Here is a 69865-nt window from a genome sequence, read left to right as displayed (position 1 = left end):
CTGGCAGTGCAGAGCCTGCTTGGGATTCTCTCTCTCTCCCTCTCTCCCTGCCCCTCCCGAGTCTCTCTTCTTCTCTCTCAAAATCAATAAATAAACTTAAAAAAAAAAGTACAACCATTTAATACTTAGATCTTTAACTGGATAATTAAAGAAATTCTAAGATTAAATCTGCCAGATTAGTGTGAGTATTCACCTATAAAAATGTTTTTTTCAAAAATGATTCTTATTTTTTAAAAAAGGCTTCTTTTGCCACAGTAGGACTCCATCAAGACTAGAAGAAGATAGTGATAAAAGAACTGTAAACCCAAGACTAAGAGTTGATTTTCACATGTAGCTTTTGGGTAAAAGACATCATGTTTTAGTTTATTCCCATAGCCAAGACTAGTTCTAATTTTCCCATGATGGTGGGCTGAAAATAGGAGTTTCAGAAATCTGAAGACAGGGCCATCTGTTTTAACACCATAGATAAGCATTCCTAAATAGTAAAAAACTCCACACAGGTGGGTCACTGGGTTTGAAGGACTGAAACTCTCAATCAAGTGAAAGAACTGTGAGCAGGGGGAGATTTATGCAAAACCTGCCTGTGGTATTGCAGACAGGGAGAGTTTACGATGGTGTTGTTCCTCTTGGTTGTCACAGGAACATGTATTCTGGGGGAAGGGGCCTTCTAGATGAAATGCTTGACATAGTGTTTGTCCCAGAGCAGTCTGACTCTCCGAAACACCTGAGAGAGGTGTCTACTTTGGCAGGAGTACTAGGGGTTATTGAATAGAAGAAAGTATTTCAGGAAAAAGAGAAGTCCTGGGAGCATCAGATAATTATCTTTTCGACCCATCAATACCTAACATTAATAAACAGTTGCAGAACAGAGTCAGTCTTTCCAGGGTGTAGTCTCCAGTCATCAGGAGCAGAACCCTCCGCTGGCCTATTGGGCCCATGTTGTCCAGAAGGCCGCCATTACCCACAGGTGGAAGCTAGTGCTAGGGGTTGTTCTGGGAAGTTGCCACCGAAGAGGATTTGCACAATGAAGTCACTATTAAGCCACTGCTTAAGACCAGTCCTCAGCCTTCTTTTTCTGCTCTGTAGTCTAGAAATATCTATTTAAATGGCAGAAAGTCTGTAAATGTGAGCAGCATGTCGAATAGGTCATCAGCCATCTCATCTTTATGGTGCTTTAATGTTGCTGTGAAAGCAGCCATGTTGAATCCCAGAATCCCTGTCAGCTGCAGTTCTTCAATATACTTTTCTACCAAAGAGAGGTATTCATTAAAGATGGGTGTGTAGGTGAGTTTATTCTCTTCCATGTCTCCAAACTCCTGGTAGTATCTGTCCATGAAATTTCTTTGCAGTACTTGGAACTCTGCATCCATGACAATGTCCTTGATAGATCCAACCACAGCAGCAAATTCAGCTTCAGAGGCGGAAGAGGTGGACAGTGCAAAGCTCTCTTCTTCCAAGACTTCTGCAGCCTCCATTCCACCCTGGCTAGTGGCTGGTCAGCCTCCCTGGAGTCTGAGGCTGGTGAGTCTGTGCCTGCGCTCGGGCCCAGAGGCCTCCATGCCCTGCCCAGCTGCCCTGCACCGGGGCCCCATGACTGACTTCCAGGAGCCACGCCCTGCCTCCTGTCACAGTGGCCGAGGTTATCATTCCTAATGAGTGCACAATTTCCATTATGTGGATATAGCACATTTTGTTGCCTATGTTACGTCCACTTTTTCCACAATAATAAACATCGCTGCAATGAACACCTGTGTCTCTGAACACTTGTCCTATTCATTCTTTAAGATAACTTCCTAGATGTGGAGTTGCTAGGCCACTTTAAAATTATGATTTATATTGTCAAACTACTGTTCAGAAAGAGTATGCCAACTGGTACTTTTACAGGTAATGCGTAAGACTTTCTGTTTCTCCAGCTGCATGAACACTGCAGTATTCTTTTTAGTGTTCGACAATTTTCTTGGTTTGATTTTTATTTCTTCGATTGCTAATGAGATTGAACATTATGAATACATTTATTAGCTATTTAATTTTCATTTTCTGTGAATTGTCTATTTGTGCAGTCCATTTTCTCTTTGGATAGTCATTTTGGTTTTCTTTTTAATCTACTTGTCAGAGGCAAGGATTCCAACAGCACTCGAGCCACTCAGGAGGCCAAAATCTGGGCAACAGTCATAATTGGGCCAGAATGAGTGTCCTGTGGGGGAAGTGGGGTGAGGAAGACAGAACTGGCCCAGGCAGAGGGAGGCCAGAGGGGGCTAACAGGATTGTGGGAACGTGAGGCCAAGTTCCAAATGGGGAGGAGTCACTTCCAAAATCAAGTCTGCTGTGGCAGATGGGATTATGGAGTGGGGTGGGGAGGCTAAGAGAGAAACAAGCAGGGTCAGTCATGTAGGGATGAGGGGTCTGTTGTGAATGGCCCTCTACTCCCAGTCCTGCTTTAATAACTCCTTTACAGAATTGATTGCAATCTCCATCTCAGAGTCTGTCTGGTGGGGAATCTGACCTGAGGCAAAGGCTGAGGGAGCAGCCAGATGGCTGCTTGACTGGGGTTTGAAGGATGCCTCTCTTTAGGTAATAGCTAGTTCTCCTGGGGAGAGTGGAGAATACGCTGAGATCCTTGAAGACCCTGGAGGTGAAGGGCCCTCCAGTGGGCAGCCCGCCTTATACCAGAGAAGTCATTACAAAGTTCTTCAGGGATTCAGAGGGGAGTGGGCTTCCCTGGCTTCCCTGGCTTGCTGCCATCTGATTAGTTGTAAACCTTGCCTGGAATATTCAGAAAAGCTGGGCTGTGGCTGGGGCAGGGATTGATGTGTCTCCCCAGCCCACCTTCTGCCTTGTCTGACCATTCTGGATTTTTTTTTATCCCCCTGGTTGAGTTTCTGAGGACTCCACTCTGGCCAAGGTCAGAAGTCAAGACCCTTATTAGCTGATCCCTGGCTGATAGAGATAAACTCCTAAGCATTTTCCCTGTCTCCAAGCTGCTGGGGATCGATCACCTCCCCCAGTCTACCCTTTATTGGCATCTGGGGAGAGCAATTGACAAAAGTGTGCATTAGAGCTCCTTCTCATGCTACTGCTTAGACTAGTCTTTTGGTTGTTTCAAGCCAGGTTCTGCCTTATTAAAGATGCGGTTACTTGCAGTCGAAGCCTACACAGTCCTCATTTGAATGCCCATAAATTTATTTCATGCACCTTTTGCCCTGAGAAACTGGTAATTAAGATGCAGGGTCTTAGCTGTCCGACAATAATCTTTTGTGATGGAAGTACAAAGAAAGTCTGGGACCTGAGGCATTTCTAACAGTTATTTTAAGCTTTGCATAATTATTGCTGTTCAGTTAGAATTAAATACAAATTTTAGTATAGAGTTGAATGGGTCTACCCAATCTCTGCATCTGCACATGGCTGATGTATCTGAGTCTTTTGACTGTAACTCCTGCCTCACCCATCACATACCTACATATACACACAGACATACACATACCCACACCCACATGCCTGCCTTTTTGAAACAGAGAAACACTTGTTAAAAAACAAAATTCAATTGAGTAAATGTGAAGATCTAATTGGCTTTTTAGAAAAATGTTTATCTTGAGAGAGAGAGAGAGAGACAGCATGCGCGTGTGAGCCGGGGAGTGGGGGAGAGGGAGAGACAGAGTCTCAAGTAAGCTCCATGTTCAGCATGGAGCTAACGTGAGGCTCAGTCTCACAGCTGTGAGATCACAACCTGAGCCAATATCAAGAGTTGGAAGCTCAACCAACTGAGCCACCCAGGTGCCCCTCTAATTGGCTCTATTAAATGATTCAAGAATTGGGCCACATCCTGACTAACAAGTATAGAGAGGCTCCACTGAACTGAACAAAAGGATTTTAAAGGCAGAGAGGGGGCATAAAAAAAGGAGAAAGGAATTTATTAGCAAGGAATCATTGTTCAGACAAGGTAACCCTTTTAAGAGGAGTGGAAGATGTTTATCAGCGAATTTCCTAGTATTGATGAGAAAATTCTGCATTGGCTAGTTAACGGTTACGTTTCTGGGGGAGGGGGGTCAAAAAGTGCAGTTAGTTTAGGTAGTAACTCTTGGTTTGCTGACTTGTCCTAAATGATTCTGTTTTGGGACTGTGGCTTTCTTTCTTTAAAAAAAATTTTTTTTTGTTTTTATTTTTGACAGAGAGAGGGAGAGAGAGAGAGGGAAAGCGCAAGGGAACATGAGTGAGGGAGGGGCAAAGAGGGAGAGACAGAATCTGAAGCAGGCTCCAGGCTCTGAGCTGTTAGCACAGACCCTGACGCAGGGCTCGAACTCACAGACTGCGAGATCATGACCTGGGCCGAAGTCGGACCCTCAACTGACTGAGCCACCCAAGCGCCCCAAGGGACTATGGCTTTCTTTTTAACACACTAAACGGCAACAGGGAACCCCCCACCCCCCGCCCCCGCCGCCAAACACACACATGCACACACACACACACACACACACACACACCCCTGATAAGGACCCTGGTAATAGGCAGTTATGTTGTTTGGTTGATATGCAAGAGATGATCTTCCATCATTATACATAGGATGACACTATTAGCTAAGAGTTAATGTGTACTGAGTGCTGTTATACACCTGGGCCTGTTCTAAAATAATTCTTATAACCACACTATGAAGTAGATCATATTGTTATCTTTAGCTTATTGAGGGAAGCCAAGGCACAGCGTGTTAATTAAGCAACTTATGAAAAATCATGTAATTAGGAGCTGGAGAGTCAGAATTTGAACTCAGGCAGTTTTACTACAACATGACTTGACTGACCCAAATACCAGTGGGATACAAGAGAAGCAAATGTTTTCTAGTAGTGGATTCTTTTTGTCCCAAGGCTCATTACGTCCAACTCTGGTGTTCCAAGGTCTTCTTGGCCTGGCTGGTCTTTTTGTGAATTAGAAACAGGTGTCCACTCTGTGCAGATACAGCTCTACAGGCCTGGTAGAGGACAACACTTTGTGTAAAGTAAAAGATGCCTGTGCTCCAGATGGACACAGCCCATGCCACCACATGCAGGTTGGTTACCAGAGCATAAGTTAAATTTTGGCTCTTTATCACACTCTTGTGAAGGACACAACCCACATAAATGTACATGGCCACCCAGGTGGTTTTGTGTTTGAACTCTGAGATCTGGGAGGAGGGGAAATATCTCTAATTCCTTGTTGATTCATTGGTCTCTAGTCTCTGTAGTTGGCCTGCTTCTACACCTTTTCATCCAGGGTTGGCACTGTCTTTCTAGAACGAGACAGTAATAACACCACCACTTCTTTTAACTTGCTCATCAGTGGCCCAGGGTCCCACAGAATCATAGGGCTTTAGATTGACTTCAGCCTGCAAAGAATGGGTATGTGCTTTCTTCGGCAAGGAATGCTCTGTCCAAATTCCTGATAAATTGGATCTATCCATGGTTTATCCACCACATCCGAAAGAAAATTGCCAAGTTACATGAAAATGAAGACTGGAACCTATTTATGTGTATTATAGCCCTTTAAGGAATGATGAGATTCAAAAAAATATGTGCAAGTTAGTGAAGTGATACTGAAAACAATGGTTTTCATGAAAACATGCTACTACCATGTTTCAACTGTAGCAGAGAGATCTATGAGGTAATGAGGGCCTAAGGGTTTATACTACATTTGGCTTTTAGGAAGCCAGCAAAGAATGTACTCTCAGGACTGTGGTGCCCATAATATGGTGATTATATGCAGAAGAAGATTTCATAGGTTTAGGAGTTGACCAGTGATAGGGAAATGGATAATGTGAATTTTGATTACCTGTTTGAGACCTTTAGTTGAGAAGGGGAAGAGACAGACAGGATAATAGCAAGAAGGTGTCATGGGGTCAAGATAGGGACTTTAAAGATGGAAAAGACTTGGGCATAGAAGAGAGATTGAGGACATGGTGGGAAAGAGGGTAACTGAGTAAAAAACTAGAGGAGGTGGGTAGGGAGGCTGTCTTGTAACCCTGTACAAGAGGAAGAAAAATAAGGTGGGTGTGGAGGCAGCTAAGAGTGAAGGCATGGAAGAGATGCCAAAAGGAGATCACTTATGATAACCTGAATTTTCCCAGGGAAGTAGGAAGCCAGGTCATCTTCTTTGAACAGAAAGCGGGGACTGAAAAGCGGCTGGAAGAGAGTGGTGGAAGTTTGGGACAAAGGTCAAGGGCATTAATGAGAAGATGACAGGACAAGAGAGGGATTGAACCCCCAGCTGAAGTGGAGATCAGGACTCTGTTGTGCCCCAGATTACATGCTTGTGTGATTCTCCCAGCAGTGCTCAGCTCTTGGGATAGGAGGGGAAAGGAATGTTGTAGCCTCCTCCTAGACATGGGACTTCGTTAGGTGACTGGTGGAAGATAGCAGAATAAGGCAATGGAGGATGCTGGTGAGAAGGTTGTTCAGATGGTCAGTAGACTGTTCCATGAGGGATGATACAGTATTAATTTTGCTCACCACTCCTTACCACCTGGTAAGTGCATGGCACATAATAGATACTAAAAAGGTATTTGTTGAATGAATGAGTAATGCTTAGGTTGGGAAGAACAGGAAAAGAGGCCGTGAGAGGGCTAATAGGCTAGGAGAAAATGAAGGGATGAAGACAATGGTAGTATTTATAACACTGAAGAGCAGGTGTGGTGGGAGGTAGGTGGGAGTAAACTGAAGGATGAAAGATTATGGCCAGAGAGTAGGATTTGGGATTTAAGCTTCTAAGAGGGAACATTTCTTTATGATGACCCAGGGCATGGCCCTGAGTGGGTGGCTGAGGTGGAGGAGGAAGAAGATGAGTGTAATTGAGAAGATCAAGGAATTCCTGGGTCAGGATGCAGGGTGGGTCACACTCTCAGAGGCAAAAGTCTCCAAGGGTGATGGCGAGGGAAAGTGGGGGAGCATCATAGCATCCCAGAACCCAGGGGGCGGAAGAAACTTCAGAAGTGGTTTGGTCCAACTTCCCACCAAATGATAGCAAGAAGATTGACTTGGATGGAGTGGCAAGGCCTTAATATTAAAGGGAGGCACTGGGGAAGGAGGAAAGAATAAGGGGCAGAGGAGGAAGGGCATTAGAGGTCAAGGGAGAAGCTCATTCTTCTAGAACAGGAGACCTAGTCATTTTCTGGGTGGAAGAGTGACAGGTTGAAAGTGGTATTTGTATAAGATCATGTTGGCAGCGATGTCGGGGTGGATGGGAGCAAGGAGAGACTAGAGGTTCTGGGTGGGTCTTTGGGGGAGAAGTGAACCATGTCCAATTCCATGACCCACCATAGTTTTCCAGGTTGCCATGACCGGCATAATTTCTTCCCACGCAATGGGTCATGCTGGTACACGCCCCCGCATCTGTGTATATAACATACTACCCTCTGTTGCCTTAAGTAGCTTCTGATGATCCTGCTTCAAATAAAGCTGTAATGTTTGCTGCACAGGCTGGTTCCTGCAAGTCTTTTCATCCCAACATGGGATGCTGTGTGTCTTCTTTATCAAGTTGGCTCATGATGTCTCCTCTGGGAAACCTTCCATGGCTAACTTCCCTCCACAGATTCTATTTCCATCCCCTCCTATAACTGCAATAGACACATGGCTATTACTGGCTCCATCTGTGCTTGTCTCGTGTTCTGGGTGACAGTGTCAGACTGTTTGCTTCCTACATATATAGAACACATCTCCTTTTTCCTCTGAATTCCTTGCTCTATGACCTAAAAGATGCTCAGTAAATGCTTGAATAGACCTGTTTTTGCCTAAACTTTAGCTCTTGTGCTTTCTTGTGTGCCTTGCAATGAGTACGTTTCCCACAAATCTTTGAGAGCTGACTTGCCATCATCTGGTGAGCTATTCCCATGGTGCTGTCTATAGAGGCAAGGCATGGTGTTAGGTCCATGCAGATGCTGAGGTGTGGGGAAATGTGTATTCCAAGCCCAGTGTAAGCTCTTACTGGAAGCAGAAAGAACTCTGTAAACTCTAGTGCCCCTGACCTTGCCTGACTTTTTCCCTTCCTTCTTTCCACCTCGTGTGACTAGAAGGTACTCAGGTCTCTCACACAGGGTCAGATGGCAATGGATCCATGTCTGACACCCAATCATGACTTCCTTTCCTTCCAGGGGAGATACCACAGCAGCCATAAGGTGCTCCAGCTCTCCTAACCTCTCTGTTGGGAAGGCCTTCTGGCATCCCTCCCACTGTAGTGGGTCCTTTTCCTTGGCTCAGGTTCACCAGAAACCACCAGATTCTGATCTCTCCTTGTAGCTAGGGTGGCTTTTGCTATTACCCCAAGTGTGGAGTTCTTAATGAAATCACTTTTTTTTTTTATTTTGAGGACAATGCAGCCTCTCTCCCAGGCTCCCAAGGTGGTCAGGTTGCCACAACAAGCATCCAAGGTGAGATTAAGGGGGCTTATGAAGATAAGAGAATGTGAGAGTTCAAGGGAGGTTCAAGGCCTTCTGATGAGTCGGGTCCCTTCTCCCACCCATGGGCTATCTGGTTGCATTTCCTGTGCACTTAAAATGGGTTTGATACACAGCTGGGATATTTAGCAGAGAGAGAAACCATCCACACAAATGGCAGCTAATTTACCAGTTTTTGTCTTAAAACCGTATTCTGAACTCACGTGTGCCAGGCTCAGTCCTGAGCTTGGGGTAAGAGACAATCTGGGTGGGAGGAATGTCCTAAGGGAAAAGGCTTTCTTGTCCAGTGTGACAATGGAGGTGGGACACACACAGGGACCCATATAGAAGGGCAGTAGCAGAAGCAGGAAAAGCTGGGCAGCCATTCATTGTACAAAACTTGGGCCCAGGTGCAGTGCTGGGTGATGGGGGCACTGTTGCACCAGACAGATAAGACCCCCCCGCCCTTGCCCATTGTGTCTATTGTTGAGGGGGCAGGGCTGCAGCCTTCATGCAGGAAAGAGGGAGGAAGGAATGGAATGCAGGTAGCAGAACCCACAGGAGCCTGAAAGGGGGAGGCTTTCTGGAAAGGAAACCGAGGAGGCACCTTTGAAAGGGGAAGAAACCTGGCATGGGAGTGAAAAAGGGGATGTGGAGGCTCCCAGGGCAGTGAGTTGAACAGGAGCAATAAAACCATGCAGGGAGCCACAGGGAGACAGAGGAGACAATAGAGATCTCTTGGTCACCCCAATAGTGAACACTGTTAATGCTCAGATGAATGTCTTTGGTATTGAGTCCACAGCCTCTGGGTCAGTCTGGAACATTCTCACCCCTGTGACTGGGGTAGCAGAGGTGCTGCTTGTAGAGCCAGGGATGCACCAGCAGAGGCTCTCTGGAGAATTCCATGGGGACACACTGTGAGATTTGTAGGTGCTACAGTTAGGAGGGAGCCCACTTTCCACTCTGTCTTCCCAAACTCTTCCCAGACTCCTGTGTAGAGTTCGTTCTGGGAGGCAGACAGCACAGTGACACCAGTGGACGCCCAGAGTTTTGGGGGAATGAAAAAGCCACAGAGTCACCCAGTTGAATCTGCTGCCTCCTGAGAAGCTGGTGCCTGGGGCCCTGGGACTGAGCCATGCCTGGCAGGAGCCAAGCTCATTCATCAAGGGAGGGCCCTGGTTCAGTAGTGCGCAAAATCTGTAAAAGGCTAATTACAGGAAAGACTTGAAATAGAGACTCTGGGATTACAGCGAATGAAATTGGTGTGGGAATTAGTTGTAGCCAGAGAATGAAACCTTGGAAATCATCCAATTAATGAACCAGTTCACTGGGACCTATAAAAGGGGTCACCTATCTCCCTGTGTCAGAAGGTGCCCTTTCTTCAGAGACATCTGAACCAGGACATCTTCCTGTGCCCAGAGAAAGTAATGAGCCAGCAGTCCAGCAGGCTGTCCCAGGTCACCAAGGGCTCAAGGGGTCACTCTGCTGTTGTGGCATCCAGCCAGGGCTGTATCAGCCCCACCAGGTTCCACTCAGCCTCGCGCTCTGGGGAGGCAGTGCCTCCACAGCCTGTGCCCTGATAGGGGGTGCCTTTGGCAGCCAGAGCATGTAACAGCCTTGGGAGGAGAAGGAAGGTCTCTCTCAGTGTTGTCAGATGTGCTGTCCAGGCTGGGGGCTCTGATGGGGTTACTCAGGTGTCTTTAGAGGAAGCCTGTGTGGGGCTGGAGGAAGGGGCAATGGAGACAGATGTGGTTTTGGAGGTATTCCTGGTGGATCAGGGGGCCTTGGGGATTCAGGGGGCTTTCCCTTCAGCATCCAGGAGGTGATCATCAACCAGAGCCTCCTTCAGCCCCTGAACATGGGAATCAACCCTCTAGATCAGGAGGGTGAAGACCAAGAGAAGGAGCAAATCAAGATGTTCAATGACAAGTTTGCTTCATTAGCCAACAAGGTGAGGGCTCATGGTGGGGAAGAGGTCTGAGAACACGAAGTCTGGGTTGGGGCAGTGGGTCTGCTCATGAGCTGGAGGCTGGGCAGGCCATGTGGTCTCCTCCCTTGTTGACCACAGGTGTGGTTCCTGGAGCAGTAGAACAGGGTACTGGAGACTAAGTGGTGCCTCCTGCAGGAGCAGTCGGCCACCTCCAAGGCCAGCACCAATGACCTGAAGCCCTTCTTTGAGTCCTACACCAGCTGCCTGCGAGCCCACCTGGACAGGCTGCTGAGTGAACGGCATCAGCTGGATGGAGCACAATGCAAAGCACAATGCAGACTCTTGTGGAGGAATATGAGAGGAAGTGAGTGAAGTCTAGGTGATTGTGGTGCAGGTCAGGAGGTGTGGAGGCTTTCCAGCCAGGAAATTGTTGGTGCATGTCCTCAAGGACCTGAGTCTGTAGGCCAAAGGATGGGGTATCAGGTTGGGGGTCTGATGACAGGAGGATCTGCTCTCTTTTGATATTTGTGTTGGTGGCAAGGAGAATGAGGTGTATGTCATAGCATGGGCATCTAGGGAGCTCCTTTAGACACAGGAAGATGTCAGGCACTCTAGCATTAACAACAGTGGATCTCATCGTTTGTTGTTTACCAGAATCATTTTGGGAGCTTTATAACTTCGGAATGTCCAGGTTGCACTCATGACTCATTGGTTTTCTGGGCATTGGAGCCAGGCATTGGTAGCTTTTATAGAGCCCCAGGTGATTTCAACGTACTTACAAGAGTGAGGACCAGTTAGAGAATGTGTTTGTCCTGGGTGATGAGGGAGATTCAAGGGGAGGTAGGACACAGATGGAGAACGGAACAGCTGGGAGCTTCAGGGGCAGATGGAAGGTGGCCTTGGGAGTGACCATGGGTCTTTGTTCATGAGGATGAGACTGACTTCCTGCAGTGGAGAATCCAGAGACCTCTATGAATGTGGTGTCCAAGGACACCAGGGGTTATGTACCAGTTCCACCACACGTTTTATCTCCTTTTTGTGTGTGTGTTAAATATAATTTATTGTCAAATTGGTTTCCATACAGCACCCAGTGCTCATCCTAAAAGGTGCCCTCCTCAATGCCCATTACCCACTTTCCCCTCTCTCCCACCTCCCTTATTTCCAATACCCTGTAGGGTCAGAAATGGGGTGCCAATGTGCTCTTAAAGGCCCTACTATCATAATAAAGCATGCCACTCAACTGGCTTTAGCCTGGTTTTATCCAGAGATAGCCACCTGCAGCCCTGCCCCAGGTTATACACTAGCTCCTGGAAAAAACACCTTTCCCTGGGCACATGTGCACATACCCTTGGCTCAGCCACCCTTAAGCATGACCTCCTTCCTTTCTCATAGGTACGTGGATGAGTTTAACAAGTGCTCAGAGGCTGAGAATGAGTTCACGGTTCTGAATAAGATGAGCAGGCCAGTGGGGAAAAACAAGACAGCACAGGGAGGAGATGGCATGAAGGAAGGGGGAATGGTGGTGCCTTCCCAGGGATGTGAGACTGGAGAATACTTTGTCCAGAGCAGGATTCCAAGTGTTGATGACCAGAACCCAGGACAGTGCCAGCCTTGAGTCTGAACCTACGCCCTGAGGGTTTTCTTTCTGTAGCTAAGATATCTCTCAAGTGTGTTTGGTTTATCAGTTGCAAAATGGCTTTAAGCCAGTCCTTACATATTACAGTTCATTGCCAACTATTAAAAATTACAAAAATCGATAATAAAGATCTTTTCTAACACTGAGCTTAATTGTCAAAACTCTCTACTGCAAGTGTAATGTCTGGTTTAAGTGATTTTTGCTCCCACAACTACATAAGCATGGTATCTTTTTAAAAAATGTTTATTTATTTTTGAGAGAGAGCGAGAGAGAGAGCAAGTGAGCACAAGTGGGGGAGGGGCAGAGAAAGAGGGAGACACAGAATCCAAAGAAGGCTCCAGGCTCTGAGCTGTCAACACAAAGCCTGAAGCAGGGCTGGAACCCACGAACCGTGAGATCATGACCTGAGTCGAAGTCAGATGCTTAACCGACTGAGTCACCCAGGTGCCCCAGTATCAATATTCTTAAATGCAATGGTAATGAATGAGAGCAATACTAAAGCTAAGAAGGCTGGTTCTCTGTTTTTTTACTTTCGGGATGTGGATACTTCCTGCACGACCAAAGTGGACTTGGAAATAAAAATGGAGAGTCTGATCAGTGACGTCAACTTCCTGAAAGCCCTCTTTGAAGCGGTAAGCACCTCTATACTATCCTGTAGGGTGGAAGCCACAACATGTGGTGTCAGATCTTGCTTGATTCTGGGCATTCAGCTTCCTTTGTGAAATCTATTTGGCAGCCAACATTTGCAAAGTCTTTCCCATCTTTATCCCTATTTCTTTTTCATTTTTTCAATTTTATACCTCCTTGGTAATATTGCTTATGTTCTCCTTCCCCTGGCTCCAAGCTTTCAGAATCTGCAGCCCATATCTTTAGAATCTCCATGTACATAGCCTCCCAATGGAAATCCTCGGGAGAGTTAAGGGAAATCCCTCACTGCCTGCTGGGAAGTTTCTTGCTGCCTGGTTTCTGGGTCTCTGTCTTGTCCCCTTCCTTTCCCCCCAGTAAGATTTAGTTTTCTAGATCTCACAACGTTCCGAAGCCAGTGCATGGAAGGTTTAGGGCATCCCAGAGAGAAGGCAACACTGTGCAATGGTGTGCTCCTGTGGGCATATAGGAGTACAACCAGGTGCTGTCAGAATCCAGTGATATGTCTGTTATCCTGTCCATGGACAACGACTGGCATCTGGACCTGGACAGCATCATCAGCGAGATCAAGGCCCAGTATGAGGAGATCACCCAGGGGAGCAAGGCTGAGGCTAAGAGGCTGTACTGGGTCAAGGTAAATAAGGGTGACTGCATCAGTCTAGACTCACCCAGGGCTCCTGCTCCTTCGCCTCCAGCCCCTCCTGGCCCCATCCCAGATAATGCACATTTTGTTCAATGGGAAACCTACTGAAATAACTTTTGCAAATATCCATAATTTGCAGTACATTTCATTCTACTACCTGATATCTTTAGGGACAACTGTGATTTTTAGTTAAGCAATACTTTTCATTCTAAATGCCTGCTGGACCTCCATGTAATGTTAGGACTTTCTGGATTAACTGCACTTCTATTCTCATTTTATTTTATTTTTTCATTTTAAGTGGGGGCAGAGGGGCAGAGGGAGAGAGAGAGAGGGAGAGAGAGAGAGAGAATCTTAAGCAGACTCCATTCTTAGCATGGAGCCCAATGGAGAACTCAATCCCATGACCCAGGAATCATGACCTGAATTGAAATTAAGTCAGACACTCAACTGACAGAGCCACCTAGGCTCCCCCTATTCTCCTTTTAACACACATGTATTTGAGGGTTAGAGATAATCTCTCCCTATCTGCTCCACACCTTCTAGCTTGGGAGGCTGCAGACTATAGCCAGCTGGTATGGCGTTGACTTGAGGAGCACCAAGAATGAGATTGCAGAGCTCAAAAGGATGGTCCAGAGGCTGTGGGCAAAGATTGAGGGCACCAAGAAGCAGGCAGGTGTGGCTCCCCAAAGCCTAGGATTGTAACTCTGATGCTGGTGGGGTATCTGAACCTAGCAGGCTGGAAAGCCTTTCAGGTCCTCATTGGAACCTACAGGGGGCTTCCCAGGATACACCATACAGAGCTATGGCTTCATGTATGTTACCTTTACTCCCAGCCATCATCTTCAAGATAGAATGGTCTTCCCTCATTTCATTGGGTGTGGCCCCAGACTCCATGAAATATGTGGCATTGAGTTTCTGGGGTCTCATACCATGGAGTATGAGATTTAAGAGATTGGGAAGCAGGTGACCAATATCTCTGAGTAAGGATTCAAATAACCACTGGAATTTCCTAGCATAGTGTAGCTACATGGATATGAATGATATGGGCAGAAGAAGTTAGCATGGTTAACAACACAGCACACAGCTTAGAAGTTTTCATTAAGACAGTTGGAGGGAGACCTGTGGTCACCTGCTATGTGCCAAGGAGGGTTTAAAGATTCAGCTCTTCTCTTTTTTCTCCTCCCATTTCAGAATACCAGCCTTATCTCCTGTGTGACTACTAGGAGCTGATGAATGTCAAACTGGCATTGGATGTGGAGATTGCCACCTACCAGAAGATGCTGGGTGGTGAGGAGTGCAGGTGCATGGGGACTCTGGCCAAGGCAAGGAGGGCAACTTGAGAATCAAGTTTCAAAGGATTGTATGGTCCTTGGCTGGACACAGTGGTAGGGAACAAAGGAGGGTCTTAACAAATGCTCGCTTAACTGAATTATACTGCCTAGCACTCCCCCTTTGGGCTCGGGGACAACACCAACTTTATATATTTGTTACAGCTGAATACTTAGTGCTTTCCAACAGGCATATGGTTCTCCCCAAAGGTCAATGTCAGTCAATCCTGGGATGGTGGGCAATACAAGATGGGTACTAGGTGGTCCTGGTAGCCTGCTCCTCCAGTTCTACAAACTGGTTTCCACTCCTCCCTGCATCAGTCTCTCTTCTTTGACTCTGTATCTCTGGCACAGATAAAAGCTGTGTCACTTTTGGTATAGGCCAAGCACTGTACTAGACATTCTTCATGGCTTAATTTACTCTCTTCAACAAACTGATGAAGAAGTATATTATCCCAGGTTTGTCAGTGAGGGAATCAAGGTCAAGGTGATGACAGAGCCAAGTATCCAGAGACACATTATATCTCTGTTCTCTGCATCCCCATCCTAGAATCCCAGGGAAGCCCTTCTCATGTCTAATTTCAATCCCTGATGCTGCAACTCAGATTATTGTACTTCGGCATCCCAGGGGATAATTCTGAACAGAGATGCTGAGAGGAACCACCATGAGGTTCCCATTATATTTATTTTGTTTTCCTAAACAAGATGCCTGGGGAGTGTCAGAGCCCAGTGTGCATCTGTGAGTATCTTACACACTCCATTTCCATTGTTTGAGATGATTTCTTGTGGCTTTGCTTCAGCTTGCCTACCTGCAAATTGTCTTTTCCACGGTTTGATTCCCAGAGTAAAAGAAAGGGAGGGGCAAAGGGAGAGTCGTATTTGGGTAAGACTTATCTAATGTCCTATCCAGTGTATGTCCTGGATTCCCCCTCAGACAAAGAACTCCCTACCATGGGAGGGTGGTCACCTTTTTTTGAATTTTCTCTGACACTCATTCCAAAGATAGGAATGCATACAGTGGGCATTTAGACAGACAGATGACACTGAGCAGCCCCCCCCCCTTTTTTTTTTTGCAGTTGTGGTCAGCCAAACATCCAGCAGCAAGAACATTAGTGCTGGGAGCACTAGCAGCAGCAGCAGCAATGGCATTTGGGCAACAGAGGTGGCCAGGGCATCCAAAGGGACAGTGAGTCCACCAATGTGGGAAGGGCATCCAGTCCAGAAGCAAGAGCATCTCCATGGATCAGAGTCCCAGACTGAGCAGTTCATCCTCTTCCTCGGCTAGGATCGTGCAGACTGCCACCAGCAGTGACCAGAGCTCCTGCATCAAATACTGAGACTGGACCTTGATGTGCAACTGTAGGATTTCCCCTGCCTTTAGCCACACCTCGCTATAATCGCTCCTCTCTCCTAAAATACTCTCATCCGCTTGGAGGCTCAAAGCCAAGAGGGGACCCAGGTAGACACTGTCAGGTGAGGAGTTTGTCCCTGAGCGTATCACCTGCCCATTGTTCTCTTATATAGAAACTCTTCTTGCCTCCTCTCAGGTCTCTGTTTCCTTTTCTTCATTAAATTATAATATGTGATGGTGTATTTGACTCTATGAGTTTTTCAGAATAATAGGGACCCGTGATGTTTGCCGAGTCAGAGAGCAACATACTCAAAATGTGGCCTGCAGGACGTTACATTAGCAGCTATGTATGGAGTGAGAGAAGAAGAGAGGAGGAGGGTGCTGAGGGTGTCTTTGGAGTTAAGCCAACTGGGTCAGACTTTGCTCAGTTGCCATGCTGTGCTTCACTCTTTTTGGATCTATCCCAGGGCAGGACACGCCTTGGGGCTGGCACACTTCTCATACTGGCATCAGTAATCCTTGCCAAGAATTCCAAATGCCTCAGTGACAGCCAACTGAATAACTGCAGTGCCCAGCCTGGGTCACCTCCAGGGGCAGCCTTTCTTTATCTCCTCCCTTGGGGGCTTTAGGCTACAGTGGTAGGAGAATGTGGTCAAACGTTGCCCTTGTGTCCTCATTCCTTATGATTCAATGACAGTTGCCCCTCTTCCCAGTAAGACTCTGTAGCTCTCTGTCTCCCTTTTCCTCCCACATCTTGAGATCTCAAGGCTCTGGAAAATCAATAAATGAAAAAAGGTTTTATTAAGTAATTTTCACCTCCTCAGACATTGTTCGGAGAATTTCACACATAAATAATTTAATCTTCACAATGATCTTATGAGGTAAGTATGATTATCCTCACTTTACAGATGAGAAAAAGGAGCACAGAGACATAAAGATCACACTATGCCAAAGGATGCAGTTAGCAGGTGGTACAGCCAGGGTTTGAACATGAGTAGTTGGACCCTAGAGTCCATGCTTGTAACTTGCATGGTGTACTAATGTCACATGTGTGGTTTTGTTTGTTTCATGATAGATTTGTGGGGTGGAATGTCTTTGGTCTTTGAAGGCAGAAGCTGACTATTCACAGCCCTGCTCTGTCCTTGGTTCTGAGATCTGGTCCAGATACCTGGGGGATTCAATCCCTCCAAACCTGACTTCTCAGTCCCACCTTTAGTTCTGACTATTTACATGTGCTCACAGATTTTCCACTTAAGATCAAGTAATGTTAATATTAATATTTGTTTCAAAGTTCAACTTTAAAATAGACCCAGGCTTTGTCTGTTTTGTTTTGTTTCTTTTAAAACCAAGAACAACAAACAAGTGTCAGAGTCCTTATAGATAATAAAACTTACCTAATTTAGCATGTTTGCTTTTTTGTCTCAGCTGCTGGGCAGTATTTGTCATTGGATGATTAGCATACTTGCTTCCTTTTTAAAAACATGGATTATTACTTTTATTACTGTTATTATTTTTTGGATTATTATGTTTAATTTAACTCCCTTATTGGGATGAGAGGGAAATGAAAATAAAGAAAATTGAGAAGATAGTCTTCTTCTCTTGATCAGAGCTAGGCTCATGATGAGCAAATTGGAAACTGGACACTCACAGAGGAAGAGAGTAATTTAAAATATTAGCTGTTAGTATTCGCTAATGTGATAATAAAAATAATATCTACCTCTCAGGGATGTTTCAAAAAATACATGAAATAATATACATGAAAGTATTTTATAAAGTGAAAATATTCATACAGATATTATACTACTTGTATACAAATTTTGATTAACAACTAGATTTTAGACTCTTTACTTTTTTTTTAAAGTTTTTAAAAATGTTTTATTTATTTTTGAGACAGAGAGAGACAGAGCATGAGCAGGGGAGGGGCAGAGAGAGAGGGAGACACAGATTCTGAGGCAGGCTTCAGGCTCTGAGCTGTCAGCACAGAGCCCAACGTGGGGCTTGAACCCACAAACTGTGAGATCATGACCTGAGCCGAAGTTGGACGCTTAACCACCTGAGCCACCCAGGCACCCCTAAATTATAAGCTCTTTAAAGAGAGGGACTATACCATATATTGTTTGTATCTTATATAATATCAGACAGAAAATTTGTACTTGTTGACTGATGTATTGATTAAATTGTACAATGCATGACAGAGGTCAGCTCCTAGAACAAGATAGGTACTCAATATATGGGAGATATTACCACTATTATTTTGAGGGTTACCACTGTTAATTAATTTCTGAGGAGTCAGACTTTCAAGGCTAGAAATGACTTCAGAGGCCCTGAAAAGGAATCCCCATTTGGACACTGAAGTCTTCTCTAAAACACCATTCTATAGTCAGCAGCTTCCTGTGGAAAGTAACTCCTCTCTTTTATAAAGGACACTAAACTGAGTTTTACCTTGTAAATTCTACTCACTGGTCCAAGTTTTTTCCCCTCTGTGGCTATAGGGAAAATCCTAAGTCCTCTTGTGCACAACAGTCTACAAATGTTCGAGGATGTTTTTCCCCTTTATTGGATTCCTTCTCCTTGTGGAATCATTCCATTTCCAACTCTGCTTTGGGTGCCCTTACCATTCTGGGTGCTCTGTCATAGACATAACATCCTCTGGATGTCTGGAACCCAACCCAAACTTCCAAGAGTGGCCTGACTAGCCCAAGGAAAAGAGTGGGCATGGAGCTTCTCACTATGTATCCTCCAACTTTGCAGTTGGCAGTTTGGCAGTTCCTGCCACTGACTCATCCTGAGCTGGAATAGAGGAGAAAGGTGTTATATTTAATTTTAAGGGAAGTAGCTTTTTAAAAACTTTTTTTATTATAGAAAATTTCAAATAAATATAAAAATAGACAGAAGAGTAAATGAATGCTTCTTTCTGTACCCATCAACGATCAACTCAACAATCAACTCATTATTCTGTTTCATTTCTATTCTCCCCACTCCTTTTACCCCTCTAGATTATGTTGAAACAAATCCCAGACATCATACTATTTTATTCATACATAGTCCTTAAGTTTCTCTAAAAGATAAGGACTTTTAAAATAATATAACCATATTAAAATTATCACTCTTAACAGGATAAACATTAATTCTTTGATAAAAAAATTCAGTCTAGTTTATCAACTATATTCAAATAAAAAAAATCCAGTCTGAGTTCACATTTCCTATAATGTCTTGTGAATGTTTGCATTAAAAGCACTTGTTTAATCAGGATCTAAAAAATGTTCATGCATTGCAGGTGGGTCATATCTCTCTTTTTTATTCCTTGTAATTTATTTCTTGAAGAAACCTGGTCATTTGTCTTGTAGATTTAGTGTCCTGCTAATTTAGTGTTCCCCCACCTCCACCCCTCTGCCGTGATATTGTTCAACATGTTCCTTTTTCCTTTGTCTGTATTTTTAATTATCATATGTTAAAATGGACTTTTTTGGGGTGAACTATTCTATAAATTTTAACAGTTATGCAGTATAGATTCGTGAAGCCACTGCCACAGTTAGGGTCCAGAATAGTTTCATCACCCCCCAAAACTCCTGAATGTTATTTTTTATAGTGACACACTCCCTCCACCTTTAACCATGGGCAACCACTGACTTGTTCTGTCACTATAGTTTAGTCTCTCAGAGAATCTCATATAAACAAGTCACACAGTAGGTAACCTTTTGAGACTGACTTATTTCCCTCAGCATAATGCCTTTGAGATGCCTCCAATTTATTGTGTGTATCAATAGTTTGCTTCTTTTTATTGCCAAGAGTATTCCATAGAATTGAAGTACTATGGGTTGTTTATATCCTTACTTCTTTTTTTTCTTTTAAGTTTTTTTTTTTAAATTATTTTTGAGAGCAAAAGAGAGAACATGTGAGCTGGGGAGGGGCAGAGAGAGAGGGAGGAAGAGTGGCTCCTACAACATGTCAGGAGATCACACATGGAGGCCACGGTCAAGGAAGCATTTCCCAGGGGATGCCCATGACATTTCTATCACAGGGATGTCAGATAAGGAACTGGGGTCATTCCTGGATCGTACTGTACTCTCATTACAGTACATCATTGGCAAAGGAAGAGGGTTGGGTTCAGATATCGGCCAGGGTGGGCTAGGGGCAGACGGTGGTCTTGGGGACTGGGAGCAACAGGTAGGAAGACGTATTGTAGACTGACCAGGGAAGGTCTGGCGCAGGGTTCCTCCACAGGAGTATGTGGGAGCGGGAGGTACTGAACTCCCTGCAGAATTGAAAGGAGGTTGGGCATTTGGTTGGTTATTAAAGGGAAGCAAGACCTAGGAGGTTGGAGGACTTTGAGGGTGTCTGCATTGCATTTGAAGCACAAATCTTACCATGTTATTTCCCCATTAAGTCCTACAGTGCTCCCTATTGCCTGAGGACGCAATCTGACATCTTCGTATGACCTATCAGGCCTTCTTGAAGGGGCTCAGCCTGTTTCTCCAACGCGGTCCCAGAACACCACACCATTTTCTGTATTACCTTTACCAGTGAGCAAAAATGCTTCCATTTTCTTAAACACTCTGAACTATTCCAAGCCTTGGGTCCTTTGCAAATGCTTCCCTTTTGGCGGGCATACTCTCTGAGACCCCATCTTCCTTCAGCTCTGACATCTGCTCTTGAGGAGAGATTTCCATGTCTGCCCCTCAGCTACCAGCAGAGTTACTCACCCCCTCATTGTGTCACCAGCAGGCCCTGAACACACCTGTCTTTCTCAGTACCTTTGTATTGACGTGTCTGCCTTCCTTGCTGGCCCGTGAACTGGCAGACTGAGCAGGCAGAGCAGGCAACAGCCATTGTTTGCAGCACCTGGCAGTTCTGGGCCCAGAGCAGATACTGGATGAGTGCATAGTGAATGAGGGTGGGGGATCGAGCATCCTGTCAAGGGGCACTGTCCAGGTCAGAGAATGGGAGTCAGCTGGCTATGGATGTGCTACCGGTGCTATACTTCCTCCAGGTCTTTCTCCATCTGCCTCATGAGCAACCCAGTTGGCGTCTTTCTGAGACCCTGTTTCCCTACACCTGTAGTATCCTCTGGCTTACTGGGCAAGTGGCCCCTGTTGAAAATGAGATAAAGCTAGTCTGTCATAATGTGTCTTTAGTAAAGCCCTGTTGGCCCTTCAGGTCTCATGGAGGGCATGTGTGTGTGTGTGCGTGTGTGTGTGTGTGTGTGTGTGGTGTGTGTGTGTGTGAATTGCTCCAAATTTATCCTGAGATCAGGTCCTGAGGCTCATGGCCCTGCTGTGGCTTTAGGGTCTCTGTGTCTTTCCATGTGCTGTGTGCACCTCCATTCCCTTTGTCAGCTGGGGAGTTCTCAGTGGAGGAGCCTTCTGTGTCTTCTTCCCCCACCATCCCCCGCTATCCAATCCTGGTGATTGGAGAGGATCTGAGATGGACTCCCTTATTGGATCACGATACAACATAATCTTGTCCTTAGGAAACGCAATGCCATTACTGAGTAGTAGTCTGCACTGCAAAGTCAATGCCAAATCCTGGTAGCCGGTGCAGACTTAGAAGGCAGCAGATAATTGGTTATGCTAAATTCCCTACAACAAAAAAATTGTGCCACTTCTCAAGCATTCTTACCGCATTTCCACCAGAGCTGTAGCACATCTTTATGAGGCTTTACCACAAAGGACTTCTAGCTGAGGCCCAAGCAGCGGAGTGGAGTGGGGGACAGAGATTCAGCCCACTGTCTATGACAAAATTCTGCACTCCTAGGACTACATCATTTTTGGAGGGGGCACCTTTATCTAACCTGCTGTAATAGCCTTTGTCATGATACAGGATGCCTTTGGCAGCCAGAGCCTATACAGCCTTGGGAGAAGCAAGAAAGTCTTGCTTAGTGTGCCACCCAGGCTGGGGGCTCAGCGTGGGGATGCTGGGGATGTTTGGGCGTCTTTGGAGGGAGACTGTGTAAGGCTGGAGGAAGGGGCAATGGAGATATGGTGGTTTTGGAGGCATTCCTGGTGGATCTGGGGGCCGTGAGGGTTCAGGGGGCTTTCCCCTCAGCATCCAGGAGGTGACCATCAACCAGAGCCTCCTTCAGTCCCTGAACATGGGAATCGACCCTCTAGATCAGGAGGGTGAAGACCAAGAGAAGCAGCAAATCAAGATGTTCAATGACAAGTTTGCTTCCTTCATCGACAAGATGAGGGCCTGTGGTGGGGAGGGGGCTTGGGAACATAAGGCCTGGGTTGGGGCAGTGGGTCTGCTCATGAGCTGGAGGCCAGGCAGGCCATGACCTCTCCTCCTTGATTGACCGCAGGTACAGTTCCTGGAGACCAAGTGGTGCCTCCTGCAGGAGCAGCTGGCCACCTCCAGGGCCAGTGCCCATGACCTGCAGCCCTTCTTTGAGTCCTACACCAGCTGCCTGCAGGCCCACCTGGACAGGTTGCAAAGTGAGGAATAGGGAAGAAGCTTAATGCGTCTCACTGGTAGACCAGCAGTGTAGACTGTGTTTATGAGCACAGACTCTAGATCCACACTGCCCAGGTTTAACCTTGACTATGTGACTTTCTAGCTGCTCAGTCATAGGTCATTTACCTAACTATCCTGAGCCTCAGTTTCCTAATTTGTAAAATAGGGATGATAATTGTATCTACTCAGAGGTTTGTCCTGAGAGTGAATTCATTGAACATATACTGAACATTTCAAAAGTGTCTGGCAAATAGTGATACAATGTTATTATCTTTTTAAAGTTTATTTATTTTGAGAGAGACCGAGAGAGTGGGAGTGGGGGAGGGGCAGATAGAGAGAAGGAGAGAGAGAGAGAGAGAGAGAGAGAGAGAATCCCAAGCTGGCTTCACGAAGTCAGCGCAGAGCCCGATGCGGGGATGGAATTCATGAAACCGTGAGATGACAACCTAAGCCGAAATCAAGAGTCCGATGTTTAAAATGACTGAGCCAGGTGCCCCACATTGTTGTTATTATTAATTCATATTAATTAAGTGTCCAGAAACCAGATTCTTAATAATTATTATTTTATTATTATTACAATTATAGTAACTAAAATGTAAATAATAATAAAGCAAATAGAGTGCCTAGTCTGTGCCTGGCCCTCTGCTAGGCATTGGGGCTCCTGTGACCAAGGAGTTGATTCATGGTCCTTATTCCCAGAGCCCTCTGTCTGGGGACCAGAGCAGCAGAGCTGGGCCTCAGCATGACTGGGCACAGGGATTAGATTAAGAGAGGGGCTGCAGAGACAGAAGCCCGGGGTTGCTCTCTGGGAGTTCCTAGCCCTGTGGTAGACTGCAGGGATATTAACTGCAGTGCTGACTGAGGAACAGAGAGATACTCCCGAGCCATGGGGGGTCCCCAAGCCTCAGAGCGGGAGCGGAGTGGGGGAGCGGAGGAATATGGGAGAAAAGAGGATTGGACCTGAGTAGCAGAGCTGCAGAATGGGAAAGGAGGCCGTGTGCCATCTAGGTCTGTTTGGGCTTGGAGAAGTACTGCCCTTACCCCATTCTATGGTCCATTACCAACATCCTGAACATTTATGCCAGAGCCGGGATGAGCTGAGAGGATACAGGACTCTGTGGGTCCCTATGACCAGGCTGGCTTTCTGTTTGGCTCACCCATGGAATCCCAGGGCTGGAACCTGGAAGCTGGAACATGGGGTGAGCTGGGCCAGCCAGGGAACCTTCCTAGCATGCCTCTGACACAGCTGTGCCCAGCCCAGGCTTCTCTCCTTTTGCAGGTATGGTGGCCAGATGGACAAGTGCACAGCAGCAGAGTGGCTTTGTGCTTCTCAGGAAGGCACATGAAGGTGGGGCTGGGCAAGAAAGAGGAAAGCAGGGAGCTGGGGCCGAAGCCACGTGGGATGGCACTCCTCAGGGGGCAAGCCCAGTTCCCGTTGTGCCCGTTGGACCTCCCAGGACTTTCTCGGAGCTGGAATGGCACACTCTACTTCCCTCGTCATTCGATCTGTGTCAGAGAGGCGAGGTGAGGGGGTGAGGGCGATGGGAGAGAGCGACCCTCCCCCGCCGTGGAAAGGGCCATGCATGAACCCTTTGTGTCCACCATCACTACTACCTGAACTCTTTGAAAGGCATAAATCCTGCCCTCTTTTGTATCCCCGCCGGAGACTGAGCTATTCCCAGATTATAAGGACTTGATGGTAGACAAACCACATCAGCCCTTTGGAGCATAATGCCACCTTTTCGCTACAGTGAGGGATTGGCATCATGCACAAGAACTGTCTTTAATTCTGGGTCCCATTTTCAAGTCACTCTTATCCTAAGTGGTTTAGTGACCAGAGTAGACATGGTTTCTATTTCCCTTCATAAAAACTGTAATTATTGACAAGTGTGTATTTTGTTTTATTTGTTTATTTTTTTACAATTTGAATATGGTTTATTTATTTATTTTTAATATGAAATGTATTGTCAAATTTGTTTCCATACCACACCCAGTGCTCATCCCAACAAGTGCCTTCCTTAGTGCCCATCACCCACTTTCCCCTCCCTCCCACTCCCCATCAACCCTCAGTTTATTCTCAGTTTTTAAGAGTCTCTTATGGTTTGGCTCCCTCCCTCTCTAACTTTTTTTTCCCCTTCCCCTCCCCCATGGTCTTCTGTTAAGTTTCTCAGGATCCACATAAGAGTGAAGACATATGGTATCTGTCTTTCTCTGTACGACTTCTTTCACTTAGCATAACACTCTCCAGTTCCATCCACGTTGCTACAAAAGGCCATATTTCATTCTTTCTCATTGCCGCATAATATTCCATTGTGTATATAAACCATAATTTCTTTATCTATTCATCAGTTGATGGACATTTAGGCTCTTTCCATAATTTGGCTCTTTTAAAAAAATTTTTAAAATGGTTTTATTTTTGAGGAAGCACCCAAGCAGGGGAGGGACAGGGGGAAAGGGACAGAGGATCCAGAATGGGCTCTGTGCTGAGAGCAGAGTGTTTGATGTGGGGCTTGAACTCACGAACTGTGAGATCATGACCTGAGCTGAAGTCAGACGCTCAATTGAGCCACCCAGATGCCGAGAGAAAGAGAGAGAGAGAAAGAGAGAGAGAGAGAGAGAGAGAGAGAGAGAGAGAGAGACTCTTAAGCAGCCTCCATGCTCAGCACAGAACCCAACACTGGGCTTGATCTCAAGACCCTGGGATCATGACCAGGGCTGAAATCAAGTCAGATGCTCAACTGACTGAGCCACCCAAGGCGCCCTTCTTGTCCCCTTTTTAAAATCAATTTCACTGAGGTATAATTTGCATACAATAACAATGCAGTCATTTTCAGAGTACATTTCAGTGAGTTTTGACTCACAGAGAGGTGTATCCATGTGTAAATACAACCACAATCAAAATATAGGACATCTTCCAAAATTTTCTCCCACACCACTTTGCTGTCAATCATCCTCCAGCCCTCAGGCCCAGGCTGGGGCTTGCTTTCTGTCACTACAGGTTACTTTGCCTTTTCTAGAATTTCATGTAAATGAAATCATACAGAATATATTCTTTCTGTGTCTAGCTTCTTTCTCTCATCATGATGTTTTGGAGACCCATCAGATACATGTTTGCCCTAGGCTGTGGTTCACCTTTTCTTGCCCTTTCTCAGTGATGTGTTTCGAAGCTCCCTGCTGGCTCTCCAGCGCTCTGGTGGTGCTTCTCAGTCATCAGCATTTGCACCTGCCTCTAAAGACTGGCTGCTTGGCCCAGCCTCTTGGTCTAGATAAAAGTCTATACCTGGTCTGAAGACAGGACGGGTGACTCTCTCTTATGGCTCCCCCAGCCCTTCACAAAGATGTGGAAGTTTTCCTCCTATAATAAGGTTGCTTATGTTTTAGGGATTAGTACATCAGAGTTAAAGCAAACTGGAACTTAAAAAAAATACAGGTGCCTGGGCCACATTACCTAAGATTCTGATTCAGGAGATCAAGAGTGAGGCCTGAGGATCTGGATTCTTAAAAGCTGCCCAGTGGTCCTGATGTGCAGTCAGCCCCAAGGCCACTGCCCACAGAGTGAAGCCTTGATTCTGTAGCATAGCACAAAGACACCATCATAATCAGTTTCAACCTTCCATATCACCTGTCCCCCCCTTCCATGTCCTCTATTCTGCAAGAATGTGGGGTCTCTCACTAACCCTCCCCACTCACCTGTATCTGAAACGTTTTCCTCTCTATTGGGGATGCTTTTCTCTTTTTGTCCATCCACCAGGCCCATTCCTACTCATCCCTCAATACCCCACTCAAAATTGCCTCCTCTATGATGCCTTCCATAGCCTTTCTTCCTCTTATGCCTATAGTACCGCTGTCCAAAACACTGATCCCGATGTGATATAAGGAGTTGTTTACATGACTGGCTCCTCCTTCAATACAACTGTGAGTTTCTCCAGACCTTGGACCTTGTCTTGTGCAGAATCGTGTTCCTATTGGGTAGCCTGGTGCCTGGTGTAAGTAGGTGCTTGACGAACGACCGCTGAGAGAATGAATGGATGTTTGGAAAGATAATGGTATGGATGGTGGTCCTTGTACCCCTTGCTGGGAATGGAGTCCTGGGGAAAACAAGGATTGGCTACCCCTGCCTGGGCTCTCTGAGCATTGTGCCTGACCCTCACTCCCAGCTCTGGTTTCCATGCCTCTTGGGAGAAAGCAGAGTCAGAGGGTAGGTAGAAGCAGAGTCAGACAGCATTTACCTTCTGACTGTTATCAGTCTTCAAACCTTGTTCGTGCTTAATGCTTTGGTCGTTTTCATTTGGGGTTGCAGGTCGTTTGAGAGCATTTTGTCTGTGAGTCACGGGAGGGTGTGTGTCTCTGTGTGGCATGCTTGCCCATTTGTCTGTCAGTCCTGATAAGTGAAAGGATTTTAAAAAGTTGAAGACACTCCACAAATGTCAGATGCTATTAAGTGTTGGCATGTATGTTTACGAGGCTGTGGCTTGGCACTTTTTGGAAACAAGAATGGCTCAAGTTGTACAAGGCTGGCTGGCTGGGTGCTGAGGGTATAGAGACCGCCCCAAGTATGGTCCTGCCCTCCACGGGCTTTCCCACTGGTTGAGGGGAGGAAAGACATTCTCGTCTGACTTACTTAGGGGCAATGGTGTCCCAGGAGCTGTAAGACAGGACACCACTGGGGCTGGGGTGCTTGCTGGTTTCTAAATTATGGGTCAGTTTGGGTGTAAAGAAAAGGGGAGGAGGGCTTGAAGCCAGAGGATTTTTCATGATCCCTGGTACAGAGGAGGAGCCAGTCAGAAGAGGTCAAGGTAGTACCCAGCACAGAAAGGTGTTCAGGAAGGGGTGGCTGGGGAGCAGATGAGGGGGAGGGTAGAGGAGCCTCACACTAGGGTCTCATTTAGAGGCGGGGCTACTAACTGTGAACCGCTTAGTGTCAGGGTGGTTCATGGCCCTGGCCTGCGGCCCATTGGCTTGCAAAACTGGGACTCTGATACTCACTGGAAAAAGGTAAGATGATATAGCACCCATCAACTACCCCCACTGCTGGGGAACTACTGCCAAGTGCCCTTGCTGGGGGCTTAGACAAGAGTAGGGTCCTGCTTGTACCTTGGCTCCTGGTTCTGCACTCTGTTTTCATCTGCCATTTCCCAAACTTGATCAAATCCGAGTCAGTTGCTCAGAGTCAGGGCCTGTTCCATGAGCTGAGCTCTGGGTAGGAACAGACACAGAGCACTGTGTGGGGTCCCCACAGGAGGCCTTTGCTGGAGGCCCAAGTCTTGCCTGGCTGCTCCACAAACACGGGCTCCAGATTGGGACAGAACGGGATCGGAGGCTATTGGCACTTATTGTCCGTGGGCCCTCAGACAGGCAATTTAACTTCTGAGCCCCAGTTTTCCTCATCTGTGAAATGGAACTACTACGTGCCCTTCCCTACAGGGTTGCTGGGAGGGAGGGTAGAAGGGAAGAGGTCTGTGAATGTCAATCACTGAGCCCGCCCCCTGGCCAGCACGCCATGGCTTGCCTACCTGCCGCTATTACAGTCCCTCACAGACACAGACACAGAAACAGACACAGTGTGTCTGCTGTTTTGTTTATACAACACTGTATAGCACTTACCTCATGTCCCAACTCCCAGCCGCTTCATAGGCGGAGCAGGAGTTTATCAGCTCTATTCTGATTGGCTAAATGGTAGCCCAGAGGGATCCGGAGCCTGGAAGCAGGGCTTCCTGTTTCTGTCCAGGGTGCTTTCCATGGCACTGCTCTGATGGCCTCCTGGGGTGGCAGCGTCTGGGCACTTTGAGGAGGCTGCCCATCTGTCAAGGACCCTGTCCTTTAGGACAGCAGCTGCTGGCCTAAGACCTTTCCTGGGTTCTAGATGCAGCGAGGCTGGTCCCTCCCCAGTATGACTTGGCTCAGAGCTCACCTGGTGTTGAACAGTTCCCTATAGAGCAGGGTTCTCTCCAGTTGCTGACAACAGGATGACAGTTTGTCCTGGACACCAAAACACAGTCCCTCACCTCCCCCACACCCGATCCAAGGCCTCCTGACTCAGTGCCCCCATCCTGATGCAGCCCCACACTCTTCTTTCTCCTCAACTCCTTCCTAGCTCCACTCAACCACCGCTGTCCCCAACCCACATTATCTGCCATCTGCTGTGCTATGTGTTGCCAAGCTGGTCCTTAACCCTGAGCGCCTGAATCTGAGCGCCCTGTTTCCCAGAGAAGCCAGGGCTCCCTGCAGCAGGAGCGATTTCTCCTCTGCCTTCCTAACTCCCCCCAGTGACAGCCCGGCTTCCTCAGAGCAGAGGGGGCCTTGGTCATGGTACCCTTGTGAGAGGCCTAGCCATGGCCATGGAGAGGAGGGGCTACAGGGCCCCGAGTCTCTCAAGGAGCCCCTATGCCCTCCCCTCTGGGAAGGCCCAGCTGTGCTGGTAATAACACGCTCTGCTCCCCTTTCTAAGAGGCATCCGAGGAGAACAGCTGGGTTTATAGTCTGTAGGTGCGGGGGATTAGCAGTGGGCTTTGCCAGGAAGAAGGGATTTGGGATGGGCCCTCATTAGAGCCTCAAACTTCCACCCCAATTTCTTTGGAATTTGTTCTTTATGTTTAAAATGCAACCTGATTTCTCAGCATATTCAAACCGGGCCAGGTTGCTGGCAACCATCAAGGGGTGGAAGCCACTGAATTGTTCCAAAGTGTTTTTCCCTTGATAGCAAGGATTGGAGAAAATGGTAGGCAGGAGGTGGGAAGACAGTGTGGCACATTTCCTCATTTGCTCCCAGGTCTCTTTCAAGGAAGGCAGGGGCCACACTGGAAATGCACCGTTCGGATTTGGGAGTCAAGACCAGCCTCACATGTCTGCGAAAACAGGGTGACTTTATATAAATATTGTTATAATGTCTCCTCCCCACAACTCCCAGCCACAAACCCACCCTCCTTCCACTTTCCCCAGACTGACTCTGTCCTCAGCATCACAGACGTCAGCAGGCCGAGGTGGTGGATGCAATGTGGGGCTAGGACACTAGTGCCCTTTCTCTCATTTCCATACCTCCTTTGAACCCCTGACTTCAGTAGGTCCAACGTGAGCCCCTCTCCCCTCCCCCTGCCCACTCAAGTCTGAAGCCCTGTATGTGCAGAAAAGGAAGCTGAGTACAAGGAGACTCAGGAGATGGCTGTGTCCAGACAGCACCTGGGCTGTGAACTCTCAGTCTGTGCCCCGATTCAGACTCAATTGCTGTGTCTTGCTTTTTCAGATTAGCGAGAAGCTTTGGGCAAGAATCAGGGCCTTGAGGGCATGGGGCAGGTATGTAGGGGGTGAGGGGGCAAGGAGGGCAGTCCCCGTCTGCGACATAAAGGGCTTCACGGGGAAGAGAGCCCGGGGCAGGGCACTGTGATGAGAGAGCAGGTGTGTGCGTGTGTGTGGTTTTGCGAGTCTATCTGCATGTATATGTTAGTGGGAATGCACGCTCTATGCAGGCTCTTTCCCCCCAGAGGACCTACGGTTTCGCTGCCAGCAGCAGAGGCACCAAGACTGGTCTCTGCTGCTGAAGGGAAGTAGGAGACAAGTGTTACAAAAACGACCTACATTCACACCGCACCCAAGTGACAGAGAACTTTTCTCATACATGATCCTCTCAACAACCTGAGGAAGAGGCATCCTTCGTCTTTCTTTTTCTTTCTTTCTTTCTTTCTTTCTTCTTTCTTTCTTTCTTTCTTTCTTCTTTCTTTCTTAACTTTAATGGAAATAACAAAAGGGAAATTGGTAGGTTCAATGGGGCTTCTGTAAAATTTGTGGGTTTTAGGCAGTGCGTCCTGGAAAAGGAATTCAAGATGAGAGACAAGGATGTCACTGGCTGGTGGGAAATACAGATGACAGTGTCCCAACAACTTGGAACACTGAGTCTGAAGGTATCTGAAACTTTGTTTCTAATATGGAAACAAGAACAATGTAAAGAATTTGAGGACAAAAATCTACTCCTCCAGGATGATGTGTTGGATGTAACTAACCCTGTAGCATATACATCATGATGATAAATAAAAAGATACTTCGGGGGCGCCTGGGTGGCTCAGTCCGTTAGGTGTCCGACTTCAGCTCAGGTCATGATTTCGTGGGTCTGGGAGTCAAGCCCCATGTGGGGCTCTGTGCTGACAGCTCAGAGCCTGGAACCTGCTTCGGATTCTGCGTCTCCCTCTCTCTCTGCCCCTCCCCTGCTCTCTCTCTTTTTCTCTCTCTCTCAAAAATAAATATTAAATTTTTTTTTAAAAAGATACTTCAGAAAACTCACGGTGGAAAAGAGCCTTCACTGGCATATGATCTGGCTCAAGTTAAGTAGCCACTGCCCAGCTGCAGAACGGTGGTGATTTTTATAGTTCTCATTCTTCTTAAATTTTCCTGGGGAGGAAACCCAACCTTCCCAGATGGGGAAGGTGGTGTCTCTCATGTGAGCCAGGGGGAGGAGGCCTTGGGAATCCTAATGTGAGCCTGGAAGAGGAAAGTCTGGTGGTCTCTTGGGTCTGGACGAGGTGGTCTACACCCGCTTCCTGGCCGGATTGGCCCTCCTCCAGCTTTCCCTTCCCAACGGGCCCCTCTCCGTGCCTGCTCCCCTCCCTCTCATGAGCCTTGAGGGTCTTGAGCCTCTCATGGTCTTGAGGGTCTTGACTGTCCAGCATAAGCCCTGGCAACAAGCTTGGTGCTCTGCAAATGTTTGTTGAATGGCCAATTGATATTTATTCTACATGTGTGTACAGTTGGCCTAGAACTTTTAACCAGTGGTTCAATTTAAATGCAGCTGAGCCCTACATTTAACCAGGTTTGTCAGACGAGGCTGACTCTAGGTGTGTCTGGACCCTGTTCCTGGGACACGGGCTGCCTGAAAGCCAGTTCCCTATGGCTTTTGCCACTTCCCACATTAGTGCAGTGTACCTGGCCGGTCCTGCAAACCTCTTCCTGGGGACTCTATCTACTCTTGGATGTTGGGATCTCCTGCTATTTGTTGACTACTAAATGACTGAGGAACGAATGACTGAGGAATGAATGAATGATATAGCGGGAAGATCATCAAGCCTAAGTATCAGGAAACATCACTTGTGTTTTGTTACTGACTTGCTGTGTGCCCTTGGTCATCTCTGGGCTTCGGCTTCCTTACCTGTGCAATAGGGCTCTGACTCCCCTGCATTACCCCAATGCTGCTGTCCACACGGGTTTAGGACTAAACTGTTGCAGAGTTACAGAATGCAGCCCTGCAGGAGAGAGGAGGAGACCCCTGGGACTTTGGGGAAGCCATGGGCCGCCATGATTGGAGCTGGCCCTAGACAGCTCCCTGGGGCTCTTCCCATTGGGCTGCAGGTGTGGTTCCTGGAGCAGCAGAACAAGGTCCTCGAGACCAAGTGGACCCTCCTTCAGGAGCAGGGCTCCAGTTCTAATAGCAATGACAACAACCTTGAGCCTTTTTTTGAGAACTACATCAGTAGCCTCAAGGCCTTCCTGGATGGGCTGCACACGGAGAAGGACAAGCTGGAGGGTGAGCTGAGGAGCAGGGAGGAGACGGTGGAAGACTTCAAGAAGAGGTGTGCACTGCCCCGTCCCTGGGTGAGGCGGGTGAGCTGGCAGGTGGCAGGGGTGGGTGGCAGGAGGCCTGGGCTCTGGCTTCGCTCTGTTCCAGCTGGCTGCCAGCTTGTAGAATTTACCCCATCCTCTCTGACTCTCAGTAGCCCAGTCTTTAAAGGAGTGGCTTATGGCTTGCTTGAGGCAGAAGTCCTTCTGAGAATTTAGTGAAAGGGTATACACACAGAATTCTGGGGAGTTCCAAGACACCCCGAAGCTAACAGACTCAGCTAATGTCCTCTGTCCTCCCTGGGCTAGACCGTCTTCAGGTTCTCCTCCGAATCAGAATTTTATTTCCCCTGTCAATAAGCTTCTCAGCAAATAGCAACTTGCTATGCCTTGGCCAAGCCTCATTCTGCCACTTAGGAGCTCTGTGATCAGTCTCCTCACTGTAAAATGGAAAGAGTGGGAGCATTTACCCTATTGGTTGTAACGAGGATTCAATGAGTTAATACAAGCAGAATTCACTGGCACATTCTTAGCGACCCATTCTTGGGTTTTACTGATTTGTTAAGTGTCTACTGGGAGCCCATGGGCCTACTATACTCACTATACACTAGTTGGTACCACCTACCTCCCTCCCAAAAGCACCTGGCAGCTCAGCCATCTCCCTTTGGTCTTAGAAATGGTTTTCAAAAATCCAAAATTTTCCAGGAAGCCTTAGGAGATGAATCAAAATAGGACCCCAAAATAGGAACAGACTTCTACTCCAGTGTCCAGTAATGACCACCGCCATTATTAAGTGGTACCTGGCACAAAGCAGAGAGTCTGTTGAACGAATTCTTCCTTGACTTCAGAAGGGCTGTGCATTGCAATGACACCTGTCTTGAGTGAAACTGGCAGAAGTCCTGAGTCCATGTTACTTATGAGAAGGGCTCTGGGGCCATGGGGACGTCCCAGAGAAGGCAGATCAGACAGGGGCTCTTTTCTCACAGGTATGAAGAGGAGATCAACAAGCGCACGGCTGCAGAGAATGACTTCGTGGTCTTGAAGAAGGTGAAGGGTCCCTCCTTACTCCCACCTCCCACTAAGCAGAGTGGCTGGAAGATTGAGGGGAAGCATGAGTTTAGTACTGCTAAGCTGAGGGTCTCCTTTAGGCTATGTGGGTGAGGGCCGGGGCCCGGGAGGGAGGCTGCTGAGCAGGGTGGGCAGGCAGGGGCAGGTTATAAAGGGCCTGCCAGACTTTGGCGATACCTCTCCCTGATGGGCATGTGGGGCTTATGAATCTCATTAGGTCTTGAGTTTTGATGAGAAAATGGACAAAGGGAGGCAACAGGGTTTTGTGTTTTCAGGAGTACATCCCCGTAATCCATCTAAAGAGAAACTTTGAGGGTTGCACAGTCACAAACCCTCCTCTGCCCTGGGCCCATTGTGGTGGCCCCAGCCCTGCTCTCCTTCCCGACCCCCCCCCCAGCCCCTTAGCTCCTTTGCTCCTCTCTGTCGGGTATGCACCAGCCCAGCCTGTCAGACAGTGGTTTAGTCCTGTGAGGACACGCCTGCCTCATTTCCCCTGAGAGGGAGCTCCTGGGTGGGGGGGCGGGGGGGCGGGGGGGGAGAGTCTCCGGTGGCCCCTTCCTCATGGCCCAGGACTGGGCCAGCCCACAGGTTGGAGGGAACAGTGTTTGAACTGTCCCCCAGGATGTCGATGTTACCTACATGACCAAAGTGGAACTGGAGGCCAAGGTGGAGACTGTGACAGATGAGATCAACTTCCTGAAGGCCCTCTATGATGCTGTGAGTGTGCTTTTCACGTGCAAGCCTCTGCCCCACCTACCTCCCCTTCCTGGAGAGGAAGGCACTCAGAGCTCACCATTAGGCTCTTGAGTCCCGTCTGTGCTTCTGACAAAAGTGATATCTTCCCACCTGGCCCTCAGTCACTCCCGACCCCTCCAGAGCTGGTGGCTCCCCATCTTCTGAGGGGCCCTGGTGTGGATCTGCTCAGGAATGGGCATGTCTGCCTGGCTCCGCAGGAGCTGTCCCAGATGCAGGCAGACACCAGTGACACGTCTGTGGTCCTGTCCATGGACAACAACCGCTGCCTGGACCTGGACAACATCACTGCTGAGGTCCGTGCACAGTATGAGGCGATCGCTCAGAGGAGTAAGGCAGAGGCCGAGGTGCTCTACCAGACCAAGGTGGGTGACACCAGCATGTAACTCTGGAGGATCTTGCTCTCCCATCAAGCTACATGAGCAGGCCATTCAGGAGGGCAGACCTTGCCTCTGAGTCATTCTTTTCTCTATCGCCAGCATAGCAGTCCCCTCACTGCCTCACTGGTCTGATCTCACCCACATACATCTCCCTTCCTAACCGGAAAGCTCTGACTTTGCTCAAACTTGGTGCTTCTCAACAGGAGGGGAAGGCACGATTTTCTCCCAGGAGATGTTTGACAGTGTCTGTAGAGACTTTTGGTTGTCACACCTGGGGTGGCGGTGGGGGTGCTACTGGAGTCTAGCGGGTAGAGGTCAGGGATCCTGCTACACATCCTATAATGCATGACCCTGCCTCCCAACAAGAAATTATGCTGCCCAAAATGTCAGTATGCCCAGGTCAGAAAATCCTTAATTCCTCTGGCTGCATTCCCTTTATTGCTGGAGACACTTCCATCACTCCTCCACCAATCAGGACCTTGTCATTGTGTGCTCTGATTCAATCACACTGAGGGGTTGAAGCCAGCATCTGGAAAGAAGTGGGGAGACACAGAGGGGGGTGGAGCAAAGGGGCTACAGGCACAAGGAGTTCTGTCACCCTCCTTCTGTTCCCAAATCTGAATGGGGCATCAGCTGGCCCATGTACGGCTGACTCTTCTGTCTTTTCTGCCCAAGGAGGGACAGTCTGCTGGTTAAGATGATGGTTCTAGCATCTGCAATGTTGGCATTTAAATTCTGGCACTGTCACTTGATAGCTGGATGAGTTTAATCATGGGACTTAAGCAGTCTGTGCTCAGTTTTCCCATTCATAACATGGAGGTAACCATGCCTTTCTCATCTGGTTGTTGTGAAGTATGACATCAAGCACAGGGCCTGGTGCAAACTGTCTGCTCCACAAACAGCAGCCGTTGTGCTAGAAGACAGGTCCCTTGATGCAGGGGTGAGAGCACTCAGTTCCACCAACTGGGTGACTCTGCACTAGTCACATGTCTGTGTTTTGGTTTTCTTGTGTGTGATGTGAAGGGTTGGGTTAGGGGATCTGTAAGGCACCTGCTGGCTTTCTGAAAGGGTAACTCTCTCCTGGACACAGTTGGGGGAGCTGCAGACCATGACCGGCAGGCATGGAGATGACCTGAAGAACACCAAGAGCGAGATCTCTGAGCTCAACAGAATGATCCAGAAGCTGCGGGCTGAGATCAAGAGCACCAAGAAGCAGGTGGGAAGAGGAGGAAGAGCATGTGTCTGAGACTATGGGCTTACGCTTGCCCCATAAATCTCAGGGCTCAGCACTTACCGCAGTGAAACCATGTCCTGGACTCATGCATGCCAAGATTGACCAGGTGCAGTTCTGGGCTGGGTGCTGAGCAAAGCTTGTCATGTGGATCCAGGTCCTGTACCCCTGGAGTCTGGTTGCTGATGTGCGTCAGAAATACTGAATACAGGCAACGTTAGGGAGGTCGGGGAAAGAAGCTGATTGGGTGAAGAATGAATTGGGAGAGTAGCTCAGGAAAGTTTCTCTGATAATCCAGGAAGACTTCTTGGAGGCGGGAGGTCTTTGGAAGATGTTCAGTCTCTTACCATGAAAGGCGAGAAAGGCAGAGTCTGACTCCTTGTGAGCCGGGCTAGGTCCTTGAGGCCAGGTGTCACTAACTCCACTCTTTGATGTGCTAGGACCTAGACGAAGGCCCAGGTTTTAACCTCTGTGGGTGGTAGTTTCCTCATTTGCCCAGTGTGAGGTGACCCACATGCAGACACCAAGCATACAGTGCAGGCTCTCAGTGTATGTCACTTGAATCTAAATCGAACTCCTGCCCCCACCCTCCAAGAATGCCAACCTGCAGACAGCCATCGCTGATGCAGAGCAGGGCGGGGAGCTGGCCCTCAGGGACGCCAATGCCAAGCTCCAAGACCTCAAGGCTGCCCTGCAACAGGCCAAGGAGGACCTGGCCAGGCTGCTCTGGGAGTACCAGGAGCTGATGAATGTCAAGCTGGCCATGGACATTGAGATTGCCACCTACCGGACCCTCCTGGAGGGCGAGGAGTGCAGGTTAGTGGGAATCCCTCTGGTTCCCAAAGAGGCAATGACACCTGGTGGCTTTCCTGCCTGAGCCAGCTGCCAGGTATCGGGTACCATCAGTGTGTGCATGTGCGCACTGCTGGAGGTGGTGATGCGCCCTTGGCGGACCCAGCCTGCTCCTCTTCAGGGCTGCAAGATGCTGCCAGACCTCCAGAGAGCTGTGTTTTCTGTACAATAGTGACACCACCAGAACCTTACCTTGGGTAGACTTCCCACCCTTCTTGTCTCATGTCTTAGCTGTAAAACACATGTCTGCAAAGAGGAGTCATAGGCATAAATATTATTTCTAGGCCATTTCTTTATCATTGGCTTAATTGTAGGTCTGAAGAGTCAGTTCCTGTAGCCTGACCCTTGGGTACAGGACCTTGGCCCATATGGATTCAAATAATATTTACTGAATAAAGAGAGGATGGGTAGGCCAGGGGATGTTCCTCTACTGTTACTCTGGGATGTTAGTAGGAAGGGCAATAATTAAAGTCCAACCTTACCCATCCGGAGTCCATCCTATTTCTTATTGCCAACGTCAGTTGCTGTGGACCTAAGCAGGTGCATCTAGCAGAGGGAGTTGCCACACAGGTTGCTAACACTGACCTCTGCTTTTCCCACAGGATGTCTGGCGAGTGCCAGAGTTCTGTTAGCATTGGTGAGTTACCCAGTGCTTTCTCTGGGAAGGGGCTGGACAGCTGAGATTAAGGTTTCTCAAATCGTGGGCCAGCGTTGGTGTGAGATCATCTCACCTGCAGGCTGAGAAGAGCTCTTGGGTGGTGGCCAGGGTAACCCAGGGGCTCTGAGTCCCTACTTCCCCTGCCAGCCACCTGCCCTCACCACCTTGCGTGGAGTTTCAGTGGGTGGGACACCGGGGAAGGGTGGAGGGCAGAGGGGGTGGCCCCAGGGCTGTAGGATGCCCCATAGGCTCCCTGACCTCAAATGCTCTTTGCAGAGATGGTACACAGCAGCGGAGGCGACAGCGGCTGTGCCCAGGGAGGGGCCGCCCTAGAAGGCGGAGCTGGGGCCCACAGGGGCTTGGCTCTGGAGGGGGCTCGGTGGTACGTGGGGGCTTCTCTAGTTCGGGGGGCTCATGTGCCATCAGTGGGGGTGGCAGCAACAGCTCCTGCCAGGTCTTGCAAAGCTCCTCCCAGAGTTGGCGGTCCCACTACAAATTCTGAAGGGGGCGTCCCAGGTGTCTCAAGACCCCAGCCCCCTTCGTCTGCCCGCACACCCCAGTTCTGCGTGCTGTTCCACACCCCCGTGGGACCCTTTACCAATTCACCTTCTGACCTCCGACCTGGAGTCCCACCCTCCCAGACGACTGCATCTTAGCCCAAAATTTGCTGCCAAGGATGATTGGGTTGAAAAACCATCTATCGCCCCAAAGCCAGGCTGAGGGGCATGGCCCAGGAGCCAGGTTTTTCATCATCTCTGCCTCTCAGGTGCCCCCCTTCCAGCCCCACATCCCACTGGCTTGCGGGAAAGCCCCAGGCAGCTGATGCACACACCTATCTGTGCCTTGATTTCCCATGAGTGGTACTTGTCCGTTTTTGGCTCCAAGAAAAGACCTCTCTGTCCTGTAGCTTCAATAAACTGAATTGTGGTTTGCACCTGGTGGTGGAATTTTCATTCTGGCTTCCATGGTCCCTGGTTTTGTTTTTTTTTTTTTTTAATGTTTATTTTTGAGAGAGAGACACACACAGAGTACAAGCAGAAGAGGGGCAGGGAGAGAGGGAGACACTGAGTCCTTAGCAGGCTCCAGGCTCTGAGCTGTCAGCACAGAGGTGGACTCGGGCTAGAACCCATGAACCATGAGATCATGACCTGAGTCGAAGTGGGGGGTCTAACCAACCGAGCCACCCACGCGCCCCCCATGGTCCCTGATTCTAGTCTGCACACTCACCCATGGGTCATGGCAGACCCTTTCACACGGAGACTTCCTCCTGAGCCTGGAGGGAGACAGGAAGCTCTAGTTTCCAGGCAGCAGAGGCCTTTTCAGCCATCAGACACTATGGATGACATGGATCCACGTCCTTAACTGATAAGATTTTCAACCCATAAAAATTTCATTACATTTGAAAAAAGTTATAGGTTAGATTTGCTTGCTTTTCAGTAATTCCAAGTATGTCTGAAATTGTCCACAAATTACAGCTAGTTGTAATTGAATGAGTTGTCGGTAGACAAATATTTTCAAAAGGCAATTATAAAAATTCAAATGTTTCATAGCAAAAGCGAATGTGTTTGATATGATGTGGGGTGAAGCCTTCGGATCTGAAGAGTTATGAGAACCGACAAGAACTTAGAATGGCCTCATGACAGGTCACTGCCCTTCCCCACCTCAGACATCGCACTCGATCAAGGCAGATCCAGGGGTACTTGGGTGGAACACAGGTTCAGTGCAGGGCCAGGGAGGACCCTCACAAACCGGGGACATAGAGGTGGGAGAAGCAAAAACAAAAGATGGACAAAGGTATGAGTCCATGCATGAATACCTTCTTTGTAAATCATGGTCCTCATTAGCATAAAGGACTGCCAAAGGATGTCAGATAAACAGAAAGAGAAGACACACCTTAGAGTGATCACAGAAACTCTTAGCTAAGTAAACACCCACCTGCCAGAGAGCCAAATGCTCACCGGGCTAGAAAAACACAACACACAACTGCAGCTTTGACAAAGAATGTTCTCACTCTAGAGTGAAAAGTTTACCCGGAATAGCCAGAATAGTCTGGAGAGAGGGAAGTCTAGGGACTGTCCCGTTGCAGCCGGTCCCCACAGGGGCTGCAGCCTCACTTCTCAAAAGCAAACCCACTGTTGGCCATACCTGGTGCCCCTCCATCTACCCCCCTCCGCTCCATCCCATCCCTGGTGGTGAATGCCTCGTGGTGGAGAGAGGTGCCTTTAGCTTAATGGCTTGTTTCAAACTTACCAGGAAGTTGCCATATTCTTTAAAGTAGGATGATTAAAGAAAAAACTTTCTGAGTCTTTCATATGGTTTACAAAATATCACAGGGCCATGTTTTCTGGCTCACAATGACATTCTGATTTGTTAAGGGAAGCGGGACGGAAAAAACAGTTTGGTTAATAGAAATCTGCACACATTGTGCAGCAATACGATCTTTGTTAAAACCTATGCTGTCTTGTGATTCGCCTGGCACTCTGCTAGCAGCTTTTTTTTTTTTTTTAATGTGTATTTATTTTTGAGAGAGAGAAAGACAGCAAGCAAGGGAGGGGCAGAAAGAGAGGGAGACACAGAATCCGCAGCAGCCCCAGGCTCTGAGGTGTCAGCACAGAGCCCGATGCGGGGCTCGAACTCACAGACTGCGAGATCTGAGCTGAAGTCGGACGCTTAACCGACTGAGCCACCCAGGCGCCCCTCTGCTAGCGGCTTTTTATGAACGAGCTCATTTAATCTTCACAGAGGTGGGCAGTGTTATCGCCTCTACTTTACAGATGAGGCAACTGAGGGGCAGAGAGATTAAGCGGTGGAGCCAGGATTCAAACTCCAGCAGCTGTTCCGAACCTGCCTCATAAAGCAGAACGTGATCCAGCACAGGCTTTGGCAGCAGGCTTCCCTGGTGTGGTGGGGGCCACTTGCAAGCTGCCAAACCATGGGCAAGCTGCTTGGGGCCCCCCCACCTATCCCCCGCCCCCCACCCCCCCGCCTGCTCCGTGCTTAATCTCATCAACAAAATGAGGTTGCTCACGTTGAACGATATCGTCTGTTTAACCCCTGGCACATTGTGAGAGCCCAGTAAATGATCATTACTGTCAATGGACGACCTTTCAGGAACCCACCTATTCTTTAAAAGAAGGAATGGTAAGACATTGTTAATTCTTTACGTTTGTGTCTCTCCCACTATGGGCAAGGGGAGACATGATCTGGGAGGTTCCCACAGGTCTCCCATTCCCTGCCCCCACCCCCCGTGGATTTGTGATTCTGGTCCCCAGCGCACCACTTACTAGCCCTGTAACCTTGAGTCGATCCCATTTTCCTCTTTGGCCCGGCGTAGGGAAGTACCCTCTCCAGACAACCCCAGTCCCCTGCCAGGGCCTCGAGGTCTCTCTTGGAATTCAATCCCCGTCTAACCCATAGCTTTATTTTCCTTCGGGCCCACACCTGTCCCGCTGCTCCCTTTGCCTTAGAGACCAGAGAGAGGTGCCAGCTTTATAAATGGCTGTATAAATAGTCATGGCTTCCAGCATGTTGGATGGAAGGGTTTGATATGTCTGGAACAATATTATCTCTGGACCTTGGCCATGAGAATGTGCAGGGCTGCTCTGAGACCTTGTGAGGGCTTGTGGCCCCAGAGCACCTGTTGGGTTTTACGAGAAAGAGAGACACTGCCTGATCCTTAGTTTCCAGGTAGGCCCTAGGATTCTAGTCAAAAGGATATCGGAGGTGGGGGTCCTGGTTGGTTTGGGGCCTGAGGAGAAGCTTGAAGGCTTCACTCTTGCTGCAAACACCCACCACAACCCAGAAATTAGGAGAGAGATTTCCCAGGGGTGTGCCTCTGTGTGGGGCACCACTTTCTCACCTCTGCAAGCAGGGCCTGTTAGAGATTGGAGGTGGGGCTCCCCCATATCCATTTCCCCTGGGCTGCAGGAACAGAGAGGCTGTGGGAATTCTTCATAGGCTCTGGTTCTTTCTTGGTTGGGAGGGAGGGTACCCAAGCTCTTGCATCACCAATTTTCCCAGTGACCTTGACCAAGGCCTTCCTTTCTTTGTAGCTATTTCTTTCTTGTAAAATATGAAGGCTCTGGGCTGGTGGAGAATAGTGGCCTGAGGGAATGGGAAGCCCAGGCCAGGAGCTTCGATTCAGTCCCAGGACCCTGCTCTCCCTGACCTCTGTCACATCATTGCCTTCCCCTGCTGCCCAGGGGTCCAGAAACTCCTGTCTGAAGGAGATTAAAGGCCTCCATACCTACATCAGGGCCATAGCTGTCCCCTCCTTCCTGAGCAGAGGTGACTGAAATTCTCCCTCCCTCCCTTTCTCTGTCCCCACACCCCTGCCACACTTCTGCGCTGCCCGGCGATATCCACCTCCAGACCTGGGAGGTGCAGGCTGAGATGGGGAGCAGATTTGTGGGGGCTACCCCTGCCTGTCACTCTGGCAACTCCTCTCGAACCCTGCCTCCCACTGCTGCCCGAGACTGTGATCTGGTGGCTGATAAGTGCCCTGGGCCTCACCCTCTTGGCAGCCCTGGGTTTCAGCACCTGGGAGACAAGCAGGGCAAGCTGGAGCCCTCAACGGACTTGCTCCTTCCCTTTAAGGAGAGTGCTGCTGGCAGGTGGGCAGAGCGGGGAGGGGAGGAAGAGGGCACGTCTATCTCCAGAGACCCCACATCTTCTGCGGTACATGTGGGCTCTGGAGTGGGAGTGCTTGGGTTCAGATCTCCACACCACCGTTGTCATCTGTGTATTCTTGAGCAAGTTACTGAGCTCTCTACGTCTCCTTTTCCCCACCTGTAAAATGAGAGTAATTATAAGAATGGCTTCCTTATACGGGTGCCTGGGAGGCTCAGTTGGTTAGGTATCTGGTTCTTGACCTCAGCTCACGTCATGATCTCATGGGTCATGGGATCGAGCCCTGCATCGGGCTCTGTGCTGACAGCAAGGAGCCTTCTTGGGGCTCTTTCTCTCCCTCGCTCCCTGCCCCTCCCCCACTCGCTCTCTTTCCACCTCTCAAAATAAATTTAAAAAGATAGTTTAAAAGAATGGCTTCCTTATAACGGTGCTTCTAGATTGAGACTCTCCATGTTTTAGACCTAGCACCACGCACAGCCCACAGAAAGCACTTGGTAAGAGGTTACCATGATTATGTATTCTTTTGTCCTTGAGCTGAATAGAATCTCAAGATTCAAGATTTCATTGGTTCTGCTGCTTCCTCCATGCCAGTGGTTTCAGAGCTTTTCTGCCCATTAAAGCCTTCTGGGACCTTTAAAAAGTTCCAGAGCCCAGATCACAACACACCAGATCAGTGAAATCGCAGTCTGGGGGTGGGGGAGTGCGGGGAGGCCCAGGCACCAGTGGTTGTTGAAGCTTTCCAGAGGATCCCAACATACAGCAAACTTAGAAACCACTGCTTTTGTTGACCAACCAACTGGTCGAGGGGTTTCCTATAGGGGTAGCAGTTTGTTACAGAAACCTCACCCAGCATCTAATACTGACCCGAGGACAAGTATCTCTTTGAGGTCAAGTAAAACTCTCTCATGCTTCACTTTATGCCGAGTTTCTCTTATCTTGAGAGGGAGCAGAGAATAGCTGTCACCCTATACCAAAGGCTCAGGTCTTTCCCCAAGGCCTTCATGGGAGTGACAGCAGCCCACCAGGGGCCATCCAGCTGACCAGAGACAGACTGGGGTGTTGGCATTGGATGCTGGTAGCTGGTCACAGCCAGAGACAAAAAAGCTTTCTAAATTCTGTCTGGGACTTCCTCTTTTATTTTACCATAACTTAATCATTCTCCCTATCCAGCCTGAGGGTAGATATAAACCTGGGTGAGCTTCCTGTTTATTTAGCTGGTACACACGTGGAAGAGTTAACTACATGGCATTCTTCATGACGGGGCTCGAAAATGAGTGTCGCCAGAGAGCACTGTAGCAGGTGAGAGAGGTGAGCTCACATGCTCTGGGGTCTTCAGGGGAGGCTGTGTGAGGGATCCCCCCGCCCCCCGCCTTGTATGACTCTTTGGAATTTCCAGTATGCTTTTCCATGTTTGATCTCAGCTACTCATTATAATCACCTTGTGAATCTGGTATTATTATCTTTGTTTTATGGGCCAGGAAAGAGAGGCTCAAGTGCTTGTCCAAGCCCCGGGGCCAGGAAGGGCGGAGCCAGGATTCAAAGCTGAACCCAAGGATCTTTTCCCACACCACGGCTGCTTCCTGTCTGGGATCTACCTCTGTTTTCATATGCTCTCTGTTTTCTCTGCCTCTTCTCTCTGCCTCTACCTGACGCAGAATCCTTGCCTTCAGGTACCTCTCCCACACTGACCCATCCCAACCCCTAGCTCCACTTCCTGTCCTTCCGCTGGCTCTGCTGGTTTTCTCCCCACATCTCCCGTGCCTGGGGCTGAGCCTTGGATTCCCTTCCCTACCAACAGCTCCTCGAGGTGGGGGGGTTAGGGCCAGGACTAAGGCTGTGCAGACCTAGTTCTGAGATGCCAGAACTAGGGTGGCAACTGTCCTGACTTACCTGGGACTATCCTGGTTTATGCACTGAAAGCCCAGGCAAAGCGGGGCAGTTGGTCATCTTACCAGGATCTGACAGTAACTATATGCTTCTTTAGTGCATGCTTTTTTCTTTAAGAAAAATATTTTTTAATCTATTTATTTTGAGAGAGAGACAGAGTGTGAACAGGGGAGGAGCAGAGAGAGAGGGAGACACAGACTCAGAAGCAGGCTCCAGGCCCTGAGCTGTCAGCACAAAGCCCGACACAGGGCTCGAACTCACGCACTGCTAGATCATGACCTGAGCCAAAGTCAGACGCTCAACCGACTGAGCTACCCAGGCATCCCGATGCTTTTTTCAATGCCTTAGAGCATTGGAGAAGTTTCCTTGAGAAATAGCTACTGATTCCTTTAAGCATCTGAGGCTCTGGAGTAAGGGACTTGCCTAAGATCACAGGTTAGTAGAAGTAGGGCTGGGAGCTGAAACCAGTTTTTGTGACTGTAAATTTCAGGTTCACTCTCTCGTCTATCCCACAGTATCTCCTGGAGACGGTCCACTAAACAGTTATTAAGTAGAGAAGGTGTGGAGGCCTGAAGCTGCTCATAGCCCCTCCCAGCCTAGGATGCTTTCTCACCGCTGCTCCCAGACACCTCTCTTGTTCTTTCCCACCACCCACCTTTCCCACCTCTGTAGCTGTTGGCAGCTGTCATCTCAGCTCCTGCTTAAAAATTAAAAAAAAATTATTTATTTTTGAGAAAGAGAGACAGAGTGCAAGTGGGGGAGAGGCAGAGAGAGAGGGAGACACAGAATCCGAAGTAGGCTCCAGGCTCCGAGCTGTCAACACAGAGCCCGACGCGAGGCTTGAACTCATGAACCTCAAGATCATGACCTGAGCCGAAGTCGCACGCTTAACAGACTGAGCCACCCAGGCGCCCCTCAGCCCCATCTTTTGCAAAAATGTTTACTTTTTGCTTAAATACGGAAGAAAAGGACATTTGAAATAGGAGGGAAAAAAATCCTCCCACAATCCTTAATAAATTGATTCCCTTTTTTTTTTTGCTTTTTAAGTCCACCTTCTGTGCATTTTTAATTTCTGTAAGTTCATAGCAGACAGGCTTGTATATTAGCTTTCTTCACTTAACATCATATCATAAGCTTTCCCAACAATCTGCAACACCATGTCCATGATGATAAGTTACCAGTTAGCCGTTTTTCTGGGTCTGGACACTGAAGGTTATTTCCCCCACATTTATTATTATTATTATTATTATTATTATTACTAAAGCCACCATCTGTGTCCAGAGGGCAAGTACACATTTTTGGCGGCTGATGCTAATGCTTGTTGTATGAGCTGTACTCCGTGTCGGCTGGTAGTGCTTTACAGAATGTGGGGCCATACACCAGTGCTGGGCCACAGGCACTTTGTTACTGCTTTGAGAAGAGATAAATACAGAATTTGAGAATAACCACTTAGGAACGTACATTCCCCCCCCCCCCACTTTTAACAATAGCACAATTTTATGTCTATTGATTCCAAAAATAAAAATTGGGGCTTGTGGCGTGCCTGGGTGGTTTAGTCAGTTGAGCATCCGACTCTTGATTTCAGCTCAGGTCATCATGGTCTTGTCGTTGTGGGACCAAGCCCCTTGATGGGCTCTGGGCGGGGTGAGGAGCCTGCTTGGGATTCTCTCTCTCCCTCTCCTTCTGCCCCTTCCCCCTGCTTGCACACACACACACACACACACACACACACACACACTCTCTCTCTCCCTTTCTCTCTCTCAAAAAAGAAAAATTGGGCTTGTATTTTGTATATCTTTAAAAAAATCTCCTTTTAAAAAAATGTTTGTGTATTTTGAGTGGGGGAGGGGAGGGAAAGAGAGAAGGAGAGACAGAATCCCAAGCAGGTTCCTCACTGTCAGCACAGAGCCTGACATGGGGCTCCATCTCACGAACCGTGAAATGACCTGAGCTGAAATCAAGAGTCAGATGCTTAACCGACTGAGCCATCCAGGCGCTCCAAAAAAAATCTCTTTTGAGGGGAAATTTATTTTTATTTTATTTTACCAAAGCATTGGTCTGCAATACGTTGGAAATAAAAAAAAGAGAGATTTCGGGATGGTTTGCCTTTTGGTCTAGAAGAGCAGGTTAGGTTCTGGTAGGTGCTGACAGCATCTGCAACCACATATACCTTGAGCACTATAGGAGGAGTGCTCTGTTTTGTGGCGGAGGAGACTGAGACCCATAGAGCAGCACACGACACACCCAGCAAGATGTGAACAGCCTTGGGCAGAGTGCCCCGGCTTTCACTTACACTCAATGACCACAGTACCATGTTTTCATGTGATTAAAATTTGGGGTGTGCACGGTGGTGATAACAGTGGGGAGCAGAAGCAGGGTGAAGGGAGGTCAGAACAACTCTTTCATCCCAACCAGGGTAATGCTATGGGAGCAGGTGTCTCCACCCTTGTCCCCGCTGTGGTTGCAAGGCAGCTAGACAACCCCTTGCTTTGTCCCAGATCTCCTGGTCACACCCTAAGACAAACAGCTCAATGGTGGGAGTTTCTTAGGAAGATATCCACTACTGATTTGGGGGGAAAGTGTATAGGAGTTTCCAGCAACTCGATCCTGAGAGATTATTTTGCACTCTGATCTCAAAATGGCAAGAGATGAGTGATAAATGATCAATTCAGGGAAGTTTATCTACAGTGCAATTTCTGCAACTCATAGGTGTGAGGTTTTAAACAGATGTTGTTGGCAGGCAAACTAAACACAAATATTCCCCTCCCAGGACTCGCAAGGTGCCCAGCCCAGCCAATGCACGTATATATAGGGACTGAGCCAGATGGCTTGTCAAAGGAGGTCATAGCTCCTTCCCTCCCGGGTCTCTGCCTCCTTCCAGCTGGGCCTTCTCTTCTGGCTGCTTCTCTTGATGCTCTAGTAACCATGAGCCGCCAATTTAGCTCTCGGTCAGCATTTAGCTCCAGGAGCAGGCGGTTTTACAACATTAGCTCTTCTGCGGGCTCTGGTGGTGGAAGACGGGCTGTGGGGTCTGTGTGTCAGGCCCGAGGCAGGTGTGGTGGTGGCGGGTATGGGGGCCATGCCAGGGGGTTTGGTTCTAGGAGCCTCTACAATCTGGGAGGCAGCAAAAGCATCTCCATTAGCCTCGTGGGGAGAAGTGCCAGTGGTTTCTGCCAGGGTGGGGGAGTGGGAGGGGGACTTGGAGGGGGCAGAAGCTTTGGGGGCGGTGGCTTCGGAGGTGGTGGCTTTGGGGGTGGTGGCTTTGGAGGTGGTGGCTATGGAGGAGGTGCTTTTGGGGGTAGCAATTTTGGGCTTGGGGGCTTTGGTCCTTCCTGTCCCCCAGGGGGCATCCAAGAGGTGACTATTAACCAGAGCCTCCTGCAGCCACTTCACTTGGAGGTGGACCCTGAAATTCAGAAAGTCAAGACCCGGGAGCGGGAACAGATTATGGCCCTCAACAACAAGTTTGCCTCCTTCATCGACAAGGTGAGTACCTCAGGGGCAGGCGGGTCTCTGGTCCCTGATCAAGTAACTGAGAGGGCCTTGTGCCCTGTTGCCTCTTACCACCTTGTGCTGTCTCAGTTCGGTGGTGACAATCACTTCCAGAAGTATATGTGCTGAGACCTTAAGAAAGGAAAGCATTTACCTCACTAGGCCTCAGCTTGACTTATTGAAGCAATTTATTTTTATTTTTTCCTTTTGATGGGAAAGCAGGTAAGAAGTGTGAAAATACCCACAGATAAAATACATGGTGTAGTAACTTCAATATTGTTCATCATTATTCACTTTCCATCCACCTGCTCATCCGTCCATGCATCCATCCATCCATCCACCCACTCACCGATTCATCCATTCATCCCACAAACATTTACTAAACCTCTACTATATGTCAGATACAGTGCCAGGTGCTACAGGGTGACTAGAACATGGGTCCTGTCCTCAAGGAGCCATTCACAGCCTAGGTGAATGCCCTGGGGAGGGGGTATCACTGGGGATTAAAGTGATAGCATACTAAGTAGGATTCTGTCAGAGTTCCTTGTTTTAGCTCATCTAAGGCCAAGAATGAGCCAGATGGAGCCATTGAAGTTCCTCTCCCTAGTTCCCTAATTAAACCTCAGAGTAGAGCTAGTCCAGACCCAAAGCAGCAAGCAGAAGCTGGTAGAAGGTCTATGGTGAAGATCTCCCTCCAGCATTTCCTTGTGTCCACAGGTGGAGGCACAGCAGCCACTGGAGGCTCCCTCAGAACGTTCTTTGCTCCTGGGGATGTAGTGGGAAGAACCCTAGGGCACAAAGGCCCCTGGATGCTCAGTGACTTTCCCTTAGTCCCAGAGGAATTCAGTGTTGAGGCCAGAGACTGACCTGTGGTCTGAATGTAGAGTAATCATGGCCAAAGTCTACCATTGTGCTGTGTGCCCAGCCTCTGATATCTGGGCAAATGCTGGGGACAGGATGGAGTGTGTGAGCTGGGGGAACTAGGGTAAGAGAGGTGAGGCCCAAAGATGGCCACACAGGAGTTCAACAGAGCAAAGTGCTTCTGGCTACTTCTGATCACCTTGGATGGGAAATTTGACTGCATATCACCACACCTCAGGCATGGGCAGGGACTGGGAGGGCTTGGCTGGAGCAAGGAAGCAACAGGTGAAGGAGACACCACTGGAGATCAAGACCAGGACAAAGGAGGAGCAGGGAGAGAGAGGGCTGGAGGTCAATGAAATGGCCATGGGCTATTGGCAACTGATACCCTAGGACTCATTTGATTGTGGTTCCTGCCACTAAGATGACATTTGTTTCATTTTATGGCATGGGGCTGTGGGCAGAGGCCAAGTTGCAGGAGACCATGGCAACCTGTCCTTCCTTACGGGGATGGCTTGTCATGACCATGAGGAAAGAGCCCTCATCCAGGAGGGCTCTGGCTTGGCTGAAAGGAGAAGGATTCTATTGCAGTGGATTCTGACTCTAGTTTCTGATCTGGTCTTTTTTGCTCTCACCCTTAATCCTATTTGGCCCATTCTCAGAACCACAGGAGAGCCATCTTTTAAAAACATCACATCATGGGTCACCTAGGTGGCTCAGTGGGCTAAGCATCTGACTTCAGCTCAGGTCATGGTCTCATAGTTCATGGGTATGAGCCCCACATCAGGCTGTCTGTTGACAGCATGGAGCCCACTTCAGATCCTCTGTCTCCCTCTGTCTCTGCCCCTCCCCTGCTCGCACTCTGTCTCTCTCTTTCTCAAAGAACAATAAACATTTAAAAAAACCCATCACATCACTTTTCTGTTTGAATCCTCCACTGGATGTTGTCTCATTTGGAATAAAAGCCAAGCTCCTATAAGGCCCTATGTGGCCTGGCCCTCCAACCCACAGCTGCTGCTAACCCCTGGCTTGCATTTGTGAGAATTAGGCAACATTGCCACCACTGGGTGGAACAGGAGTCAAGCTGCAAGTGTTAGTGAACAGAATGAGGGCTGGAGCTTTGCTCCCCAGGGTACACACTCATTGTCTGCAGTGACCCTACGCTCCTTCCCTGCCTCCTTTCCTGTTTCTCTCTTGCTTTCCAGCACACGATTTCATTTTTGCATCCTCCAGCACCGCAAGACTGCCTCAGGGCCTTTGCTCTCACCATTCCTTCTGCTTTGAACTCCTGCTTCCTGAAAGTGGTCTGGCCTCCTCCCTCATCTCTGTCAGGTCTTTTCTCAGATGCCACTATCTTAGCGAGGTTTCCCTGATCCCCCCCCCCTTTTTTAATGTTAATTTATTTATTTTGAGAGAGAGGGAGAGAGAGAGAACACCAGTGTGAGTGGGGGAGGGGCAGAGAGAGAGAGAGAGAGAGGGAGAGAGAGAATCTCAAGCAGAGCTGCATTCAGTGTGGGGCTTGATCTCATGACTATGAGATCATGACCTGAACTGAAATCAAGAGTCGGACACCCAACCAACCTAGCCACCTGGGGCCCCTGATCTCCCTTTTTGAAGTAGCCCCTTCATACTAGCATCCTTATCCAACATCCCTGTGTTACTTTTCTCCACTGCGCCTCAGGCCATTTGACACACTATATAGTTCACATGACTCTGAGTATAGACTCTCCACCCTGGCATAGAGGATTCAAGCTCAGATGAACAAAGCCAGGATGGTATTCCCATGGGAAGAGATGGACCTCACTCCTTTCCTTCCCGAGGTCCCCTTTCCTTGTCATTGATTCTACAACAGACTTTATCTCCATTTCCACTCTGGGAGGGCCCAAGCCTGACACCTGAATGGCTGACTTGTATTTCAACCTGTATTTTTTTGAGTAATTATCATGTGCCAGGGACTCTTCTGGGTGTTGGAGATTCAATTATAAACAAAACAGACAAAGTCCCTGCCTTCCAGGAGTTTCCATTCTATTCAGAGAGACAGCTGTCCACACTCAGAGGTAATTCCAAATTCCTTAGCATTTCATTAGTCCATGACACTTATGAGCTGTCTTCCCTGTGTTGGGTACTGTGTATTCATGGGTCTGATTGCCTTGTGTCCACAGGATAATAAGGCGGACATGGGCCTGCCTTCCTGAGGCTCCCCCCAGCAGGGGAGGGATGTGCTCAAACAGTACCAGGTGATGACAAATCACGATGGATGCTAAGGGCAAGGAAGGGTGGGCTATGAAGGCGAGACCCCAGGGAGATGCTACCTTCATTGAGTTCAGAAGGGTACATGGGAGTTAGCCAGGCAAAGAGTTGGGGAGAGCTGGGCTGCGGAGGCAGCGAGAGGTCCCTGTGGCTGGAGTGTCACGAACAGGAGGGAGAGGGCCATGACAGGCCAAGGGGGTATGCTTTTTCCAGCAAGTTCAGCTTAGCATGATGCTAAGTTTCATCTGTGCTGATGGGACACAGGCCAGGAGGGTTTGTGTGGCAGGCGGGGGGGGGGGGTACTGGGAAAAAATCACAACAGCTCTCAGTGATTTTTCAAATGATTAAATCCCATTAAAACTGCCTGGTACTCCCTGCAGCCCGTGCAGGTTGGGTGGCACGGTTTCTTTTGCTGGTGTGCTCCCGAGGTACCGTGTGCGTGGGGGGAGAGGATGCTACAGCTCTGTTTGATGGGCAGATTCCTCATGGGCCCATGAGACTGTTTCCTTTCAGTCCCCACAGTACTGAGCACAGGGCTGAGACCCCGTGTCCAACTGATTTCTCCGCCTCTCGGCAGAGCCGCTGTGGAGCAAACTAGGCCAGGCGGCTGGCATTTCCCACGGGGGTGTTTCCAGCTGAGACAACTTGTGTGAGCTCCTTGCCTTTCTCTAGAGGGGCCATCTTGATTCTCCGAGCCCTGGATACGCTGTGCGGTTGCCCATCTTCCTACCCGTGGGGGTGCTTCTACCTGGTGTGAACTTGGACGTCTCTTGCTCTTAGGTGCGATTCCTGGAGCAGCAGAATCAGGTGCTACAAACCAAATGGGAGCTGCTGCAACAGGTGAACACCTCTACTCGGACCAATAACCTGGAGCCCGTCTTGGAGAGCTACATCGGCGAGCTACAGAGGCAGGTGGATTTTCTCAATGCGGAGCAGATGCGCCAGAACACAGAAATCAGGAGTATGCAGGACATCGTGGAGGACTACAAGAGCAAGTGAGACCCCAGGCAGGCCGAGGGGGTCAGGGAGAAGCATGGCAAGGAACTGGTTCAGGGGCAAGACGTTCTTAACACTGGTGTTCATGTGCGAGGGGTGGACTGGGGTCCTCAGGTACAGAGGGCACCATTTTGCTTATGGCAGCTCTGGTAGGATGGTCCTGCCAGGCAGCTCTCAATTGTGTTGGGTGAGGAGGGGCAGACTCTCCTCGTGGTGCTGGACCCAGAGGAGCCAAGTTCCAGTGGGTTTGGCCTTTCTGAGCTGCTTACAAGCCTGTCTTTCTAAGGCTTTAGTTTTCGCCTTTGTAAAGTAGGGATGGTAAGCCCTCTTCCTGTTGGGTTGCCGTGACAGGTGCGTCTGGGCTCTCCGACTCTGGTGTGTGGCAGGCTGGCTGAGGAGGCTGGAATGCGGCGGGGTGTTTGCATTTCTAGTGTGCTCCCACGTGATGCTGGTGCTGGTGGACTGGGGACCACACTTTGAGAACCACTTGTGTAGATGACATTATGCTTAACAAATTCTTAGACTGCGTCTGCACATATAAGCACTAGCTATTATTCATCGCAACGGTGGGGACGGTCTGATTCCAGATCAGCAGCTTCTGTGTCATGTGGACAGCACAGTGTCCTCGCCCTCCCCATGCTCGGGGTGCGGGGTGCTACTCTTGACATCATCCTGAGATGCCGATCAGAGAGTCAAGAGTGTGTGACTCAAAAAGGGAAAGATAAAACTCAGCCTCAAGGTGTGTGTGGGGATGCAAAATTGTAGGTGATAGTTTTTCTCTTTAAAATAATTTAGTAAACATATTTATGTTCTCAACTGCAAAAAAAATGAGTGAGTGTGACAAATTTACAAAAGAGAAACGGAACTTCTGGGAGTGTTCTGCGTGGCTCTGCAGTTTCCACGTTGGGTTGTTGCTCCTTTCGTTGACCTGGAAGGCCAGGAGCTGGCTCTGGCTGCTTGTCAGTGAGAGTGGCAGGCCCCGGAGGGGCTAGCCCAAGTCCAGGACAGTACAAGTTTGGGAAATTCCAAGCCTCCTGCGGTGAGGAGAAATCTCAAGGAGTCAAGGTCAGCCTCTGCAGCCTGTCTATGGTTCTTACCTCCCCCCACAGATATGAGGAAGAAATCAACCGGAGGACCAGCACTGAGAATGACTTTGTCATCTTGAAGAAGGTGAGGGATGGGAGTGGTCCAAGTGGGGGTTGTGGGCCCCGGGGGCTGAGCAGAGTGAAGAAATCTTGTGGGATGCTGTGTGACCAAGGGGTGGACAGGGTGACCACTGCAGACAGCTCGTTGAGGGTGTGGCCTGAATGCCAAGCCTTTGCACTAAAGGCTTAAGTCTGCAAAGTGATGTTGGTAGGAATCTTGAGGCCTCTTTGAGTGTTTATCTGTCCACAGTCCTGAAAGTGAGGTTCAATCAACTGACCCCTTTTGAGTGCCAGTTACGTGCAGCCTTGGGACCTGAGGAGGGCCTGGGGTGCTGTGTGTGACTGACTAGGATGAAGGCCTTGGTGGCACATTTCCTTCTGGTCAGGAAAGCCAGGGTTTTTGCAGATCCCTCACTGGAGCGAGGTGTGGAAATTTGCAGGCAAGGAAATAAACCCAGAGACGCTTTGCTACTTGTCCGGGTCACCCAGTGAGCTGGTGGCAGGCAGCACCTGGGCAATAAAGTCAGACTATCTTTGCTTGCTGTTCAGGACGTGGATGCTGCTTACATGGGCAAGGTGGACCTACAGTCCAAGGCGGATGCTCTGTTTGGGGAGGTCAATTTCCTGAAATATTTATTTGAGATGGTGAGTTCAGTCCTCACGAGAAAGCCTTTTCTTTCCTCACATCTCACAAGGGGTGTGGGCTGTTAGAGGGGAAGGCCTGAAATCCAACATGACCCACTTAGGGATTCCTCTCCCCAGTCACCTCAACTCTGTGCAATGGGAGTTAGCCTCCCAAGCCCCAGTGCTTAGATTCCTGGGTGGGGGTGCTGGACGTGGGAGGCAGGGAGAGTCCCGAGAGAGAAATGGAGCAGCCCTTGATTCTACCCGGAAATGAGGTTAATACCTGGGACGTACAGGGGCAAAGTCGGCCAGAAAGCATCAGTGCTGGGAAGCCAACAGGGCTACTGGGAATTCTGTAGGAGAGGACAGTGTGGATCCTAAAAGGAACAAAGACGACACCTGCAGGGGTGAGGGATAATATGCTCCTGCCACCTCTGGCCCAGTGGTGGCTCATGTCTAAGTTGTGGGCGCCTGCCCTGTCTTGGGTCTCTCCATTCGGCAGATGAGAGAGCTGAGGGGCCAAGAGACTCAATCTCTAGCTCAGTGACTCAGCTGTTTGCTGGTAGAGCCCAGGCTCTCAAGTGAGTGAGCGGGTTACACAAGTGGAGTCCTTTCTACTGCCTCTGAGAGCTCATGTAGTTTTTAGGGAGCAAGTCTGCCCGTCAGAGGGCCCAATCCAAGATGGCAGCCAAGCCAAGTTAGGTGGGAGAGAGGGCACAGGAGAGGGAGGATGGGCAGGCGGTGCCTACAGGGGCTCTGAGTTTAGGCTCCTTTCTTTTCCCCAGGGCTAGGTCTGGGGACCATTACCTTTAGTTAAGTCACCTCTCAGTGCACAACCATTCACAGAGCTTCCCCAAGACTCCCATCTGGCCCAGGCTTCTGGCTTCCCCAGAGAGGCTTGAGGGGACAGTAGAGGGAAACTGAGGCCCTGGGAGGAGAGTGAAAAGAGTCAGCCTGTGGTCCATGCCTCGCAGGAGCTGTCCCAGATGCAGACACACATCAGTGACACCAATGTCATCTTGTCTATGGACAATAACCGCTCCCTGGATCTGGACAGCATCATTGACGCAGTGCGGGCCCAGTATGAGTTGATCGCACAGAAGAGCAAGGACGAGGCTGAGGCGCTGTACCAGACCAAGGTGAGCATGCTGCTCCCCTCCCCCCAGACTTGGAACTCAAACCAAACATATCCCCCTGAACTTGTATCGTCTTTCTCTTCGGAGGTAATAGATGCATATGTATATGTATCTATATACATTTTATACACATATATACAATTTCATTTACTCCTTACAACAACCCTGTGAGGTAAGGATTTGATTATCCCTAGTTTGAAGATAATAGAGTCTGAGATCTCCTACTTTCCCTTGGGTCTGATGGGTGGTAAGTGGCGAAGGCGGAGTGTAAATGTAGGTGTCCTGTCTACAAACCCATGCCCTAAAGCACTGTAATGTTTTTATTCTTATTTTTTCATAATGATATCTTCAAAAAGATTTTCTTTAACATTTACTTATTTTTGAGAGAGAGAGAGAGAGAGAGAGAGCCTGCACAAGTGGGGGAGGGGCAGAGAGAGAGGGAGACACAGAATCCAAAGCAGGCTCCAGGCTCAGGGCTGTCAACACAGAGCCTGACGAGGGGCTTGAACTCACAGACCATAAGATCGTGACTTGAGCTGAAGTTGGACGCTTAACCGACTGAGCCACCCAGGTGCCTTTTTTTTTTTTTTTTTGAGAGTAAAGGAGAGAGAATCTTAAGCAGGCTCCCAGGCTCAGCACAGAGCCCGATGCAGGACTCAATCTCATGATCATGAGCCAAAATCAAGAGTTGGACGCTTAACCAACTGAGCCACTCAGGTGCCCCCATAATGACATCTTCTAACCTATAGTTTTGCACTTTTCTCTTTCACTTATTATTTATGAATTCCGTTCTGTGTCATTAAATATTCTACATCATTTTTAATAGCAGCGTGGTATTCCATGGTAAGAATATGCCCTCATCAAATAAACATCTTTGTGGCCACGTCTTTGGGCACATCTTTGATCACTTCTTTAATACAGACCTTTTTGGAGGATGAAGATTGTAGTTAAGGGTCAAAGGCTACTTGCTACATTTTAAACTCCTGGCACTTGAGATCTGCCTTCTTGACTCCAATCCTGGTGGGCCTGTGACCCACTGTCCTGCAGACAAGTAGTTCTGAGTGGCACGCATGTCAGCACCAGACTGGGGAGGGAGATGGTCAACGGTGACAGCATCGGAATTCAGAGAGTCCCCTGTGCCTACCCTCCCCCTTGCTTCCTCCAGAGCCCTGACTGTGGGTTCCTACTGATGGGGCCACGGAGACACAGAAATGAGATAGGGAGGAGAATGGGAATAAACAAGGAACATGCTGAGGGCCTCTGAGGAAATGGGGTCCTGGCTGCTAGGGAAATCATCCTGGAAAAGGGTAGGAGGAATATGATGTGTTGGCAAAAGTGAAGGGGTCCCAGTGTGGGGAAAGGCCAATGGTAAGTCTTAGGTGAGGGAAAAGGGGGTGAAAAAGTGTATCCGGGAGCAGATTTATCTGTGCGGGATGTGAGTCTGGCCCAGAGACTGGTGAGAAGGAGGGCGGCTTGAACAAGATTTTGTGTGTGTGTGTGTGTGTGTGTGTGTGTGAGACGTCACAGCTCAGATGAGGGAGCTATAGCACAGGAGTGGGTGTATGGGGGTATCACCCTTCTGGTGGCAGGCGGGGGTGGGGACGTACTCTGGGAACTGTCCTGGGGAGAGTAGTTTGGGGCAGGGTCTGAGGGCCTCCTGGCTGACTATGACGCTGCCCCTGACCCTCAGTACCAGGAGCTCCAGATCTCCGCGGGCAGGCACGGAGACGAGCTGAAGAGCAGCAAGATGGAGATTGCTGAGCTGAACCGAACCATCCAGCGGCTGCAAGCAGAGATCAGCAACATCAAGAAGCAGGTGAGAAGGAGGCTCAGGGCGGGCTGAGCGGACGTGCCTGCTGCCTCCTACAAGGCCCTGGCAGAAGGGGCTCCTGAAACTTCAACCCCTGCCCTGGTGACCGTCTCCTGAGCAGATCGACCAGATGCACGTGGCCATTTCGGATGCCGAGGAGAGAGGAGAGCAGGCCCTTCAGGATGCGCAGCAGAAGCTCCAAGGCATGGAGGCCGCCCTGCAGCAGGCCAAGGAGGAGCTGGCCCGGCTGCTACGGGACTACCAGGCGCTGCTGGGGGCCAAGCTGTCCCTGGACGTGGAGATCGCCACCTACCGGAAGCTGCTGGAGGGCGAGGAGAGCAGGTGGGCCATGCTTCTGGGGACAAGTGCGGGCTGCACCCCTGGAGCAGTGGGAGGACGACCCCAGCTTCTCTGGGAAGACCGGAACCCCGGGCCGAGCAGAAACATTCAAGTCAGAAGCAGAGGATGTGTGAGTCGGCAGGGTCATTGCCATCATTCCCCTGCCTCCAAGCAGAATGCCCCTCTACCCCAATCTAAACCATTGCAGCCAATGCGAAATGCCTCCAAGAAACTGCTTAACCCCCCCCCCCCCCACTCTAGCCCCATACTCCCCGACCGCCTGGGCCTGCGCGCCCACCTTTCCCCAAAGCCCGGGGACACCTGTCACTTCGCGCGGGTGTCTCTGCTCCTGATGTCTGCGGGCTGTGACCCGCCTTCCGTCGGGCTTCGGGGGTCTGGCTGATGTTTGTGCTTTGGTTTTGCAGGATGTCAGGGGAGCTGCAAAGCCACGTCAGCATCTGTGAGTAGCAGAGCCCAGGCCCCGGCGGGCGGGGTGGAGCCGGGTCGGGGGAGGGCCCCGGAGGGCTGAGCTGCAGGCACTGGTGAGGTTTCAGCCTTGTGGTTTCGGGTTCTGCGCCGCGGGAGTGAGCAGACAAGCTGCAGGGCCTGGGGAACTTCGCTGAAATAAGCGGTTATGGTTCTAGCCCTTATTCATTTCAATTTTTATGATACAATCATCCGTAGCCGCTGGGAACCCTTTAAGGTATAGCGATGATGAAAATGGGTCCGGACATCACTCTGTCTTGGGAGGGATACTTGAAAAAACGGGAAGCCTTTCATCCGATGTATCGATGTATCGTTTTGCAAGTCAGATGCTGCCAGCAATTACGGATGTCCCAGGGCGGTGCGGGCGGTGCAGGCTGGTGCCCGCAGGTAACCCCCTCCCCCACCCCCAGCCCCAGTCCTTCTGACCCCTGTTCCTTTGGGCTGCCCTCTCCCCACAGCGGTGCAGAGCAGCCAGACTACCGTCAGCGGCGGAGGCGGCGGCGGTGGCCGAGGCTCTGGAGCTTACGGCGGTGGCTACAGTGGCGGCAGCTCCCTCAGAGGCAGCGGCTACAGCGGCGGCTCCCGAGGGGGCGGTGGAGGTGGTTATTCGGGCGGCAGCAGCGGGAGCTATGGAGGAAGCAGCAGGGGCAGCAGCAAGTACGGAGGCAGAGGCGGCGGGGGCTCCTCCCGCGTGCAGATCATCCAAACCTCCACCAACCCCTCCCACAAGCGAATCCTGGAGTAGAGGGAAGGCTCACACGCCCCGCAGCGGCAGGGCTCTCTCCTATCCCCTCCCCCCACGCCCTTCCTGAACCCCTCTCACCTTTTTCTTATGGGTCGCAGAAGTTTTGCCAATACATTCGTTCCACTCTAGCTGGGGAAGCAGGTGGATAGTGGATCACCCCCAATAGCAGATCTATCTTCGGAGGGTGCTGGCTGGCAGGCGGCAGAGTCACAGCCAGGCACACTCAACTCAGACTCCACTCAGCTGGCCCTGCTCCTTCCCCTGGGGACACCCAAGGGCCCCAGTTTAGAGATGGAGGAAAAAGAGCCTTGAAGTGTATCTATGAAGTGGATAATAGAGAGTTAATGTCAAGGACCCCAGGTACTTCACTTCCAGGCTCCCTTTCCTGCACCTGGGCTGCTCTGTGAGCAATAATCCATCCCTTAGGGGACCCACAGAATGAGGCCTCCGGGCGAGTAGCTTGGCAAGGGGAACCTCTGTGTCTGGGGCCCGTTACTGCCTGTTGGTCTGTTAGCCTCATACTTTCATTTTCTCCATCCCTGGAGAGTGTGGGTTTGCAGTCCTCATCAGATGCCTGCAAGTGATGTCTGATCTTGATTCTGAATCTCTGTCTTAAGAAGCATTATCTTCTAGGTGAACAGCCCAAGGTGGGAGTATTTCAGAGGGCATTCGTCCTTGTCCCCGGGAAGGACTAATGATCCCTAAATGGAGGAGTCGATGGACAACAACCCAGCTCTGTCCTGTCTTGCCCTTCTGAAAGCTCCATTCTTTGGGAGCCTGGCCCTTCCTCAACTCTGCTCCATAATGGCCCTCCTGAGAATTGTCTAGGAGGCTGTGTCCAGGCCCTGGAGAGTTTGAGAGTCAGACATGGGTCTTGGGAGGGTTCAGTCTGAACCAGTTTGGAAGCTGCCTGTTATTTATAAGGAAGCTTAGTGCCCTCTCCCAGGTCTCAAAGTCCCTTCTGCCTCCTGTTCTCTGTGACTGAGCACTTTGTGAGAATCTGATGCTTGAAATGTGCTGGAGGGGACAGGAAGGGAAAACTATCAGCCACCTAGTGGGCCTTGAGAGGGGGAAGGTGGCTTTACTTCTGGAGTCACCTGCACTTGTTTGTTGAGTGTCCTAATACAACCTCCAAGTCCATGATTCTCTTGGGGCATCTGATGGGCTCAGCGTGGGTCCCTTGGGGAGTGCTCTGACTTTATCATTTCCTGGTTGAAGCTTGTACCTTGAAGGGCTTGACATTTTTGGTGTTTCTACAATAAAATTTTTTGTGATCTCAAACTGCTGTTTGGTCAGAGATGAGTTATTTCCTTTCAAATTTCTGTAGGCCTCTGAAATTATTCGTATTTGGGAAGTAAGGTTTATTATTTTTATTCTTTTTTATTGCATGAGTCATACATGACCTAAAAAAACCTTGCAGACATAATCTTATTAGTCCTGAAAGCAGCCAATCATTCCAAAGTCAGTCACACATTTGTTCAGCAAGCATTTATGTAGCTCCTACTGTGTGTGGGCAGTGGTCTAGGCATGGGGAATGCAATGTTGAATGAACACATTTCTGAATCTTAAGGCACTCACAACCCAAATGATAGATTATAGGGGAGGGGAACGTCCAGAGGGAGGAGAATTCAAAGTAGGAGTCCCTGTGGACCTTGTAGCTTGGGGGTGGAAACAAGGCCTATCCTGTGGACACAGGCAGACCCTCCATTGTAGGCACAGTGGTGTCTACAGCAGGTGCCAATGCTGGGGAAGGGAAGCGTAGCCCCAAAGCTTGGCCCTCCTAGAGGGCTAGCAAGAGGAACAGGACTGGGGAACAGAATGGAAGTAGATGTGGACTGGAACTCAGACAAGCAAGTAGCCTGCTGGAGATGCAAAGATAAGAGAGAGTGGAGTGAATGTGTGAGTGAGGGGGACAGGAGAAATGAGCTGGGGAGACAAGAGACTGAGCCCATTAACCCTGTAGGGGTCCTGGCAGGGTGTCTTTAGGCGATGCCCCTGGGGGCACACAGATGCAGATATTCAAGAATACAACAAGGTTAGCCATCATCTTATCCTAGGTGATATTTCTGAGTCTGTGTAAAGGAGTCACCTAAAAGATGTGACCTACTTTCTCACTCCCTGAGGGAATACAGATGGTAATTGGATATGGGATTCATTCACATATGACTGCAGCCCATATTGATAAGACAGCCTGTTCCCATGCACACGCCTACCTTCTCTCTGAGAAGTTTCTGTCTCACCTTGGCCACTGGGATTGGACTGGGATGGGGCTGGGAAAGGAAAGGTGGGTAGACGGGCTGCCCAAAGGCAAAGAGAGAGGGTGCACACAGAAACCGTGTCATTCTTGAAGTAAAAAACCGGAGTATGGGACAAGGATGGGAAGACAGAAAATGGCAGTGGGTATAAACATGATTTAGAGTGTTCAGCTGACAGTGACAGCATGTGAGCCAACAGCGGTTGGTGGCCACTGGGGACAGGCATGGGGACCAGGAAGATAGTAGGGTACTGAGTCTGCTTTGGCTCTTCTGTAGCAGACCACTCTGAGGACATTACTAAGTAGGAGTCCGTGCAGAGGACAGTGGCCAGGATGTAGGTGGGGGGCAATCAGAAACCTGACCGTGAGATATCCTGGAAGTGTTTGGATTGGGGGGGGGGATGTGACAGCTAAATGCATAGGTCTGAAGTGCTTCCTTGGCAAAGAAAGGTTGACCCCAGCTGATACCCAGATGGGCAGATGGGAGCCACAGCAGATTCAGGTCAGTATAAGTAGCAGCTTTTGATTGATCCTGAGATGGGAGACACATGAGGCATTGGCACATTTCGAGCAGAGGTTGGTGAACCCCCTGGCAGGAGGTAAAGGGAGGGAGTGTAGGGTGTGTGGGAATATGTGTAGGGCAGTGATTCATCTCTTTGCTGTCTTAAGAGTTCACAGGATGGAGCCTGAGAAAAAAGGAATTTTACTCTCCATTTTATATTTGGAAAAACTAGGGTCAGATGCCAAGGAAGGGTCAAAGTCATGGAGAGGCCGAGGGTCTGAGGGCCAAGGATTGTAAAATGAACCTGAGTTTTCTGACGCCATCAGACCTATTCCAGGGTGTGGATTTGATTATCCCTGGGATCCTGCATATGCATAAGATGTTCTTAGGGAATCCAAGTTGGCTCTGGAGAAAAAAACCACAAGGGCAAGGCCGATCAGAAGTCATCTTACCCATCCTTCCCCTTATGGGCAGGAATCGCGATTGTCCCAGAAAACACCGCCCTGCTTTTTCTCTTCAGAAGCCTTGACCTTCTCAATCATGGAGAACTGGGGAACAGAAGGAGGGAAGCCTGTGCCTAAATCCTAGAATATTGGAACAGAGATTTTGCAGGGCAGGGGCATGAGAAAGGTAGGGAAAGGAGAGTGGAGTTAGCCGAGGAGGATCTCAGACTCCAAGGAGAGGCCTGGATATGATATTCGCGCCTCTGGAAGAGGCTTCCTGGTATAAACAATACTCCTGTTCGAGACAATGAAATCCCATCAGAAGCAAATAAATGCCTGTCACTTTAATTCACCCCAGTGACAACAAAGAGTAATTCTATGACCCTCTACCGTGTACAAAATGCTGCCACATGTGGTATACATGCATACACGTGATTCTCACTGGCCCCGGGGGAGGGTCTGGGGAGAACACCTGTGGTCCTTCCAGCGACCAGGAAGCATTCCACCCCTGCTTGTGGTCAGTGCTATTGCCACAGGGCTGATATTCACAGGGAGAGTCAAGCAGGCCCATCCATCAAGCAACAGAGGGGCGGGCGGGAGGTAGCACAGAGGAGGGCTGGAGGCAACTCCCTGGGAGAATTTGCCAGCTGCTCCTCCCTCTGAGAGGCTGGGGCAGGGCAGGGCACTCTGGGAATCTAAATTTAATTCCGGCAGCTTCTCATCTACATCAATTTTCATCTAGGAACACGGTGACAGCAGGAGCAACCTTTGGCTCAGTAAAATCCTAACCGTGTCTGATCTTGGACAAGGTGTACGTTTCTGGGCTAGGAAAGTCCTCGATGTAAGGAAGTCTGTCGAGAAGTTTTCTTCACCGTCAATTACTGGACCTTTGGCCCAGGGTGCTTCTTCAACTTCTGAGCCATGTGCTCCGATAGTCCCTCTTTAAGCTCGTAACTCCCATTCTTGGGTTGGACTTGCTGCCCTGGTTTTATCAGCTTTCTGATCAGTCCAGGAAACTGTGTGTCTTTGGGTTGATCAACACTCTGTTGAAGGCTGAGCTGGGAACTCGGCATGTGGGGAGGTGCTTGAGCATGGGAGGATTGGTTCTGAACATCCCAGTGCTGGGCCTGAAGGGCTTGTGGGGACACCTGTCCCAGTGTGCTAAGCCTTGGGAACTGTCCCCACCCTGCAGAGCAGGTATTCTGCAATGACAGTAGTCCCCAGTCTAGTCTAGCCCCTTCAGCTGCAGGTGCACTCAGCACTCCCTCCTGTATGTGATGGGGCCCTAGCTTCCCTGTTCTAGATTTATGGACTGCACCCACCTCCCCCTCAAGGCTTTTGCCCACAAGATGACCTCATCGCAGGAACTTAGGCTGCCTTTCCAGGTCTTTTCAGTTTCCAATCAAACAGGGGCCTGTTCTTGATCAAGCTTCTCTTGATTGTTATATAATCTTCTAGGTCCTTCCATAGGCAAGGGTGAGACAGAATCCCTCCTGCCCCCTCTAGATAGCATCAACTCCATTTCAGTTTCCCTTTAAGGTAGATGCGGTCCCTGTTTTAGACAAGGAAACTCAGGCTCAGAGAGGGTAAGTGACCTTCCCAGAGTCACACGGCTAGATATCTGCAGTCACGAGCGGGCCTCTGGATGACTCCATGGCTCAGACAACCTCCACCTCCCCTGTCCTCCACACTCATCTTTGGCTTCCTCCTTCCTGGCCTCTACTCTGCTCCAGCACTGCCAGCAAGCTGCTGGGGGCCTCCTTCCCTGCTATTTTCTGACAGACTGTCCCAGTGGGGCACCTCTCCCTCCTGCATAAAAAGCCTTGGCCCCTCCCCTGCTGGCTGCGGACTTTCCACATCTCACCCGCCTCCCCATTGTGGGTGATTCTCTTTTATGCCCCCCAGGCTTCAGCTTTCCCCACTCTCCTTGAATTACCTTCTCTTATGTCCCTGGTGGAGTCTCACAGGCTTGGGTGGCTTGTCTCTGCACGTCTCTCTCCAGCTGTTTTGCTCAGTCCCATCCCGCAAAAAGTTCTCAAAACCTCACCATGCCTGCCCGTGCCCACGGCCTGCCTGTGACAGCTTCACCTCAGTGATCAGTTCCAGTGTGTGTGTGGGGGGGTCATCGGGACTGGAGGTGTTCTGGCGCTCTGCTATCCAGCATTGATGGGGGTACCCCTCAGGTGCAGGGGACTGTGTGAGAGGCTGTGGAAAGTAGGGGTACTAGGAGAGCACCCAAAGACACAGAGGACTTAGTTTTGCTTTCAAAGGGCTTACAGAGCAATTGAGGGACTGGAAAACACACACACACACACACACACACACACACACACACACTCACACACATGTGAATATGCACTTGAATCTGGCAGCAACTGAGGTGGCTCGAGGCCTGAGGGACCAAATCCAGATTCAGGTCCAAATGCGCAGGGACTGAGATCTTGGGTGCCCCAGAGCTTGATGAGGAGTAGAAGTTTGAAGTGAGTCACCAAGGCAACTAGAAGGCCTGTCAGGGAGAGAAGAGTATGAGTGGGCTGGGAAGATGGAAAGGAATACAGGAAAAGGGAAGGGGGTTGAATAGTTAGGGCAAAGCATGAGAGCAGAAAAGTCAAGGTGTCAGGCTTGATGAGTGGGTGGCAAAAAAGCTGTAGGCGACAGGGGCAGTGCCTTGACAAGAGGAGGCCTTTGGGGTGAAGGCAGGCACATTCTTGCAGTTTGAGAGGCTTGGCTTGCCAGTTACCAGCTGGGGGCACATCTTTTAACAGAAATAGACCTCACCACCGTGTGGACTTCGGGAGATGTTTGGATGAGAGATGGCTCCTGGCACGTAGTCGGTGCCTGGGGATGTTAGCGCCTCTCTCTTTCATGATGCCTTTACAAATGCAGGACATGCGAGGAAGCCAGGAAGAAGGGTGTGTGGCTCATGCCTGTGTCCCCCACCCCGCATCCTCAGCACAGTCCTGGGGCCCTCACAGGGAAGTATGAGTTCGGATGGCTGGCCCCACTGGGATCCCTCAAAAGTGAGCAGGGGGCACAGAATAGGAGTTTGATTCAGAAACTGGAAGATTCTTGGACACATTTTTTTTTTTTTTTTGACTTCTCTGCGTCTGTCTTCTCACTGGTTCGGTCGGCAGGTTAGACGGTGCGGTCTTTGAGTCCCTGCAGATGGGAATATTCTGTGATTCTCTGCACGCTCATGTACTGGAACCAGTTCCACTTGCCTGTCCTTGATCCACCTCTCCAGTTTACAAAATACTTGAACTGAAACCATATGTGTATTTCAGATGTGTGTTTTCCTAGCTGGAAGGTCTAAGCAAGTCACCTAATCTCCCTGGGCCTCAGTTTTCCATTTTGTAAAACGGGTTGAACAGTTTGATTCCTTAGTTCTCAGGGGTCCTGCGTGGGGAGTGTCGTATAGGCTCTCGGTCAGGCCAAGTGCGTACATGTCAGCCGAAGGTGATTTTTATGCTTCCTTGTTTCTTCTTTTCCGGGTGACCCTCCCTCCTCATGGTAGCAGCTATAGTAAGTTTTGCAGCTCTGTAAATGGTCCACCAACTGTCCGACTGTCCACCTCTTTGCTTTTTCTGTCAGTTTCTCAGTTTGGGGATAGAAGCCTGCGTCCCTGAGAGAGCTGTTGTTGGCTGGCAGAGGTGAGATAATAAACACACATGTACACACACATGTGTGCGTACCCATATGCACACCCCTCCAAACTGCTAGAAGGAATCAATTGTGCAGAGCAACAGGTCTCACAAGGGAGTATGCTGAACTAAAAGCATTTGATTGCCTGTCAGAAGATGATTAGGCAACAGTCATTACCATGCCAAGACCGTCCCAGGTCCCATTATTCCTTGCTAGGAACAAGATCTGAATTACTCATCCCCCAAGAGATGGCTGGCTTAGCAGCCCAAAGATGTTAGTGTTAGGACAGGGTCCTGGACAACTGTGTTACGAAGGCGAGGGTGTGAGAGGGGGATCAGTGGAGGGGTGAGGGGTACTTCTGGAGGAGGGCGTGTACAAAAACCCTGGGAGGAGAGGAGGGGCGGGGCTCAGCGGTGAGGCCTGAACCAGGGAGGGCTGACCAGGGCTATGATGCTTCAGGAGCACAGGGCGACAGGGTGGGATGATCGTCACTGGCCGCCCTTCTCTCGTGTGCCTTGTATCCCCCAGTGGAGACCCCCACACATAAGCGAGCTGCTCAGAGCCAGCTGTTAGCATTGGTTTCCCACGGACTCTTCAGTTCTGCGTTCATGTACAGGTGTGGGGAGCAGGCCCGGCTTCTAAGAAGTCTCAGCAGGAAAGTCTATGTGGGGTTCAGGTCTTTCTAGATCTCAATGCCACTTCTGTCCATTAATATCTATCAAGTGGTACTCTCCAGAAGGGCCCCTGGCACTTCCCGGCCAGTCGCCATGCAATTTAGACACTATTACGCCCGATGGAAGCAAAATCTGCCCCCTGAACTCCGTGCCTGCCATCTCCCCTTCTCAGAGTGAGTTGAAGAAACCTTTTCCAGGCAACTGCGCATGTCTGGGACCAAGGATTCAAAGGGATACAATTCAAAGCTTCCTGCCTTTGGACCTCTCTGCGGCACCTGGCTGCTTACGTCGTCTGGCTTTACACACCGTGGGCAGCACACCCCACATTCAGTGCTGTGCTCTCATGCAGGTCGCTGGTTAGGACCTCACACGTTATAACTCAGCATCCTCTGTTCAAATCCCAGCCATGCCACTCACCATCCCTGTAAACTCGAGCTTTGTTGCCTCAGTTTTCTTGTTTTAAAAAGGGGTAGCCTAATAGCCTCTATCTCAGATTTGTGAAAACGAAGTAGGTTACTACATATAAAATATGTAGAACAGCGTCTGGTACATGTCAGGTTTCGATACATCTTAGCTATTATTATTATTATTGTTGCTATTACCACCAGTATTGTCCAGAAACCGTTTTATCTTCTCGGGTCAGGCTTTTCAGACTTGCATCCTGTCTTCCCTGCCAAATCTATATTCATCTGTCCATACCATCTGCTGTGAGGCTCGAAGCCCCTGTGAAGCCTCATGTTCACCCTTTTGCTTTGCAAAATGTACAAAGTAGGTTGGACCTCTTACCCCCCTGCTCTGTAGGTCTTTCCCGCTGGCATTTGCATACCCTAGAAAGCTGAGTTAGCCCCATTTCTATTGTATTCACTGATCTTATGTAAGTCCCAATTCAGCTCAAGAGCTGAATAAAAAAATACTTCAAGGTGATATCACATTACCCACACTTATGTGGACCACAGACCTCTTTGTCCAGAGAGTGTAGTCATGCCCTCCATTTCCACCAGTTTTCTTTTGCTGGTGTCTCTGTCTCCTGTCTTGGCCTGTCTTTGAGGAAAAGGAACAACTGGTAAACTTAGAAGAACCTGTCTTTCCCTCTGGTCCTTCCAGAACACCTACCCATCCATCCTGTTCTCTGCCAGTGTCTCTTCCTTTAATATTAACACACACGTTTGTAAAGCTTCCATTTAATGAAAACACGTTCTTTTACTTTTTCACTTATTAAAGCTTTTGTTCTGTGCCAGGAGATACCACTTGCTGAGCCCTGGGCTCTAGAGAGCAAGCTCAGAAGCAGGCCAGAGAATTCTTCCTCCGATTCAAGAGTGGGGCATTGCACCTGCCGGGCCTGAGGGGACAGTGTGCTTAGCAGCTTATATGGGCAAGGCGAGAATGGGAACATACATATCTTTGTGACAGGAGGTGATGAAATCCTCCCAAGAAACACCAGGAGGCAGATGCAGGGTCCTATTTTCCCAAAGTCACAAGCACTTGAAGAGAGATTTGGTCTGATAAAATGATTGCCACACAGGCGATCTTGCACTCACAGCAATTTTGAGAGCCATCCTGGGAGCTAGGTGTGTATTGTTTATAGCATTGTTGAGGCTCGTAAAAATCTTGTATGGCTGCAGGCAAACCAAACCCTTGCATGGCTCTGCATCCCGCTGACTTGAGGACCAAGCCCAAATGTGCTCTCTGTATAAAAGGGACAGTCTCTGTGCTTGGGGTAGAGGAGTGTGGGCTCCTTTCCTCTCCTGACTTGGCTCCAACTCTCTCCTAGTCAACATGAGTCGACAGTTTAGCTCTAGGTCTGGGTTCCGGAGTGGAGGGGGCTTCAGCTCTGGCTCTGCCGGAGTGGTCAGCTTCCGGCGCAGGATGACTAGCAGCTCCGTCCGCCATGGTGGGGGAGGTGGTGGGAGATTTTCAGGGGGAAGATGTGGCGGTGGCGGTGGGGGTGTTGGTGGCAGTGGTTTTGGAAGTCGAAGCCTTGTTAACCTTGGTGGCAGTAAAAGCATCTCCATAAGCGTGGCCGGAGGAGGACGTGGTGGTTTTGGTGGTGGTGGCTTTGGGGGTGGTTTTGGCAGTGGAGGTGGTTTCGGTGGAGGTGGTTTTGGTGGCAGTGGTTTCGGTGGAGGTGGTTTTGGTGGCAGTGGTTTCGGTGGAGGTGGTTTCGGTGGAGGTGGTTTTGGTGGCAGTGGTTTCGGTGGAGGTGGTTTTGGTGGAGGGAGTTTTGGGCCTGTCTGCCCCCCCGGTGGCATCCAGGAAGTCACCATCAACCAGAGTCTTCTGCAGCCCCTCAATGTGGAGATTGACCCTGAGATTCAAAAAGTAAAGTCTCGAGAAAGGGAGCAAATCAAGACACTCAACAACCAATTTGCCTCCTTCATTGACAAGGTGAGTTTATCTGCTCAGTGCACTGGGAGAGTTGCTCTTGGTCCATTTGAGATTGGCCTTCTGCCTCAAGTGGCTGTTTGGGTATTTTGTGGACTTGTCTCCTAGGAGATAGGTTATAAGTATTTTTGTGGATGGTTCAAATGACTATACTCTCTCTTGGACCAAGAGGTCGGTGGTCTACATAGATGTGAGTCAATGTGACACCACCTTGAAATGGTTTTTTATTCAGTCCTTGATCTAAGTTGAGACTTACATATGGTGGACAAAGACAATAGAAATGGGGCTAACTCAGCTTTCCAGGGTGCAAATGAGAATTCTGGAAAGGTCTTCCTAACCTTAAAAAGGGAGTTGAGGGTGAACAGAGTGCACTGTGATGTTGTAGCAGAGAGGATGTAATAAGCCAGTCTCAAACATCTTTTGCTGTCAGAAGGGGAGCTTTGCCTTCTGAAAAATTTACAATGGTACCAGATCAGGGTAGAGGTTTTTTTTTTTTTAATTCTTATATTCCAAGTATCCGCTCTGGAAAAACATGTAAACCATGTCTAATTACTGCTTAATCATCAATAATGTCAACTCAAAGTTTCCACAAGAGATTTCAAATTCAAGTTTGGGTTTCTCCACCATCCTTTGGAACATGTGTGTGCTCAGGGACTGCATACCAATGTTTATGGTAATCTACCTTAAAAAAATTGGAAGGTGGACCCTTTAAGTATAATGTATCTATTTCAAAGTGTAGTTGCAGTAATTTTGCATGGGCTTTGCTGTTTGGTATTTGGTCACTCCCTCATGGCCAGGAAAACAGAAAGAACAAGTTTTCTTTTTCTTTTTTTTTTCCAAATGAGGCACAGGTCTTATTGTGTGGTAGTCCATGGCACCCAGGGGCCAGGGGACTCCCTTTCTGCACCAGTGGGTCATGGGGTGTGTTCTTAGGTGAGGTTCCTGGAGCAACAGAACCAGGTGCTGCAAACAAAATGGGAGCTGCTGCAGCAGGTTGATACCTCCACGCGGACCCACAGCTTAGAGCCCTACTTTGAGTCCTACATCAGCAGTCTTAGAAATAGAGTGGACCAGCTGAAGAATGACCAGTCTCGGATGGATTCGGAATTGAAGAATATGCAAGACCTGGTGGAAGACTACCGAAACAAGTAAGGAACACTGGCCAGGAAATTCATGACTTTCGTTCTAAGATATTTCCAGAAAGTGGCAAGCTACATACATGAACAGTACGTGCTAATATCTTTTCTTAGGTTAGAGGCCAATTAATTTGGCATTTCCAGAATTCATTTTCTCAGAAGCTGGAAATAGTTTAGAGTTTTATTGCTCAGAAGAAAGGGATGGCCACACCGTCCTAGGCTACTAGTAAGAGGCCATGATGGGCGATGCCAGTTTCAATCCAGGAAGCTGAACTTAGGGTGTCACCTGTGCCAAACATCTGAATACCTCTGATTTCCTTGCAGGTATGAGGATGAGATCAACAAGCGGACAAATGCAGAAAATGAATTTGTGACCATCAAGAAGGTGAGCAAAACTGTAGGACCTCACATCTGAAATAAATAGTAGAAGAAGGTCTCCAATTATTAAGCAGAGGGAAGGCATGATGTGGACAGCCAGGTGATGGGCCTGATGAATAGCCTCTCGGCCACATTATCATGGACCTGGGCTTACCCAGGCACACTTTGCTTCTCCAGCTCTCTCACACTTCATGTAGGAGGGTGGGGGAGGGCAAGTTCTCAGCCACTCAGGCAAGCTCTTCTGTGATTGTGATTCTGAGGGGTGGTGCAGTCTAGGGATTGTGATCCGCCTGGGTAGAAAGGTGTGGAGGAGATTCCAAACACTGGTCCTACTTGGAGAAGCCCCTGACAGCCAGTGAGAGGGACTTGCCCTGGAAAGAACATGATTTCATGATGTCCATTGTTCCTCTAGGATGTGGATGCTGCTTATATGACCAAGGTGGACCTTCAGGCCAAAGTTGACAACTTGCAGCAGGAGATTGATTTCTACAGAGCACTCTATGAAGCAGTAAGTCCTGCTTTCAACATTTACCCAGATGGAGAACTTGGAGCCTGAGCCCATCACTAACCAGGAGAACAAAGATACACCTTCCATCTCCTGACTCCTCCCTCTGTCTAAACTGTTTTCTGTGTTAACACTGTAAGAGCCATTGAACTATTATATCTTGCAGGAGTTGGCCCAGATGCAGACTCATATCAGCGAAACCAATGTCATCCTGTCCATGGACAACAACAGGAACCTGGACCTGGACAGCATCATCTCTGAGGTCAAGGCTCAGTATGAGGAGATTGCCCAGAAGAGCAAGGCTGAGGCCGAGGCGCTCTACCAGACCAAGGTGAATAAACTGAATGTCTAGCCAGTTGTCCTGAAATGTCTTGTCTTCCTGTCCTGTGTTTTCTCTTATGTGTGTATGCGTGAACCACGGTATGCTCTGCCACATCTAATTGACTTGTTCCACCATCTTTAGTATGAAGAGCTCCAGATCACTGCTGGCAAACACGGGGACAGCCTGAAAAGTACAAAGATGGAGATTTCTGAACTGAATCGGATGGTCCAGAGACTGAGATCTGAGATCGATAGTGTCAAGAAGCAGGTACAGGCTCCTTCCTTCTACTTACTGTTCAGCTATATGGAATTGGTGTGGGGTGAGGGTCTCGGGTAACTGGAGGACACGTTCCTGGTTTTGAATCTTG

At 49.2% G+C, this 69865-nt stretch overlaps 3 protein-coding genes and 1 pseudogene across 3 annotated transcripts in view; 3 read left to right on the top strand and 1 right to left on the bottom strand.

Moving 5' to 3' along the window:
- Nucleotides 1–387: 387 nt before the first annotated feature.
- Nucleotides 388–1564, bottom strand: LOC102954261 (annotated as a pseudogene).
- Nucleotides 1565–12437: 10873 nt separating this feature from the next.
- On the top strand, nucleotides 12438–37580 carry LOC102953979 (keratin, type II cytoskeletal 2 oral-like). Its single transcript, XM_042993692.1, has 14 exons — nucleotides 12438–12590; nucleotides 13073–13237; nucleotides 13790–13915; nucleotides 14470–14533; nucleotides 21880–22115; nucleotides 31712–31932; nucleotides 32905–32965; nucleotides 33608–33703; nucleotides 33940–34104; nucleotides 35210–35335; nucleotides 35961–36166; nucleotides 36805–36839; nucleotides 37137–37242; nucleotides 37421–37580. Exons 1-14 carry the CDS (start codon nucleotides 12438–12440, stop codon nucleotides 37578–37580), a joined length of 1920 nt encoding a protein of 639 aa, XP_042849626.1.
- Nucleotides 37581–46301: 8721 nt separating this feature from the next.
- LOC102949106 (keratin, type II cytoskeletal 1b) lies at nucleotides 46302–57584 on the top strand. The gene is made up of 9 exons (XM_007081357.3): nucleotides 46302–46862; nucleotides 50760–50974; nucleotides 52085–52145; nucleotides 52670–52765; nucleotides 53719–53883; nucleotides 55571–55696; nucleotides 55812–56032; nucleotides 56455–56489; nucleotides 56974–57584. The coding sequence occupies exons 1-9, from the start codon at nucleotides 46302–46304 to the stop codon at nucleotides 57258–57260; spliced, it is 1767 nt and encodes a 588-aa protein (XP_007081419.2). The 3' UTR covers nucleotides 57261–57584.
- Nucleotides 57585–66551: 8967 nt separating this feature from the next.
- The window catches only part of KRT1 (keratin 1), a 5077-nt gene continuing 1763 nt past the window's right edge, over nucleotides 66552–69865 (top strand). The window contains exons 1-6 of the mRNA XM_007081356.3: nucleotides 66552–67160; nucleotides 68091–68305; nucleotides 68618–68678; nucleotides 69084–69179; nucleotides 69343–69507; nucleotides 69640–69765. Of these exons, the coding sequence (XP_007081418.2) occupies nucleotides 66552–67160; nucleotides 68091–68305; nucleotides 68618–68678; nucleotides 69084–69179; nucleotides 69343–69507; nucleotides 69640–69765 (1272 nt within the window). The remainder of the gene's footprint in view (nucleotides 67161–68090; nucleotides 68306–68617; nucleotides 68679–69083; nucleotides 69180–69342; nucleotides 69508–69639; nucleotides 69766–69865) is intronic.

Source organism: Panthera tigris, chromosome B4, assembly GCF_018350195.1.
Source record: "Panthera tigris isolate Pti1 chromosome B4, P.tigris_Pti1_mat1.1, whole genome shotgun sequence".
NCBI lineage: Eukaryota > Metazoa > Chordata > Mammalia > Carnivora > Felidae > Panthera > Panthera tigris.
This window is presented reverse-complemented; position numbering and strand designations above follow the sequence as displayed.

Excerpts from the sequence above, each read along its gene's own strand:
- LOC102949106 (XM_007081357.3), top strand. The coding sequence starts at position 46,302 with ATGAGCCGCCAATTTAGCTCTCGGTCAGCATTTAGCTCCAGGAGCAGG. Across the intron at positions 52,146-52,669 it reads ACTTTGTCATCTTGAAGAAG|GACGTGGATGCTGCTTACAT; the intron begins GTGAGGGATGGG and ends CTTGCTGTTCAG. Across the intron at positions 55,697-55,811 it reads TCAGCAACATCAAGAAGCAG|ATCGACCAGATGCACGTGGC; the intron begins GTGAGAAGGAGG and ends TCTCCTGAGCAG.
- LOC102953979 (XM_042993692.1), top strand. The coding sequence starts at position 12,438 with ATGAATGAGAGCAATACTAAAGCTAAGAAGGCTGGTTCTCTGTTTTTT. Across the intron at positions 31,933-32,904 it reads GTGGAAGACTTCAAGAAGAG|GTATGAAGAGGAGATCAACA; the intron begins GTGTGCACTGCC and ends CTTTTCTCACAG. Across the intron at positions 36,840-37,136 it reads CCAGAGTTCTGTTAGCATTG|AGATGGTACACAGCAGCGGA; the intron begins GTGAGTTACCCA and ends TGCTCTTTGCAG.